The following is a 51,437-nucleotide window of genomic DNA, read 5'->3' as shown; positions in this document are numbered from 1 at the left end:
AAGTGATTGAGCCCGTTTGGTATATATGTTTAAAAACTGAAAATTGTTGTTTGAAAATATTTGTGAAAATACGTGTGGATAAAAATGTGTGTGGAAATACGTATAATGTTTAAAAACTGAAAATGATTGTTTGAAAACACAAACCAAACATCCCTTGATTATCATGAAAAAAACAAAATTAGAAGGTAATATTTACCATTTAATTAACAAATTCAATTGTATATAAAATCCAAAAGACAAACAATAAAGTTATTTACCATGAAAAGGAACAAAATATTATTCACATGAATCACCTATAACTTTGAGTAACCGTGAGGTGGCGTTTGGTACGGGGTAATGTTTTAGGATTCCCAGGAATGTTTAAAGATTCCCATGTTTGGTTGCAAATTACGCTAGGGAATCAGATGCCAGGGGAATCCTTAAACCCCTCTCAGTGGGAATGTGGATTCCCTTTAAAACAGGTGGGAATCCAGATTCCCAAACTTAAAAGAAATTGTATTTTTTATAAATTGACAATTTTAACCCTTTTTCCTTATCATTTAAGCAATTAAGATAAACTATAAAACAAATTATCAATATCTTCTCTCTTGTCTTTATCTTTTCCCGCCAAAACAACATAAACATGATAAATAACTCTGCTAATAGTTATTTATGTATTATTCTTGTCATTTTGAAACGTTAGATCACAGTTTTAATGAATGTGTTGCTAATTGATAGTTTATGTAATGTTTTTTATCTATCTATTTAGAGTAAGATATTTTTTTAAAGGACTAATTAATAGTTTATATATATTTTTTCATTATTTATTTAAAGGAAGATTTTTTTTTTTTAATGGGCTTGGTACTTCACATTCAAATCTAAGGACAAAATGGGAAAAACAAATAATTCATTTAAGATTCCTAGGAATACACCAAACATTATCATCTCACATTCCTGGGAATCTCCCAATAAAACCAAACATAGGAATAGTTACATTCCTAGGAATGTGATTCCTAGGAATCACATTCCTGGGAATCTAGATGCCAAGAGTAATGTGGATTCCCCGTACCAAACGCCACATGAAAGTAATGAATACATGGTGGAATCTAAAAAAATAAGGAAAGTGATTATTTGGCACTAAAGAAAAAAGAATCTTGATTCACATGAGCCGCCCGCAACTCTAACAAACAAAGAAAGTAACGTCCACATAGTGGAATCTAAAAAAGGAAGGTAATTATTTGACACTAATGAAAAAAAAAACTTGATTCACATGAACCACCTATAATCATAATAGGCAACAAAAGGGGTCTAATTATTCCGTTAACACCAATATAAGAATGAGAAGAAAGAACACGCCTATTAAAATTCGTTTAAACCTGCCTATTAAAATCAGCTTATATTGGGGGCTGTTATAAATTTAAACCCAGAATTTCAGAAATAACAAATTATAGTTTGAAATTTTGCAAAAAAATGTAACAAATTGAACCCTAAAGCCAAATGAGGTACAAGTGTTAAGTGGTATGGCATTGTTTTGAAGTTGAGTTTAAAAGAAAAATAAAATAAGAAGAAGAAAAAAAAAACTCAAGAGAATTATAAGATGTAAAGATTGAGAGAGAACTCATGCGGTGTTGGCATCACTACAAAGAAGAAGCTTGCACTAGGGGTGCCCATGAGTCGATCCAAGTCATATTTGTGCTCAAGTCACACCTCGACCCGATCTAGTCAAGTGGTGGGATATTCAAGCAAAATTGGTAATAGCAGAAATATGCGGAGTAATGGCTAAAATCCTCACCAGATCCGATTGAGATCTCATTAAATCTAGTGGATCTCCGCCAAATATAATTGGATTTGTAGATGAAATGGGTGGATCTCCATCGAATTTCATTGGAAACGCCATTAGGCTTGGCAGACCTTGCCGGATTTGAGGTTTTTCATGATTGGATTAGGTTGATTTTGATCTTGGAGGAGGAGACCCACCACTCGACCTATTCGTGTAGATTTTTTAAGGTGGAGATCTGTCATTAACCGCCAAAGATAACCCTAGCTTGCACCATTGGAGAGAAATGAACAAGAAGGATAAGACAAAGCCAAACTTGAAGGAACTCTATGCTGGAGAAGATGAAAAAGGGTTCTTTTAGTTTTAGGGTTTATTGTATTTGCCTATTTGGGGATCGGTTTTTTAATTTGTTGATTTAAGATTATAATTGGTCAGTTTTTTGTTTCTCAAATAAAATTGAAAGGAAAAAAGTTGTAATATATCACGTCAAATTATATGCAATCCACGCTTAACACCAACATAGGTGGCAAATATGACCAATGAAGGTAGTAGCTCATCAAGCACAACTATGTTTGATAACTCATATAGCAAAGCAGTTAGAGCACTAGGAAATTAAGCTATCATAGAAGGGACAAGTACGACACCAAGAGGAGACACACCAGGCAGTGCTCCAATGCAAATGTACGCATCACGTTAATTCTAATGCATTGGAGGTAACCCGAGTCCCTCTTTGTGGTGTAATTGTCTCCTTTATGATAACTTAATTGTTTGGTGCTCTAATCCATGCTATATGGGTAATGAGATAGAATTGTGATTTCTAAGTTATCTTTATTTATCATTCTTGCTACCTATGTTTGAATTTTTCAAAAGAAGATTACTATTTTCTTATCTTAATACATCATACATCCAACATTGATGAATCATTTGACTTTGAGTGATTTACACTGACGCTGTACTTTTTAAGGTGCAAGCATTCAAAAAGAAATTAAGATTTATGACATGTCAACGTGGAAGCTAATTATAAGATTAAATTAGATGTAAATAAATTGAACTATTTTATCTTTGTGCTTCATATAAATAATTTATCTAAAAGTAATGGTACTATCACTTATTCCGGGCAATAAAAGGGAATAAAGGGTAAGTTTGTAGAATGAAACCTATTGACAGCATGTATAATCAAGTTGAAAATAGTTCTGTTTTCCTTGTATAAGTTCGATTTTTAAACATTTCAAATAATGAATTTGATTTTTTCTCGGTTAATATCTGCTACAATTTATATATATATATATATATCAGTCGCTAACCCATGCAATGCACGGAAAATGTAATAAGTATTCCTATAATATATGATTTAATCTTGGTTTATTTATTAACAATTATATATTATAAAAGGGAAAAAAAAAGATTCTTGTACATGATTAAACATGAATGGAACGTATTGTTTGATAATAAATTTCTTATGGGAAAACCTTGAAAAAGCTTTTTTCAATCAAAGTAGTTTTGTTTTCCTAGAAAGGAATTTTTGGTTATGTGTGTTGGAGTTGGATTGGGTTTTGGAGTCTCACCGAGAATTAATATGTCTTTTGTTTTTGTTTCAGTGTGATCATGTTATGGACTGATGATAAATAATGTGTTGAGGAAAGACCACATTTGTTTAAAAAATTCATAATAATGAATTTGAGTTTAAGTTAGACTTATTAGAGAGATAGAGCTTCACTCCTTGTTAAGTTTGGACTAAACAAGAATAATTTTATTTAAATAAAATGATAATTTTATTTAAATATTGTGGTCCAAATATTATTTTCTAATATAATACGTGAAATTTTCTCCAAAAAAATATAATATGATACGTGAAAAAAAATACTCAAATAAAAAGAGTAGGGGTTTATATTTGTTGAAATTTTTGTTATAGAATTTTAGTTGAAGTAGAATTTTCAAGTTCTTGAAACATATATGTAATAAATTTTTATTTAAACTAAATTATTGTAACACTTAATAAGATTGTTACAGGTTGAAGAAAAATAATAAATATATAAGATATAAAAACTAAAATAAAAAGAATCTAAAAGAAAAAGAAAACAGTGATGACGTGGAAATTTGTGGAAGCTCCAAAGGCTTTGGTTATATATATATATGATGCCGAAAAATCACCAATAAGCTGCACGCACTCTCAAATCGAAACAACACGAACAAAACGAAAAGCGAAGACCTAACAGAGAGCACCGGTGTGGTGTCGGCCAAAAACCCTCCGAAGGTCAAGTTATAACTTTTCACAACCCTAAAATGTCAGAGTTGAGTCAATAATGCGTACCTTGATTTATGAGGGTTTTAAGGTATTTATAGTAGTATAGGGTTTTAACCTCCGTGCCTTGTTCATGAAGTCCTTTCCTTATAAAATTAGAACTCTTTCCTTTTACACACCTCCCAGAATTCTTTTCCTTGTAGGAGTCCCTTGATCAAGGCTTAAACATGTGATGCAAGGATTCTTCTTATGCATGTTTTCGTTGAGACTAAGCAAAGCCACACCAGACTTAACCGTAAAGTGAAAACCCTATTTTGGAATTAATGGAACCAATGACTACTGTGCTGTATCTATCCGTCCACTGTGGATCTGAGCTCCTTAGCTGTTGACCATCAATCCGTCATCCCCGTGTCGTCACATCCAGCCACGTGGACTCGTCGTGCTCATTTTTATTCCTCTTCAATATAAATATATATATATATATATATATATATATATAATTCTTTCTTCCTTTCTTTTTCTTTTTTTTTGTTGAGAAATTGATTAGTATATCTTAATACATCAATTTAATGACAATGATTTTGACATCCTTTTTTTATTTTATGATTTTATAGTTAGAGCCTAAGAGAAAGAATTAAAACCTTAAACATCACTATTGAAAATACTAGCAAAACATAATTAAATTACAAAATTCTTAGCAATTTAATATTCAAATTATTAGTTACTAGTGATGGATTACATTCTCCTCTTACATAAATAATGGATCCATACGTGGGACGGAAATATAATATTCATCTTTTTGTAAAATTATGGTGTACTTAGTACAACTGATACACTAAATAATTTTACGGATAATTCTAGAGTTAGTACTTAATAGTTTAGATGTGGGTTTTAATTAGCTCAACAAATAAAGTATCTTACCATTGTTTAACAAATTTGAAGTTTGAACTTTGCCTACACAAAAACTCAATCTCAGTGTCTGTTTGGGAACAACTTATTTAACTGAAACCAAATATTTTTTGTTGAAAGTATTATAAATAAAACTAAAAGGTAGCTGAAATAGTACAGTGAGACTTAGACATGGCAAAACAGACGGGTTGGGTCGGGTCGATCCAGTTGCAGGTTAAAAATAGGTTCAAATCAAATAGGATTGCGGGTCGGGTCGGGTTGACCCGTATTTTTCACATGAATTTTATATATATATAAAAAAAAACAACATATATTTGCCATTTGGAAAGTCATGCAACAAATTACTTGATGTAAAATTCATTACTTTGAATTCACCACTTATATGAAGCATGGACCCAGTTAAACTTATTAATACTTATTCAATAATTTTAAAATTATACAAATCCTAATATTGCTATCTAAAACTAAATAACACAAAGATAAATAAAACAAATACACAAGTTTTATTTCTACACAATATCAACATCCCAAAATATTTAAAAAAAAATTACAAATAAGTTATTGGATAACTCATTTGACAAAGAATAAAAACTTATAAAAAATTTACAATCTTGAAAATTAATTTTATAATCTATTATCAATTGTGGTTGACACTCTATTTCAATTTGAGATATACATTAAAATTTGATTGTTTACTTATTTATATAGGGTCTTTTTTATGAATATCATATCATTGTTAAGCAACACACACTCTAGGAAATATCATAATTTATTTTGAAAAGCTGTTTATTTTGGACATAAATTGTTAAAAAAATAAGTCTAGGCATTCATAATTTATGCTAATTTGACACTTTGACATCACTAGTTTCACACTTGTGAATGTTTCTCACACATGTCTACAATTTTAAATCTATATTTTTAACTCTACCTGATGAAGCAAAGGTTTGTCAGTTGTAGTGAGTTCGTCCAGATGGAGCCGGGTGTTTGCTTGCGTAGGTGGAAGTAGCAATTTCCTAAAACGGTCACCAGTGTGGTGCCTGCCACAATGCCTCCGATGCCAAAGTCAGTACAAGGGAGTTTATAACAACATATAAGAATACTTTACTATATCTTGTAATTGTATCCGTACCTTGTGTTGGCAATGTGTGGGCTTTATATAGGTTGGTCTAGATTCTAGCCGTTGTAGTTGATATTGTAGTGTTAATGCTCTTCCTGGTAACGCTTCCAGCGAGTAATGGGGCTTTAATATGCCCCCAGCGGTCTGTGCAACTGATTTTGTAACTACCCGGGAATTATTGGCGGCATTGATTGATCATTGAAATTCTCGTCGGTGATGTGGGCACTTGTTTTAGCTCGTCTGTCGTATTTAGCTCATTTGTCGTATTTAGCTCGTCTGTCGTTTATTTCGTCAGTCCCATTACTACTGTAATCAACTTATGTTGGCATGTACGTTGCTATTTGATATTTAAAAATCTTTACTCATTACAGAATGCTTAACTATTCATCTTTCAATTAATTTGCATGCAATGATGTAAATGTCTCAATTGTTTCTTTAAAACTCATAATAAACAATGAAACCAATATTGTCTTAATTTTATTACTATTTTTTACCCCAAAAAAAAAGTTTTAAAAATTTATTTGGGTTTGGGTCAAGTCGCAGGTTAGGGCAGGTTGACTGACAAAAAATATTAATCGGGTCACGGGTCAACTCGTTTTTGCTTTGGGTTAAAAAAAATTAGGTTTGAGTTGGATTAGAAAATTTTGACTCATATTACCATATTTAGTGAGACTTAAAAAGTATAATATAATTCTTAAATAGTAGTAAAAATATGATAAATAATAAATAAAAAAAATTGGCTTTTTAAACTAATTGATGAGAAAAAACAACTGTCCTATAGCGGACGAAAACATGAATATCCTAAATTGAAACTCTATCTTATCTATATAATAGATTAGTTAATTCTTTCTGGCTACAACTTGCCTCAAGAAGAAGTCATTTTTCTAGTTTTGCTGGCCTGGCGCTTTTTAGCCATCACCTTCATAATGTCGTCGTGGCAGACTCTTGTAAGCAGAAAGAGACTGGGAATAAAGAAAATCAGCATATATAGATAGCAAAGCCCTACAATTTAATTTTGTATTTTTGTCTCTTTCTATTTCCTACAATTTAATTTTTGTATTTTTGTCATCAGGCTTTGTATTTTTAACTTCAGTTTGATTATTACTCCCACTGCTGTGTGGACGAAGCTGATTTGTTTTTGTCGGTAGATTGATTGAGTGGACAGGCACGGTAAAAACGACATCAAATACGCACTACCATTACCATATCCATATGCCCAAGCTGCCTGTCACGTCGCTGTGATTATCTCTATCTATTCTGCCCATTCGAACAGCAGCTCTGTATGACCTCAAACCATGGATACTTCACGTCAAATCCTCACACCTACACGTAGTGCCTTCTTGGCCACTAGCCCCATCGTTGCCATCAAAAACCTTTTTTTTTTTTTTTTTTTTTTTACGCATTTTAATCTACTTATTTTGTTGTAAAATTTGGTCAAACTTAAAAATATTTTTAATTGACCGTAAAATTTGTTGTAAAATGTTTTAACTTAATAAATTTAATAAAATATTTTATAAAAACACACAATGACTCTTCAGTCTTTCCCCCTCATCTGATGGCTAATAGTTAGTCCCAACAATTCAATCGTTGGAGCAAACAATCTAGTCCCTAGACCTTAAGCACCGGTGGCTTAGCCACTAATTTTGGTGATTTATGCTTAAAAAATTTTACATTCACATCAAACATCTAAAAATATTTTACATGTAAGATTTTTTATATAAAATATTTTACAATGAAACAAAGGAGGCTTTAACTACAAATTCTTGAAATCTTGCTCATCGGTAATGTTAGATTGAATAATCTTGATATTTCAAAATAATTTTGATATTGTTTAACAATTTTAATTATATGTCAAAATTATATAAAATAAGTCTAAAATATAGTGTTTGTATTTAAAATTCACCCAAATTTTATTTGTCTTTCAATTTTTTTTTAAAGGATAAAGTTTAGTTACAAAATTAGTTGAAACTTAAAGTTACAACCTTACGCAATAAAATAAATTACTACATATTTGAAAATCTAACTATCGAATTACATATTCTTTATGCTCTTAATACACATGTCAAATTTTGTGTCAATCAGATATTATTTACTATATGATTTATAAACTTATATTTTATGCATAATTTTATAATACAAAAACTGCAATTTAAATTATTTATTGATGACATATCTCTTGATCTTTAATTTTTTAGAAATTTTACATGCATAGAAGATATAATAAGAAGATGTAATCTAATTATGAATTTGTTAAAATTTACCTCCAATAAAAATATATTGATTAAGGTTGTAGCCTAAAGCTACAAAAAATGTAGCTAAACTTTTTGGTTAAAAAAATTACAATCTTTTTTTAATTAAAAAACTAGGGTTTAAATTCTATTCTAATAATCAAATTATCAAATAAAATTATAAATCCCATAAACATAAATTAATTAATTAAATTAAAAGATGATGATGACATCGTTTTGTCTATCTTCTACTCAAAGTTCGTTTATGACAAATCAACCAAATGACAAAACAACCAAATGAAAAGAAAAAAAAAGAAAAAAAGAATGAGCTCCAAATTCAAAGAATGAAAATGGAATTTGAAGTTTTGAACCATTAAAATTAATGTGTCTATGAGTTCCTAAAAAGTGGTAAAGACTAAAAAGTATTTTGCTAGTTTAGCTTTCAAAATTGAGTCTACTAAAAAAGATAAAAGAGAAAGTTTGCTTTTGAAAGTGGAAACTTTGAAGTATACGCATTATATAGTTCATTATAACAATCCAACCACTATAGAAGTGGTAAATAGAATCAATATAAGCTTCAATCACGATCATTCGGCAAAAAAAAAAAAAAAATCAATGATGATCAAAATACACATGATATAACTTTTTATTAATATTATTAATATTACACAACACAACGATTTTTTTTTTTAGATTAACATTTTATAAAATCTAGCATGATTGTGTATAATACCAATGCCCAAAAAAACATAAATTTAAACTTTTTACATATATATATATATATATATTAATCTTAAGTTATCTTAAAATTTTTTGCAGACATAGAAAATATAACTCACAGGTGAATTTATCAAAATATCAAAATGCATCTCTAGTAAAAGAATCATTAAGTAGTTTTGTTAATAGTTACACTTCGTATAACTTGAGTCCAAATTGAAACAGTGAACAATATCATCTATATGAGACATTATTTCATCCCAAAGGTGTTAAGGCATTGAAGTATGAAGCAAAATTACTGGACATGAGAATGGGTATGGTTCTTAATAATTTCCTCTTGCACAAAAAAATATGCATCTGTTTCACAATTTTACAATAGAACACGCATAACATGACCTGCTTTACTAATCACATTTGCAGTGTTCTCCGTATGATTTGGGCTGAATTATTTTTTCAACAATTATCAGATGCTGGAATAAAGCCCTCAGTAAACCTCATGATCCTAATATGTTTGATTCCATAAAATCAGCAGAACCTCAGATCTTAGAGCGCTTTAAGTAGACCAAAACACCAACGCTTGTTAAAACGACTGCGCCTGCCAAAATTCCGAAGTGAAGTGTCATCCCACCATTTCTCGTCATGGTAGAACCAATGTTATTAATTCTGTTTTGGGACCTGTTTCCTTTTGTCCAGTGGAACGGAATATTTAGGTACCGACTTATTTTGGCGTACCGTTTCAAGATGTGTTGGATTCTTTAAAAATATATATAATATATATATTCTTACTATTATATAAAATAATGAATTTAATTTTTTTTAAATCTTAAATAAAGTGGGGTTAAAAAATATTTAAATATTTTTAATTTTCTACAAATAAAATTCATAATTGTAAAACAAGTTAATAAATGTACAATGTATACTCTTTCCCCTTAAAAGCAAATGAAGTAAAATTGATAAAAAATTTATGTGAATATTTTTAACTTTTTACTGGTGGCATTATTGTAAATAAATAAGAATCTAGGATTAGTTTTTGAGCTTTTAGTTTTTTTTCTTTAAACTTTGGACCTTTCTGTTTTTTTTTTTTTTCATAGCAGGCCAAATCCTGTACCAGCTGGAATTTGCATCTCGACTGGAATTGGCCAAAATTGTCTGGAATAACCGGAATGGCCTGAAATTGCCCGAAATTTGACCCGAGGTGGAACGTGGGGTATTTTGGTACCGGTTTGCATACCGAAACGGAAAATTCCGGCCGTTCCGACTGGAACGGAACGGAATCAATAACAATGGGTAGAACTACCTGACTTTGGTTTTGTCAACTCGCTTGAATCAGAAGAGTCCAGATGCAACCTTAAAACCTGAGAAAGAAAACTTGGTCAAAATCTAAAAGATACAACACTAATCAAGAACTACTTGCCAAAAAATTATGATTAAAAAAAATATATTGTTCTAAAAAAATATTGGACGGTCCAGCAGGTGTGGATCGGGTCTGGACACCCCTAATATTGATGTCTTAATAAAATCCTAGCCTCTTTACAAAGAAATCTTACTATAAAATATCAGTAACTCCAGCAACTAATGTTGTTAAACAAAGGTGGTCTCAACAAAAGAATTCTTATAATAAAGAGAGTACCTGCAAACACTGAAATGGCCAGTGGAAACTCAAGGATAAAAAATGAATCAAGCAAAAAAAAGAGGCATCGAGCATTGATACTTGATAGAAGTCAGTTCATTTTCCATAGAGAAGTCCACAAATTCAAAGGCAAAAGGATCAGTTCCAAAGAGCAAAGTCACCAAGAGCCTAATTAGTTCAATTGGCACTTCCTAGTGTTCCCATCAGAGCAGTCCACTATTCGAATCCCCTCTCTCCCATTGTAACTATCGAATTATCCAAAATAAAATAATATAAGAAAAATTTTAAAAATAAAATTAAAAAAACAGATCCAGACAGCAAAGTCAACACAAGCCAAAACCATCACCTTCTGTCCAACTGATCTAGCATGGCTGCTAGCAGCAACAAGATCACTATCGGTTGCAAGTAGAACTCTATCACCATCATCGTCTTCATACTAAGAAAAAAAAATACATAAATTAATGAATTCACAAATTAAAAATTCCTACAACATAAAGAAAAGCAAAGCAAAACAAAATAACTTTGGAAGCTCACCAAAAGCTGAGGATGATCTGTGTCAATACCAGCACCAGCCCTTTGCATTACAGCAGATACCAACTCATCCAAATTTTCAGCGGCTGAAGAAAAACCAGAAGCAAAACCAACATGTTATTTTTGGGTACAGTATCATAGCATTTCCAACATACTCCTGGTGTTCAAAAGACTAAAAGAGAAATCAAAATCTTAACAAAGCTTTTTGCTTATAGTGAAAAATGCAGCTTTTAAAAGTACAAGATTCATTTACTACCCAGCCCTCCCCCCCCTCCCTTTTGCACCACCAATATGCATTTTCCTAGCCCCAAATTCCAACATAACCACCAGAACTGTCACTATGCAAACTTTATATGGCATCAGATATATATATATATATATATATATATATATATATATATATATATATATATATATATAAAAACAACACAAGCATCTCTACAGATAATATCTCTGCCATCGCCAACTTCACCACCAAACCTATTGTGCGCATTCTCAACAACCAATTTCACACCTCTGTGTTGATTCCATCCTATTGCATTCCTCAACAATCAAATGTACCATTGTGTCAACTCCATTGGTCCAAAACACCCAACTACCACTACCATCAGTTCATGCTACCATGAACACCCTCATACAACCACACTCTCCCCATGAACATCCTCATCCTCTTGCTATATTTCCTCACCACCAACCCCTCCCCCACAAAGCAAAAATAAATAAATAAAAATCCCAACTACTTCATATTTCTACTATCCCAATAAAAGCGTCAATTTTGAAAACATGCAAAATTTAAGGAACAAAGGACTAAAATCATTCCATAATCCACGTACTTATCCGATATTTATATCCCAAAATTACAATTTTAAATTTTAAAATGGAACAAGATTAGTTCAAAGAAAAAGGATATCATCAAAAGTGAAACAAAAGGAATCTTTAGATTTTTGTTGATAGGCAAATATTTTGGGATATATAAAGGAAAAATGACCTATTATTATCAGATAAGGGGAACAAAACACGAGAGAGAGAGGTGAAAAGAACTTATCTTTTGGAATACATGCGCGCGCGCACACACACATGCAAGATTAGAAAACATATGTTTTCAAATTCATCAAAATCTTTTTCTCAATTCAACCCTAGCTAATAGTGGGACATCTTGCATTCTTACCTCTTCAAATACTTTTAGAAATCATTCTGTAAGATGCTTACACTTTTAGTATTAGAATATACTCTCTCCATCCCACATAACGTGTCTTCTTTGCCATTGTCTGTCCCATATAAAAGAAGTTTAAAATTCATACTTCCCATTTCTCCTTATGCTTTGGAATTTGTGCCCTTCTCATCAAACAACTAATAACATATATAATTTTGCAACATACAAATCCTTTGAATTGTCAAAGCACTAAGTGCTATCATTTACATGCGTTTTTTGTTTTTCAAAGAAGACAATTGTAATAGGATGAAAAAAGCATCAAAGTACAAAAGGGAATTCGGATCTCATGAAATTGCAAAGATCCTGTCCTTGACCACTTACCACAATTCACTCGATGTAAACGACCCTTTAGATCCTCAAATTTGAAGGCAAATGAATTTCCAAGACCAAGAGATGGATAGCTACCAAGCTTCCCTTGCTCTGTCCCATCAGAAGCCATAAATCCAGACACTTCACTGTAAACAACATCCAGCAGGATTAGTAACCAGCCAGATAACAGATAACCAAAATAACAGCATAGCCAAGGGAGCAAAAGGGATACCAATGAATATCATAATCATCAGGTGGCTCTAATGCAAGTGCTGAATCCCAGAACTTTTGCATCATGGTGCTTGCCACATCATTAACAGTTCCAGAGCTACCATCAACCTAATAAAGTCATAAAACAGATTAGTATTACAATTTTATCATACTTTAAATATAATTAAATGAATAGGATACAAAAACACAAATTAAGTTCCTAATGTCATGGCTTCCCGCACTTTTATGTTGATGGCTATTCTTTTCAGGCCTGAAGAACTTAGTGAGTTTGATTTGGGGCAATTACTCCCTTGCTGATGCTGGCATAACTTACCAATTCAATTGAAGGAATTCAATTTTGTAGGGGTAAAGCCTCATCAATATGTTCCTTCAATATTCACTAAGACACCAACCATTTGATAAAAACGACAAACTTACAAAGAAGTAAGATCCCAATATAGTTATATGGAGGAATAGATTGGGCTCAATCAGTAACTTAAAACCACAGTAGGCCATAGTATTTTATAAAAATATGGTCTACCAATTTATACAAATATACTAGAATATAATATTACACCAAGAACCAGTTTGTGTGAGTGTGTCAAAAATATGGTTGCACCTCGACGTGGTACTTCTTTACCACAAGATGTAAAATAATTACAAAACTTCGTCTTTTGTAAATTACACGCTCTTGGTTTCTTTCCTTTTCGCTTCATTTGATAAATTGCGGCGGAATCATTGTCAGTTCTAGTTCCAATCTTATTTTACTAAACCCTCAATGGCAAGGATGGATACAAATCCAATCTTCCTCCCCTTTTCACAACTCAGGCACCTTGTTGGCCCAACCATTCTTTTAGATTTCACCCGCTAACCAGTACCGGGTTGCCATGAGCAGCAAGCAACATGATGGAGTTGAACTCAGCCATCATTGTGGCTTCCAGATCTTCGTTTATCCGACCTTGAAACATTGTTTGAACAATTAATTATCACCTCTTATCTTGTATATCCATAATTTAATCCCCAAATTTAAGCTTTTCAGCTGGATAAATCCCGGTTGCTCTAACTCCCTTTCGTGATGAGGATTTCCCACCATTTGCTTTCCACATCTGACTAGATTTTATATTCGGTACCCCTCCTTTCTCTCTGCCATTTCTCCTGTCATACAAATCCAGGGAAGATAAAAAAGGAAGCCTTTGTAAGATATCTAAGTACTAAGAAATACAATTAATACAACCAATACTAAAAACATTCATTCAAACCTGAGGTGGAACACGAGAAACAGCAAGCCAAAAGCAGCAGTGCCGCTTACAACTGATTCAGCAGTAGTCTTTTATGGGGCTTGCTCTTTGGTGTTCCCTCACCAACATGCTTGGTTCTGTCTAAATCCTCGACTCCCAATGGAGCCGCTTTTCCATCTATTCTGTCATCCTAGGGAACAAGACAACATAAATTGACAAAAACTCACAAAATAACAATGAATGATAATACACAATCTTTCAAGAAGTGATGAAAAGAGACCAAAACATAACATTTAAAAGTAAGCTTACTTGGCTGCACACCTTGTCAATTTGTTCTGTACAATAAAAAGGATCCTTCAGGGATGTACACGCTTGATGTCCCTTTTCACCTACATTTTCTGAACTCTCAATTTTTAAGCAGAAATCTTCATCCAATGTTGGTTCACTGGGGTTGGCAAGAATGACAGAATTATGGTGGACAGCAGAGTTATCCACAGTTACCATATCTGACATGCAATTAACTCGGCCTCCTATATCTCCAATTATATCCTGGTTCTGTAAACAACTATCATATTCTATACTACTTAATTTAGAACACTTTTCACTCCCTTCATCAGCCACAGTATTGGGTGAAGCAGTTGAATCATCATATGTTCCGTCTAGGATATTATTGAGATAAACTCCCTGAGAGTATCCATCTCGCTGGTTCTTGGCATTAGGGTCCAAATTAACCACAATTGAACCAAACATCTTATCATTATGTCCTACAATGGATTTCAGATCCTCGATCCAGAATGCATCTTGTGAAGCTTTAGCTGGCATATGATGGAGAGTTTCCCCAAGTGAAACATCCTCTGAAACAGATACCAGAGAAACTCCATGACCAGTTTTCATTCAATACCATAGCAGTTGCACATTTGCCTTTAAGATCCCATTTATGAAATTCAAGTGGAAAATGAGGCTGACTTGGTAGCATGCAATCCACATTCTTCAAAGTATCTGAGTCTATTTGGGACAGTTTGTCTTCATCAGATACATCTGAATGCACACGAGACATACAGACACCATTGTCGTATAAAACAGCATGATCTGGATGACCAGTCCCATTTAATGGATCAGGGTACAGTGGCAAAAGCTTGGTAGAGGAGCCTTTACCCTCAAGTTCCATGCAAAAATGTGCCTTTTCAGAATCAGGTGTTAAACTGTCCACCTGGGTCTCAATGTCATGCGATCTGTATCCTTTAGCAGTTTTCTTGGTCAAGAAACCAGCCTTTTCATTCTGAAATTCAGGAAATTGGGCAATCTTGGAATCATCATCTGTATCAAATCGATCTTCTGAGTCCAAGTTTAGCACTGCAGCTGACACAGAGCTCATGCTGGCAACAGATAATACTTCCATGCCATCAAACATGTCTGCAAGTCTCCTCTTAGGTTCAATTTCAAAAATCCTTGGGGTTGAGTTTGAGCAATGAGAATCAACACTTGAGGATGCATTCAGTAATCTATCCTCACCATTATACAATACAGGGTCATTGCTGTCAGTTCCATCCAACTGATTAGCAAAATAATGCCATGCTGGTGTATAGTCATTTATAGACTCCTCCATAAGGAAAGTGCCATATCCCCGGCTGCAATTATAATAAAGAACATCCATTTCAGAAATTTCATTGCTATCTTTGACTTGACTTCTTATAGGAGAAACTCCATCACTTAAGTGGATCTGTGAATTGATGGATGACGGAGAAAATGAATTATTCAGCAGATGATCACATTCCCCACACTGTGTGCATAGAGATCCCACTGATTTGGTCGTACATGGTGATTCCAATTGACATTGTGAATAATCAATCTTTTCTTGGTTTTGAATATCTACCTGCAACAAACATTTGGCCAAAGTACCATCTTTAAGCATTGAAAATGCCCCCCCACAATTTTCTAAATCAAAACTCATCTGGAATGTCATATCATAAGAGTGCTTAGTAGATAAGCCATCAATGTGAATTACCATATGATTAATTTCAGTGCCATCAGCATCCTCTGAATGCATGTCATAATTTCTTCCGGAGTTGGCAATTGTATTTTTCTACAGCAGAGGCATGAAACAATAAAAATACAACAGGCAGCAAGAATTATGAATAAACAGAAGCTCGAAACACAATCTAGACTTCATGTTCTTTCTCCTCTAGCACATGCTATTTGGAAGATGAGAGCAACATTGACATACCTGTCTGAATTTCTCTCTGGAATCTTTATTATTGTTTTCACTAGCAGAATTCAAAACGCTGAACTTAGGTAGCTCCCAGCTTCTCCTAATGCATCCAACCATATCCGTGGGCATTGCCACCGTATATGTAACAACGTCAAAATCTGGAACCTATCAAGATATTTCTCCACAGTCACTCTCTTAGTACTATAAATTCACTGTGGAATAAGATGCAAAATGCATTATGGGATATATTTTTAACAATAAACTCCTTACACTTAAATGCTTAGACCTCGCTTTCCTAGAGAAGGAACGTATACACATACATACTTTTCGAGTGTCTCTTTTCTCAACAACGTCTGATGGAGAGGAGATCAATGCCAGTCAATCCCAAAATTTTGCAGATCTACAAAGTTTAGAAGCAAATCATTAACCAATGAAGTGGACTACTCTTAATTAACTGATACGTTTGGGTCATGAGACAACTACATGTATACTTGATCTGAATTAAAAATAATAATAAAGATTTTTTAATTTTTGTTTCTCATTCCTCACAATCTTGAGTAAATTGATAAATTAGTTCAGTTTCCAGAGAGGTTGGGTCACTTCAATAAAAATATAATTAATTGGCAGAGATTTTAAAAAATCATTTAACTTTAATTCATTTGTAGTAGCAAATCCAACCAAGAAAACCCTCAAAATATGTTCAAGAAAATTAAGTTCAATGTGCATGCTTGAAATAGATAGCGGAATTTTTTGTTTAGATAGGTGAGGAGATATGCCCTATAATGGATACCCTCACATATTAACATATAAAATAAAAGTAAAATATAATTGTATAAGAATCTAATAAAGAGGAAAGCCAGTGCAATTGTGGAAAATTTTGTGAGAAAGGATATTCCCACATCAACCTGAAGAGACATTCTCACTCTTCTCTTTGTCACAGGAACATTGGTCGTCCTTCTATACTCACCATCTCTTTAGTTGGGCCCATTTGTTGGGAAGCTGACTTGATTTCCTAATAGAAGTAATGAAGTTTGGAAAACGACCAACCAAAACCGAAGCTTTTATTACTTCAACTCAGTCTGGTATTGCCACTATGTGTTTTGGTTCTGGTCATCAAGAATATGTTAGTTCACCCCTAGGATTCACCAGAACTGGTTCAATCCTAATAGAGTTGCACCCCGATGGTTAAGGTGTCTTCTTCACATGTGTCTGACCAAGAAGTTAGCTTTATTTCCGAGTTCCTGATCTGTATAGTATCAAATCGCCATATGTCTAGATATATCAAAGTGCACTTGCATATGAGAAGGTCAATCTAGGTGCCAAATTTTGTTCAATTTCAAAATATTGACATGGATGGCACTATTATCGTTTTCTTTATCTTTTTGCATCTCCCTTAGAGTCAGATAATAATGCTAACATGCATCTGCCTCAGAGTTAACCCACTGATCTTGAGATAAGCATTAAACAGAGGCCTCTCTATCACATTCCATATTATATCTCAATGAACTCTTGACATGGATACCTCTTACATTTGAAATGTCCTAGTATTAGTAATATGGCTAAAAAAAACATCTAAAGCAAATATTCGTAGTTTTACTTATGACTCTCTCCATTCCAGTGTTAGTAACAGGGTGTAGCTGAGAGTCATCCAAAAAAAACTTACTATAGGCTTCCTCATGAATCAAAAATTAATCTGATGTGCAGTTAGGCTCTCTCCCAGGGAGTAAATGCTTAAGATTCAGGTTGTCCACCCCAAATTTGCAAATACAGAATTTCGAAATCAACTTTCTAGTTATGTAGGCTACACTGCCCAACCTATTGGAATATTACATTGTTCCCGCTATACATTGAGATTCATGGATTGTAAAATCATGAAGGAATGAAAAATTAGAGCAACTTATAGAGCTAAGAAGAATCTTTTCCCCCCCTCAACTTCCTTCTAGTTCTTAAGTCTTCATTTTTACTTCTTTCTTTATTTGAAGTTCTTATTTATTACTAGTTACAATTTGTACTATCATCTGCTATGCCTGCTTCATAAGGGCTGTATGAAAAGCACAATTAATAGTAGCAACGCACCAAAGGCGAGAAGGAGAGAGCAAGAGAGAGAGAGAGAGAGACCAAACTACGGTTAAATTGCCTCAATACTCAAAACACTACCATTTCATTTCATTAATCAATTTTCTGAACTTTCTAAAATCATACAACTATTGTTTCAATTTTCCTTCACATTCTTTATAAAATAAATTTTGAATGGACAAAATTGCAAAATAACAGCAAATTAATCTTCCATGACTGCATTAGAAGATAGCAATGCTTACCTTCAAAAATGAGTCGACATTGGAATAAGGCATATACCTCCCACTGCTCTTCCTAGAAGCAAATGGCTCATTTATATATGCTTTTACATGTCTTAGCTCCCTATGATTTGTCAACAACATCTTCCACGCTACTTTTGACACTTCAAACCTATAAAACCAAAAGGAAAAGAAAAAAAAAATGAAGTCTTTAAACAACATATAGATAGAATCTCAAGATAGGCAATAAAACAATTAAAAAGTTATCCATTCATCTATGAAGCACGGGTGCGGCGTTTGGGCCGCCGCACCCGCGTCGGACGCGGCCGGACGCGGCGACGCCGCTGCCTGCGCGTCCGTGCCGTGTCCGGCAATAAAAAATCATTTTTTTCGGCACGATTTGCGCCGATACGGCGCCGATTCGGGCCGACGCGCTCGAAATCGGGCCGATTCAGCCCGAATCGGTCCGTATCGGGTGAAATCGGTCCGGCCGAAATAGGCCGATACCGGCGAAATCGGCCGATACCGGCCGAAATTCAAAAAAAAAAAAAAAAACAACAACAACAACAGGTGCTTATGGCTGGGAAAAAAAAAAGAAAAAAAGAGGTGCAAACGCACCGTTTGGAAAAAAAACCAAGAACCAACCCTCTCCCTCTTCATTTTTCTTGAGCCTCTCTCCCACTCTCTACCTTCACTCTTCAGCTAGGCTCTCTCCTATTCTCTGTATTCTAGTTATTATTTACCATTGTTCTTAAATTTGGTATATATTTATATAATGTGAAAAAAGTATGTTTAGCAATATATTAAAAATATAAATAAAAATATTTTTAATAATTTTTTAATCGCCGCACCCCGCCGCACCCGCACCCTACTTTTTCAAAAATTGCCGAGTCCCGCACCCCCTCCCGCACCCGCACCCGAATCCCGAAACGCACCCGTGCTTCATAGCCATTCATCGGCTATCGGTTATACTTTCAAATCTATATTTACAATAGCTATATTATTTCAAAATTGTCAATCTTCACATCCTAGACAACATAATTTGACTGCTTCTGCAGCAATTTTTTTCCGAGTTTTCCCGTCTTCTTCGAATTTGGTCTTAATCATATTGTGTTTCACCACAAATTAAAGTTTACGCTTTTTAATGTCCACTTTCGAATTGATACATAAGATAGGTAAACAGGACATACAGCAATTCCCCATCAGCAAGTAAATCAGAAACAGCCATCTGTTCCTCCAATCTTATCTGCAAGACTTCCCCAAGCCATATTCTTGTTTGAGTCTGTATGAAACCACAAAAGTAAACTATCATAAAAAAGACAACTACAGTGTTAAGAAAAACCACAAGCTCTGCATTTTATTTTTTTTAAGTGTGTCATTAGCGATACTAAATTTAGATACAAGTTATTGGATATTGGTCTTTAATTAATGTAAACATTGTTGAATTTAGTTAAAAGGACATTCACATTTAAAAATGTATACCTAAAATTAATATTAGTTTAATTCGGTTTCTATTATGAGAAAGTTTATAGGTACAACAGATGCTTACAATAACCTTAGTTTGAGTTATAGAATTATAGTAGATAAACACTCAAAACCAATCAAAAATCAATAAAAATTGAAAACCGAGAGCAAAAACTATACGTATCAATTTTTAAAATCATCATGGTGATAATAGATGAAGCTTTTTAAGTATTAACTATATAACATTATAATATTCATTAAAAAACATTATATAAAGAAATTAATGAAAATTAAAATATTTGAAAATTATCTATAAAATTATGATAATAGTGTTTCTCAAAATTTAATGTACATGTCAGCAGTTCACATATGAAGTACTATTCAATTTCTTTGATATAAATTTGATAACTTTTTAAATTTTAAAATGATAAAATTACAAAAAAATTAAAATTTCATGCTTGAAATACGAATTACAAGTTGTCAAACACATGTGAATTTAATAATATTCTGTATTTTTGCGAATTTTACTGAGAGTGTTGTGTGGGGATTAGGGAGAATTTAAGACACACTGCAGCCTGCATGTGATGCCCTACTCTCTTTCAAAATTCAAAATTTAAGACACGCCGTCGCCAATACGTCATTACTTTCTCTAGTCTCTGCTCTTTTTTCTTCTTTTTTTCCTTATTGTTTGAAAAAAAAAGAAAAAGGTTTGCATGTGTTCATTGCCTCATGCCATTTAAATCATGGCAATTATGGCAAGAGATAATGCAATAAATTTTGTGGGGGGGGTAAAAATGTTTAAATAAACGTTTGGGCTCTAGACCTGGTTAGTTGGTACAAGTCTGTCCAATCAGGGTCTTTAGGTCCACAGATCAGTCCGCACTATAATGGTCTGAGGAGTTGTCTGAGGAGGAGTATCTCCTCGGACAGGCCCAGTAAAGGCCTTGGAACTTGCTAAACGGTTTAGAGATAGAATTCTGAAAGATCTGTTGGGTAAAGGTGTAATCCAAGTACCCATTAGAAGAAGGAACGAGTGAGAAATATCTGAGGAAAAAACTACTACCACCGTATTAAAGGCCCTACATCTACCTCCCTGGCCGCATTAATGGAGAAATGACCTCTAAACAGTAGCATTCAGCCTTCCAACTATTGTATGAAGACTTTAAGAAGGTGGTGGATGGGACAAGTATCTGGGAAAAAGATCTGTGTTACATGTGGACAAATCAGGGAAAAAGAAGAAGGATATAAGAAGACGAGAGAGGAGAGAAAAGGGGGGCTTTTTCTTCTTTTTGGAAGCTAAGAAATTGTAATCTTTTGCTTAGAAAAAGAAAGGCTATACAATTTGTCCTCGGCTTACGTCAGAGGAGGGTTTTTTGTTACATTCACCTATTACTTGCATAGACTGCAGCATTCTAGCCTGTTGGTCAACTTTCCAACATCCCAAACCTAGGTTCCAAACTCATACTCTACAAATTTCATTGTATAAAGCTCTTTGGGCCTGAGCCCATCACTTGTTTTTGGGTCCGGGTACAAATTGTGCACTTACAATTGGCACCGTCTGTGGAAAATCTAGGGTGAAAGGAATTGGAATATCATGACAGGTTTAGGTTCGCATCATGCAGAATCTCAAATGTCCCAGCGTGAAGATCTTTTTGAGTATCTTGAGCGTCGGAGGGATCGAGAAGGAAGCGTGCATACCGTATGCCTTGATGCAAGCCATTCGCGTGGTGGAAGTAGTGCCACCCATGAGGATGATGCCAAGGCCATGCAGAGGGAGATTGACCACCTCAAGAAAAAGCTACGCCGTGTCAAACGAAGGCAGGTTTCACCCCCCTCTAATCCTTCCTTAGGGGGGTCCCGGGGAAGCAATCACAGTTCGAGGTCCAAGACTCCCCCTAACGAAACCTTCTCTTACGAAAAGGATGACCTATCGAGTCGTAAGCATAGGAAGTTTCCTTCTAGGGGCTTGGGGACCAATGTTATGAGCCAAGCTGAGCGTTGCACCAACTCTCCAAGTCATCCTTTTCACGCAGAATCAAAAAGGGAAGGCTCCCTAGGCGGTTCACTCAGCCCACCTTCACCATCTATAATGGCAGGACAGACCCTGTCGAACATGTAAGCCATTTTAATCAGAAGATGGCAGTACATTCTCAGAACGAAGCCTTGATGTGCAAAGTCTTTCCTTCTAGCCTGGGACCTGTTGCTATGAGATGGTTCAACGGACTAAAGTCAGGGTCTGTCGATTCTTTCATGGAACTTACCAGGGCATTCACGTCTCGATTCATTACATGTAGCAGGGTCCTTCGACCTTTGGACTCATTATTATCTATGGCCATGAGGGAGGGCGAGACTCTGAAAGCATACTCTGACAGGTACTAGGAGATGTTTAACGAGATCGATGGAGATTTTGATGAAGTGGCGATTAACACTTTGAAAGTGGGCCTCCCAACTGATCATGATTTAAGGAAATCTCTGACCAAAAAGCCCGTACGGAGTGTACGTCGCCTCATGGATCGCATCGACGAGTACAAAAGGGTTGAGGAAGATCAACAATAAGGTTAGGGTAAGGCAAAGGTTATCCCACAGGAGAGAAGGGATTTCAAGTCGGATAGGTACCATAACAATAAGCCGAGGAGAGATTTCTCGGGGCAATCTGGTTCAGCCACTCCTCAAGTAGTTAATACTGTATTTCGAGAACCAGTGCACCAATTGCTGGAAAAAGTCCGTAAAGAGCCCTACTTCAAGTGGCCCAATAAGATGGCGAGGGACCCTATGAAACGGAATCAGAACCTTTTTTGCCAGTATCATCAGGATGTGGGCCATACCACCGAGAATTGTCAGACCCTTTGGAACCATTTAGAGCAACTTGTTAGCGAGGGAAAATTGAAGCAGCTCCTGTATCAACCCAACGGACAAGAAAATCACTAGGGTTCAAACAATCAGAAAAAAAAAACTCATCTCGGCCGCCCTTAGGAACGATTAATGTCATCTTTGCTGCACCTGGCAGGACCGGTTCCTGTCCTACAAGGGTGATGGCGGTGTCACATTCCCAAGCCGAGGAGTCCGGCTTGAAGCCGAAAAGGATCAAAGGGAGTGCGCTTATTTTAGGATTCTCTAATGAAGATAAGGTTAGGACTTTTCAACCCCATGACGACGCCTTGCTGGTCACATTGAGGATAGGGAATTATGACGTCAAGAGGGTGATGGTCGATCAAGGTAGTGGTGCGGATATTATGTACCCTGACTTACTCAAGGGGCTTAAGTTAGGGCTGGAGGATCTCACTCCCTATGACTCGCCGTTGATAAGTTTTGAAGGGAATGTTGTTATACCAAATGGACAGATCCGATTGCCCGTACAGTCCAGCTCGGAAACGGTTGATGTGGATTTCATTGTGGTTGACACATATTCTCCATACACGGCCATCCTCACCAAGCCTTGGCTGCATGCTTTGGCCGCTGTCTCCTCAACTTTGCATGTTAAAGTAAAATTTTCTTCGGGTGGATTCATTAAAGAAATTCTTGGTAGCCAATCAATAGCAAGGTAGTGCATATCGGCCGCAGTATTGCATCAAGCCAAGACAGAGTCCTCGGCCTAGGCTGTAGCAGACTTATAGCAATTAACAACTTTGGATGCGCCCGGTGCGGTGACAGCAAATGAGGCCATGTGTGAAGATTTTGAAAGATTTCTCATAACTGATGACCCCGAAAGATTCTTCCAAGTTGGGATACGGTTACCACATCAAAAGAAGATGGAATTGATGAAGTTTTTGAAAAACAATATCAATGTCTTTTCCTGGGATCCCTATGAGGCTCTGGGGGTTGACTCAAGCTTCATTTATCATCATTTGAATGTCAATCCTGTCGTTGTTCCTCGGAGGCAACCACCTTGGCAATTTTCGAAAGATCATTCCGAGGCCGTCAAGAAAGAGGTACACAAGCTCAAAAGGGCTGGGGCTATTAAAGAAGTTTTCTACCCAGAATGGTTGGCGCATACAGTCATAGTGAAAAAGAAGAGTGGAAAGTGGAAAGTATGTGTGGACTTTACAGACTTGAACAAAGCCTGCCCAAAAGACTCGTTCTCGATGCCTCGCATCGATCAACTGGTGGATGCTACGGTCGGGCATCCTCGGATGAATTTTTTAGATGCCTTCTAGGGTTATCACCAAATACCATTGGCGTTGGGTGATCAGGAGAAGACTGCCTTCATCACTCCTACGAGGAATTATCACTATAAAGTGATGTCATTCAATTTAAAAAATGCAGGGGCTACTTACCAAAGGATGATGACTAGGATGTTCGAATCGCAACTTGGAAAAACTATTGAGGTGTATGTGGATGATATGGTAGTGAAGAGTAAGGTAGTATCTATGCATGTGAAAGATTTGGACGACACCTTTCAAACACTTAGGAAGTACAAGCTGCGCCTTAATGCCTCAAAGTGTTCTTTTGGGGTAGGCTCTGGAAAATTCCTAGGCTACATAGTGACTCATAAAGGAATAAAGGTGAATCCAGCACAAGTTAGAGCCATTCCGGGCTTGCAACCACCCCGGAATCCAATGGAAGTTCAAAAATTGACCAGGATGACTGCTGCTCTCAGCAGATTTATCTCTCAGTCCACTGACAAGTGTAGACCTTTTTTTTTCCAAATGTTAAATAAATGGAAAGAATTCCAATGGTCCGAGGAGTGCGCTTTAGCTTTTCATCAACTTAAGGAATATCTTTCCCGGCCACCCATCATGTCTCGGCCGAAGGTCGATGAAATTCTATTTGCATACCTAGCATTAGCTATCCATGCAGTTAGCCTAGTTCTGATAAGGGACGACAGTGGGGTACAAAGACCGGTATATTATGTCAGTAAATCTTTGAATGAAGCTGAGGTGCGTTATTTGCCTTCGGAGAAGGCAATTCTGGCTGTAGTCCATGCCACACGAAAGCTTCCTCACTATTTCCAGTCCCATACCATCGTGGTTTTGACTCAACTGCCTCTCAAGTTAGTATTACGAAGTGCTGACTACTCAGGAAAGGTAGCCAAGTGGGGAACTATTCTGGGAGCTTTCGATATCAAGTATATGCCCCGCACCTTGGTGAAGGGCCAAGTTCTCGCTGATTTGGTGGTAGAATTCGCTGAACCATCGTTAGAAGAAAATGCAAAGGAATCGCACATGGATGAAAAATCAGTTAGCATGATCACGGGCAAAGGACCTCCGATTTGGAAAGTGTATGTTAATGGGGCAGCAAACCAGAGGGGGTCTGGCGTTGGACTTGTTTTGGTATCCCCTGAGGGAATTACCTTCAAGAAATCATTGAGATTAGCGTGCTCGGCCACAAATAACGAGGCCGAGTACAAAGCTGTCTTGGTCGATATGAATATGGTACGGAGAATGGGGGGAAAGACATTTCATATGTCCTCGGATTCTCAATTAGTTGTCGGCCAAGTGGCGGGGACCATGAAGGCTAGGGATCCAAGAATGCAAGAGTACCTGACCCAGGTCAAATGTTTACAATCCGAGTTTAATTCTTTCGTCTTTTCGCATGTTTCTAGAAGTGGAAACACGCATGTAGACTCGTTGGCCACTTTGGCGATGTCATCGGCTTAGTGTTTGCCTAGGATTATCCTCGTCGAAGACTTGTTGAAACCAACTTTAACCACCACAAGTGTCGTCCATATCCATCTGATAAGGCTCGGACCTAGTTGGATTAACCCCATGGTTTCTTTTCTAAAAAATGATGTTCTACCCGAGGAGAAGTTTAAAGCAGATAAAATTCGTCGGAATGAGCCTCGGTTCTGGTTGTCCGAGGATCAGAAGTTGTATAAACGCTCCTTTTCTGGACCATACCTATTGTGTGTACATTCGGAAGCGACGGAGACACTTTTAGAAGAATTGCACTTGGAAATTTGTGGGAGCCATAGTGGGGGGAGATCCTTAGCCCATAGGGCTCTAACTCAGGGATATTGGTGGCCCAATATGCAGAGAGAAGCTCAAGACTACGCAAGAAAGTGTGACCAATGCCAGAGGTTTGCTCCCAATATTCATCAGCTTGGGGGAATCCTTAATCCTTTGTCTAGTCCTTTGCCATTAGCTCAATGGGGACTGGATATAGTTGGGCCTTTTTCGAGGTCTATGGGAAACAAAAGGTGGTTGCTCGTGGGAACTGATTACTTCACCAAGTGGGTCGAAACTGAGCCTTTATCAAATATTAAGGATGTGGACTCCAAGAAATTTATCTGGAAGAATATTATCACTAGATTCAGGGTACCTCACTCACTTATCTTAGATAATGGCGTGCAATTTGATAGTAAAACTTTCAGGAAATATTGTAATGACTTAGGCATCACAAATAGATACTCCACCCCAGCTTATCCTCAGGGAAATGGGTAGGCCGAGGCCGTTAACAAAGTTATAGTCAGTGGACTTAAGAAGAGGCTGGATGATGCGAATGGTAGATAGGTAGAGGAGCTGCCACACGTTCTGTGGACATATCGGACTACGCCGCGAAGATCCATTGGAGAAACACCCTTCTCCATGACTTACGAGGCCGAGGTGGTGATACTTTTAGAATCTGGGTTTCCCGCATTAAGGACGAGTTTTTTTAGCCCGGGAAATAATGATGGCCTCCTAGGAAAAAGTCTGGATCTGGTTGAGAAACGGCGAGAGACCGCCATGGTCTAAATGGCTTGTTATCAGCAGAAGCTTAAACGAGGATATGATGCTTATGTGAAGTTGAGGCCACTAGCGCCTGGGGATTTTATGTTGAGGAAAGTCATGGGTACTGCCAAAAATTCAGCATGGGGAAAGCTAGCACCAAATTGGGAAGGACCATATCGGATCATCTCCGTAACGGGCATAAGGTCATATCGCTTAGCTGATCTAGATGAAAAAATTGTACGACGCCCATGGAATGTAAACAACCTACAAAGGTATTATTATTAATAAATAGTATTTTTGTCGTTCGTTGTTCAAATTATCATTATACAGTTTGTTTATTTATCGCTATTTATAAGTATCAAACAGAAACTTAGATATGCATAGTCCTCGGACCATATGCCTTGTGAAAATTGATATTCTATTGTTTGTTAAACAGAACCTTAGTTATGTCAGGTCCTCAGACCTTCTACTTTGAGGAAATTAACATTTCAATTTACTATTTTTAAGTATCAAACAAAAACTTAGACATGCATGGTCCTCGGACCACATGCCTTGTGGAAATTGATATTCTATTGTTTGTTAAACAGAACCTTAGTTATGTCGGGTCCTCAGACCTTCTACTTTGAGGAAATTAACATTTCAATTTACTATTTTTAAGTATCAAATAGAAACTTGGACATGCATGGTCCTCGGACCACATGCCTTGTGGAAATTGATATTCTATTATTTGTTAAATAGAACATTAATTATGTCGAGTCCTCAGACCTTCTACTTTGGGGAAATTAACATTTCAATTTACTATTTCTAAGTATCAAACAAAAACTTGAACATGCATGGTCCTCAGACCACATGCCTTGTGGAAATTAATATTATATTGTTTGTTAAACAGAACCTTAGTTATGTCGGGTCCTTAGACCTTCTACTTTGAGGAAATTAACATTTCAATTTACTATTTCTAAGTATCAAATAGAAACTTAGACATGCATGATCCTCGGACCACATGCCTTGTGGAAATTGATATTCTATTGTTTGTTAAATAGAACCTTAGTTATGTCGGGCCCTCAGACCTTCTACTTTGGGGAAATTAACATTTCAATTTACTATTTCTAAGTATCAAACAAAAACTTGAACATGCATGGTCCTCGGACCACATGCCTTGTGGAAATTGATATTATATTGTTTGTTAAACAGAACCTTAGTTATGTCGGGTCCTCAGACCTTCTACTTTGGGGAAATTAAAATTTCAATTTACTATTTCTAAGTATCAAACAGAAACTTGGACATGCATGGTCCTCGGACCACATGCCTTGTGGAAATTGATATTCTATTATTTGTTAAACAGAACCTTAATTATGTCGGGTCCTCAGACCTTCTACTTTGGGGAAATTAACATTTCAATTTACTACTTCTAATAATCAAATAGAAACTTGGATATGCATGGTCCTCGGATCACATGCCTTGTAGAAATTGATATTCTATTGTTTGTTAAACAGAACCTTAGTTATGTCGGGCCCTCGGACCTTCTACTTTGGGGAAATTAACATTTCAATTTACTATTTCTAAGTATCAAACAGAAACTTGGACATGCATGGTCCTCGGACTACATGCCTTGTGGAAATTGGCATCCTATTGTTTGTTAAAAAGAACCTTAGTTATGTCGGGTCCTCGGATCCTCTATTTTGGGAATATTAGTAGAAACCATACCACGTTAATGTTGATGTGTTGATGAGCCATAGTAAGTTTGATGGATTGCTTTATGCCCCAAACTGAATCCTAAGTTAAATTTTTGATTGTGTATTGCTGTGTTACATATATTATGCTCTTGAGGCATGATTTACAAGTATACGCTAAGTGTATGTACTTTTGTTTAAAGTTACGGCTAATTGAAATGTTGGAGGTGGAGTTAGTTGTTCCATTCATTCATTTTTGCGCTAAAAAGAGGCAAATGAGTATTTTTGTACTAAAGATTGGAAGTCAGATGAAGATCAAATCAGTCAAAGTTTCTCATTAGTTTCTTTTAAAATGTACATTCGAAGCAAAAGCCTTAATATAAAATTTGCTACATAAGAAAAGGGGGAGAAGTCCTAACTAGCCTAAGCCTTAAGCCTTAGAAGGGGGGTCCCGCTCGGAAGTGCTGGTAGCCTCTATTGGTTTACGGTCCGTCTCTGTTCGTTTCAGCTTTGCTTCGAATAAGGTCTGGACTTGTTTCCCTTTATCTCTTACCACCGGTGGAGGGACATTGGGCTCGGCATTTTGGCTCGTAAGCTTCTCGGCGCCATCGCTCTGTTCCTTCTCTTTGTCAGAACCCTCAGGTTCTTTAAGAGTTAAAATGGGCTCTAGAATCATGGATGGGAGCGTTGAAGACGCCGTCTTCGGGGCAGGTGTGACAAGAGGAAGTTTTTCGAGCACCTGGATGTCTTGGGGAAGCCAAATGTTTTTAGGCTTTCTCAACTTGGAGGTTGTGAGAATCCCTGCCACATTTAGGGCTTCCACCCACACTTGTTAATAGTACTCCCGGCACAGCTCGGCGAACTCCTCTGTCAGTTGATTTTCTGTCACTCCACCCCTTCCTTGTAAGTGGTCTTCTTCGCGGCCTCCATGGTGTCCTTGAAGGTACGAGCCTCTTCCCTCATCTTAGCAAGCTCCTTCTTCAGGTCGGAGTTTTCTTGCTAAGCTTTGGACAAGTCCTCGTCCTTCTGACGCAGAAGCTTGCGTTGCCCCTCCACCTGGGTCCTCATTATCTTCAGGCTGGCTTCGACACCGTCCCTCTCCCTCTTCTGCTCTGCCAGCTGCGTGGTTAGATTCTCGTTCTGTGCAAGAGCTTGGCCTAGAGACTTCTCAGTCTCCTGCCTAACCTCCAGTTCAGCTGCAGCTTTCTTCTGAGAGTCTTCCACCCACTTCTCGGCAGCGAAGACTTCCTGAATGGCCTGTGGTGAAATATTAAAATAGATGCATTATTAGTAAAGCAAATTTAAAGTACATAAGAATAGTTTTTTCGTTAAAGTGTAATGAAAGCAGTAAAGTGAGGGTAAGACCGAGACACTCACCAAAGCTAGGTCCCTTTTTAGCGAGAGAAATAGATGCGGTTGGTTCATCTTATCCAGGGTGTCCATGTCCTTGGGCAGAAGAAGAAGACATTCCAAAGCCTCGGCCAGGTGGTGAGCGTGACCTTGCTGGAACGCCCTAATGCTGGATTGGCAAGAGATTGGTGCCCCATCTAGTTTCAGCTCGGGAGACCAGTTGGCCAGTGTACGGCGGACCTCGGCCAGGTCCCGGTTCTCCCCACTTTCCACTGAAGAGGCATGTCCCTTGCCTTTGCCAATTTTCTGTTGTTGTTGTTGTTTTAACTTCTTCTGCCTCTCCGCATCTGCTTCCTTGGCCTCATTCTTCATTTTCTTCTTGGGCTCCAGAATGGGAAGTTTTGGATTGGAGGGAGGAGGGGGTGGTGGCAACGATGGAGGGACTTGGGACCCACCCGCTTCCTTATTAGAGGCTTTCGAGCCCCTCTCCGTCATCAGCTTTCGTGGAATGGACATGTCGTCTTCTTCGGAGCTAGAGTCAGGCTGTGCAATTATTAAACCTCGTATGCCCGAAGTTTCGGCGGGCACGTGCTCTTCGTCTGAGAGGATGACAAGTTGATCCTCTCGAGGTCTCTCAGCTTCCTCAAGTCGAAATCGGTCAATCTCCTCATCCAACGATTGATGCGAGGACACTGGCTCTTCTCAGACGGCGGTTGTTTGGGAATGTGCAGAAAGAGGAATCGCTGCAATAGGGTGAGTGTATAGTATGATGGAGGGGTCGTCTAGGAGTTCGTGGTCAAAAAGGAAGCCTCGTCGAGAAATGTCTATCCTTCTATGTCGTTTATCTCCCGCGATGATTGCGTTGTCAATCTCCTGGAAATCCTCTAATAAAGGATCGTATCCTAATATTAGGTGGGCTGCTCTCACTTGTAGGTCTTCACTGACAAAGACTTCGAAGCGACGGATGCGATTCAAGTCTGCGACGTTGCAAAGGCTTAGACGCTGACATACGTGTTGTTTATCTGTGAAAAGAAGCATCCGAGGAGACGAGCATGGTTAGATTAGCGATGAATATCAAGGGAAAAAGCAATAATGTGCAATGAAATTAAAAACGGTAAAAGTAACGGGATTGAGTCATGGGTTAGGGAATCTAACTCCTATGGAGTCACACCTGACTCTCCCCATTCGACTGGGCAGTGAGGATTGTCAAACTCGTTTCCCGAGGCGATGAGATAGTCGTCTTTCATGCCTTTGTTGGACTTGGGAAGACAGGATATTAGTCTAACGATGCTAGACCTGGATTTAAGGTAGTATCCTACACTTTTAAGTTTATAGCACTTGTACATATAGACAACGTTGTGCCATGTGAGGTTCAGACCCGTTTGCTCGTTTAAAGTATCGACACAACCTAAGACCCTAAATACGTTTGGTGTGCACTGATCTGGGCATAACCTATGGTTGCGTAGGTATTAACTAGTTACGTTTTTCATGGGAAGGGTCATCCCACCTTCTAGGAAGGCGATGATGGGAATGATAACTTCTCCCTCTTTCCTAGCGTCACCTATGGTTTCTACTGGGCAATATTTCAAGCCTATGTCGTGGGGAATCTGGTATTTGGCCCGAAAACCCTCCATACCGGCGTCGGTATCTACTAAACACTTAAATCTACCCATTTGGTGGGAATGAAAATGAAAGTATAAAGAAGGAAAGGGGTCTAGATGGTGGCCGAGGATGAAAGCCGAAAAGGAATGAGTAAAGAAAATTGAGAACTTACGAGAATTGAGTAGGCGATTCTTCACGAGCTTCTTGAGAGGAAAAATAATGATTAGCACTTAGATGTGATTGATTTCTAAAAGAATTGATGGAGATACGGATTCCCAGGCGTTTTGACGTGTGGGAGGCGGCCTCGAATCAAAATTATCCCACCCAAATTTTTAGAACAAACCTGGGCCGTTGGATGCATATCTCACCGTTGAACGTGGGGGACAAGATGTAACTTGCAGTCATAAATGCGAGCGTTCCGAGTTTCGAAGCGTCAGAGACGGTTTTAAAGGAACGAAAGGACCCCTACACGTGTGGCGGTTTACAAAGTGTGTGGAGGGAGTGCTATTTGGTTCAAAACTCCATTTCTCTCCTCGGATGGGAGGGAAAAATAAAGTTTTGAGGTGTTATTGTGGGATGTAAAAATGTTTAAATAAACGTTTGGGCTCTGGGCCTGGTTAGTTGGTACAAGTCTGTCCAATCAGGGTCTCTAGGCCCACAGGTCAGTCTGCACTATAATGGTCCGAGGAGTTGTCCGAGGAGTTGTATCTCCTCGGACAGGCCCAGTAAAGGCCTTGGGACTTGCTAAACGGTTTAGAAACAGAATTCTGAAAGATCTGTTGGGTAAAGGTGTGGTCCGGTTCATTGTCACTTGTGGTGCAGTACGGTTATTCCATTTTGAGGTGATTTTGGTCGTTTTGATTGTCGTCATGCGGTTTGAGTGGTTTGGTGAACACCTACCAAGTATTGATTGTATTTAATTTGACATGACATATTACAATTTTTCCTTTCAATTTTCCTAGTGAAATACGAAATTAACCAATTATAATCCTAAATTAACAAACCAAACAACAAATACCTCAAATACACAAACCCTAAAAACCAAAGAACTAACCTTTTTTGTCTTCTCAGTTCTGAATTCGTTTTCTCTTAGAGTTAGAGCTCCTTCAAGTTTGGCTTTGTCTTCTTCATGTGTGTTTCTCTCCAGAAGTGCAAGCTTCTCCTTCCTCTCAACATCAACGTATACAGGGAGAACTCTCTCCTTTTCTCCTTACGATGTCGTATGGGGAGAACTCTCCCAAGTTCCTTTTCAGTCTTTGCATCGCACAACTCTCTCAATTTATTTCATCTATTTTTTAGGAATAAAAAATAAAACAACGGTGTACCACTTAACCCTTAAGTTGATATCATGTATCTCATTTGGCTTCAAGGTTCAATTTATTAATTTTTTTGAAACTACATGGTTTTGTGTAATTTGTTACATCTAAACTCTTGAGTTTAATTTGCTACAACCCCAAACCATATTGTTTAAAATGTAATTTCCCCCAAGATTTTTTTTTTTATGCATGATACATTGTTTTACAAACATTTGTAATTTGAATGCTCCTTACCGAGTTATGTTTTGAGGAAAGGATCCTCTCCATTTTACTGGAAATTGAGAAAATTTATTTCAATATAAAGTGACAGTTGTACACATTTGGTCATTTAGAATTGTAAAATTTAAAATCTTGAGATTGTACAGTATATTATAACAACTGAAACTTGTCGATTTAATTTAACCACGGTGTATATAATTGTAATAATTATATAAATATATGTAATGCTTTGAGAATTACCTTCCGTTCACACACACTCATAGATAGAGAGAGATTAACAACCAGCTGAGTAAATTTCTCAGGTAATCCTCCGAGCTCAAACATATAAATATTGGCAGCTTTAATAAGGGTAATCTACAAGAAATAAAGCAAAATTTACACAAATTGAATAAAGAAATTTTATATACAACCAACCAGCTCATAAAATCTTCCAGCACAGCACAAACCTTACCCTGCATGAGAACCTAACCAATTACAGCCATTTCCTGTGTAAATGATAGGTATTTCTTGTTCCCTAATACTCCTTTATCCAAAAATAAATAAATAAAATTGAACCATACTTAGAATTCCCCTGGGACCTCTTCATCAGGTGAAATCACAGTCAAGAGAGAATACTTGACTCTTACAGAGATTTTACCCTTATCAACTGAAAGCTTTGCACCAGACACAACCCAGTACCCAGGTGAGTCCTGTGGTCCTCTTGTCATCTCTGTTGTGTCAACAAACCTTAGAAGCTTAGGTGTCTGGGTTGGCACTGGAGGGCCCCCCGGATAGACAGCAGAGTTTATGTTCACATCAGCAGGCCGAGGAGGCGGTTTTTGAGCATTTGAGAAACGAGTGCTGATCAGTGTTGAGATTATTCCAGATTTTTGTGCCAAGCCAGGGGAACCATCCCATTCAGGAGCTTTCACAGCAATGGCACCAATGACTTTAGAGAAATTAAGCCGTAAGAATAAAACTTTCTTCAATCCAGAGTCTCCTACTTCAAAGTATGCCCCAGTGACAACAGAGAGATCATCATCAGACTCAACAGGGGCTGTGCAGACATGAGAAAAGCTCTTCCACTGAACCTTCTCATAGTACCTGCGATCAGATGAGAGATAAGAGACCTTGCCATTAGGTTCATCCAGGAGTTGAAAGGTTTTTGGCTGTGAGGAAAGGTGCTGCAAGTGGATCCCTAGGCAGTTGCTTCGTTTCCCTTCCAAATAGAGTCGAAGTCCAGTCACTGGCTTCTTACCCACATCAACCTATAAAATAATTCATCAATAAGAGTAAAAGATAATCAATACAATATACAATTATTCCACACCAATAGAGTAAAAGAAAATCAAGAATAGTACAGCCAAAAGACAAAAAAATCAGAAGGCTCCACATGAAGTGATGATTTATCTTCTTTTCATCCTTCTATCGTTCAATATAGATGTCAAAGGGCATTGAGAGGGAACTTAAAGAGTCAAGGCTGCAAGACTTCTTCCAGTTTGTTAAGACTACTGCAGATGGAAACAATAGGAGGTAAACTGATATGATACTACTACCACCCAACCTATTCAAAAGCAAAGGCATCCTATATGAGAAAAAAGTTGTTTGAGAACAGAAATTCCAATTTCTGATGGTTGACATTCACTAAGCATGCATTTCTCTGTGGCCGCAGCATAAAATGGCAATCAGGAGTTTATGAACATGAGAAAAGCTGCATGAGGATATAATAACCTTGTGAGAAAGAAAAATGACTGTCATCAAACAGGCTACATTTCAGAACCTAATAAGAAACTTAAGTTTATTGAAACAGAATGCAGTATCATTGTTCTTCAGTTCAACAGAATTCATTGCTTGACCTGTCCAGAACAGCCTTTTACTATATATATAAAAAATAAAAAATTCCCTACAAAAACAATATAGGAGAGATTTTTTGAACTTTAATATATGTCAATACCAAAGGTTTAAGCGGCAAGAACAAAGGAGTGAGAATAAGAAGGCAAGGGAGAGGCTTTCCTGATATTACAAGTAACTGATACACTTACAGGATTACTAGATATATGGGCCTTCTTTTGAACGCTCTAATAGCATATCATAATAAAGTGCCACACTGGCCAAATTTTATCCAGGAGAAAACTGTCAGGAAGTGGACCAATAATGTCTATGGAGCTCAAACTAGTATAGTGAAAAAAGGGAAAAAAAGACACTCAATCCCTCAATGCTCGTCTTCAAAACCACATTCTCTGTGAAATTCAGCCCCTTTTATAAATCCCACCTCATCATAACCAATCACCACCACCCAAAACATAGGCACCAAACACTCCTTGAACACCATGGACAGTTTTTATAACTTCACCTGGTCCAAGTCCCATGAGTCCATCATCATTGCTGCAAGAACCACTCCCTAGATTCCCCAAAAGGTCCCCAAATCAGTGAAACCAATGACCAAGATGTGGTTAATGTGGTGTTTTAGGGTTTTCGCTCAGGCTGCAAGTGACTTCTACATTCATGTTTTAATGGTTGAAATTCCAAGTCTTAATGGATTTAACCACAAATTGGTGGATCAAATTCAGCCTAAACCACAGGAAAATAAAATGTATTTTTTCCAATAATATATATATTCATTCATAAAAAAAATTAAAAAAAAAAGACTAGAGCATTACTGGAGTTGTGTTAACATAGAGCTTAGGTCCCATAAAGCTGAACTGTAATGATGCAGAACTCTGCTTCCTATCTGGACCAAGGGGAATGTCACCAAGTACTGGTGCCCATTGCCTTGGAAGTTGAAACTCCAAAAACTGATGAAGTTCCTGAATTGGTGGTTTATCTGCATTCATGAAACATGTCAAAAAGAGCAATGGTTTACATTTTCCTACATAACACAATTTTGGGCTAAAAAATATAAGCCACATTAATTTTAGAGTAGCATAGCCATTCAAAATAAGTGCATATCTGATATCTGTACTCTTAGGAACATGGGCTAACACCCAACAGTCAAATAAGAGGCATCACCCAGAAGCCAATGGACCATGAAAATTACCTTAAAGGTCTTCAAAAATTGGGTGTTTATTCATTAGTAATGTGAACAAAAAACTCTACATGACTATATATATATATATAACGGGGTATTGTCCTTGCAGCAAAGAATTTCTCAACATATCCACTGAGTTGAATACAGATGAAACTGTAAAGAATATTTATAAGATGGGCTGATGTAAAGTGAGTTATATTTAACAACTAAGCAAAACTTGTGAACAAACATGATAAAAATAAAAAGTCAGGGGATGTCACTTGAAAAATAAAGGGTAAATTACACTAACCTCCCTTAAGGTTTGGGAAAATGTCCAAACCCCCTCCTATTTCTAAAACTGACACTTATCTCATGGTTATTATTTTTATTTTACTATATATATATATATATATATATATATATATATATATTCTTATCATGTAAACAATATGGTTAGTAAGCATTATTTTGAGATTATTCAAGATAAGAAATTAATTTGAAAAATATGTATTTTGACTTAAATTGTAATGGACACAAGTAGTTGTAAGAGGTTTATTTTTTTATATAAATCATGATACAAATAAAAACTCAGAGGATGTCACTTGAAAAATAAAGGGTGAATTACACTTACCTCCCTTAAGGTTTGGGAAAATGTCCAAACCCCCTCCTATTTCTAAACCTGACACTTATCTTGTGGTCATTATTTTTATTTTACTTTATATATATATATATATATATATATATATATATATATATATATTCTTATCATGTAAACAATATGGTTAGTAAGCATTATTTTGAGATTATTCAAGATAAGAACTTAATTTGAAAAATATGTATTTTGACTTAAATTGTAATGGACATAAGTGGTTGTAAGAGGTTTTTTTTTTTATATAAATCATGATACAAATAAAAACTCAGACGATGTCACTTGAAAAATAAAGGGTAAATTACACTAACCTCCCTTAAGGTTTGAAAAAATGTCCAATCCCCCTCCTATTTCTAAAACTGACACTTATCTCATGGTTATTATTTTTATTTTACTTTATATATAAATATATATATATATATATATATATATATATTCTTATCATATAAACAATATGTTCAATAAGCATTATTCAAGATGAGAACTTAATTTGAAAATTATGTATTTTGACTTAAATTGTAATGGACATAAGTGGTTGTAAGAGGTTATTTTTTTATATAAATCAAAACCTCAGGGAGTAGAGTGTCATTTAGTAAAAAAATAGGAAGATCTTGACAATTCCCCAAACCTTGAGGCAAGTTATTGTAATTTACCCAAAAATAAAACAAGGAAAAAGAGACCAAGGCAAAGGATCAAAGACATGAAAAATCTATGAATTCACTCTTAAGAACATAACCATTTTCATGGAAATAACTGCAATATATAATGAAATACACACACATAGAATACTGCAGTTATTATTTACTCACCATAAAATTACCATTCTTATAGCAACAAGCCAACAAAACAGAAAAGTTTTAGAACTTATACAAATTCCTTATTTGACCCCCCAGACCCCAAATAAAAAGAAAAAAGAAAAGAAGTGGCAGCACAATTTCTCCAGAACCAATTCCTAGAGATCCTGACCATCAGGCTTACTCTCCAAGGAACTAACAAGATATATAAGAGACTGCTAGTGAAATTATACCTCACTGAGAAAGGATTGGCTCTTATCTTCTCTAAGTTGATCTTAAAGGCCAAGGCAAATTTAAATATGTATTTAGAAAAAATTAATCTGAGACGAGGAGTTCCATTGATGGCAAGGGCTGTCTCATAGACCAACTAAAAGCTAACAAACCCCTCATTAAAAGATTACATGAAATACATGTCATCAATCTAAATGTCGTTATGCTTTTCTTTTGGTTGCAGCAATCTCTGAGAGGTCCAGGTTTTCAATAAAATGAAATAAATGCAAAAGGAGACTATGCTTAATACTTACAACGGAGGTAAAGATTAATGGCATGGCTCAAAAAGCCACTACCATTTATTCCACTCAACAATGATGTGATTGGGACAAATGACATTGAGATCACATCAGGTTCAAACTGAACTGTCTGACACCAGTCATTGTGGGATAGAGTTTTATTCAAGCTTCCCCCTTTCCTCTTGCAAGCGAATTTAATATCCTGCATCTGAAATATTTAAGCTGTAAGCTATTGAATGCTGTGATGATATTTAGAAGTCAAAAACTTGAGAGAGGACAGCAAAGTGCTACAACGAACATTCACCATATAAATCACTGGTTTCAGTAAATATTCAAAATGTGCCCTAAGTGTCATGTGTAGATCTTTGCAGGTACAGTATAATATATTATCCAAGCCTTAGAATCAAAGACCATAGCAAGTTCACTTATAAACTGTTGTGAGAGCAAGTACCATGTACTGTAGAGAAGTACTTTTATTATTTGGTTTCGTATAAACCATATAGTAAACTGGGCTGAAACCAGTTTTCTGAAAACTGGACTAGACCAGATGGTTGAACCAGATTAACCCTGTGTGGAGATTGGTTCAGGCTGCCCTTGAAGCCAGCAATCCAGTAAGACTAGCCAGAACCAGTCAAGTAGACATTTCAACCACATATTGCTTGTCACAATTAAGGTTCTAAAAAACTGGTAATTTTTTCAAAAAATATTGATTACTTTTAAATAAATAAATAATTCTGTAATAAGTTTTGTTGATGAGATGTCTTTGGACCCAAGTCTATTTGAAAATAATTTAATTTAATTTCTCATATAATTTTATTTTAAATTAAACAAATAGGTCTCTCTAATATTTATTATGTTGTCTTGGCAACATGATTTGACTCCCGTTCAACCACAATATGAAATCTTAAGGTAAATATGATTATCTAAATAAATGCATTTAATATTATTTCAAAAAATTTATTTCAAAGACTGTTGGATATCAGAACATTGGCTGAAACCAAAGCACCTCTTTCCAATGTCTCATCTCTCCATTTTCTCTCCCTTCTCTTCTGTTACTCTTTCTTACAAACCCAAAATCACAACAAGGAATTACACAAACAAATTAATGTCCCATGTGTTAGCCAAAGATTCTTAATGAAAGAAGAAGAAAGAAAAAGTAAAAAGAAAAATGCAGATGGTTCACAGTATTGAAGTAACTATTGCAAGGAAACAACAACAACAACAACAGCAACAAAAAACTATTACAAGGAGCCAGAAGAGGTCAATTACAATCGATCGTTAGTGCTATAGCCTTCAATGTCCGATTTAGGACAATTTTAACCACTACAAACTTAACCGTTAGTTAAGATTTTATTTGCTGAAAGTGTACCTCAGAATAGTAGTAAGAACCAGATTGAATTGTGTCCATGAAGGGAAGACCCTGCGTAAACTGAAACAAAAAGTATAACACAAATTAAGATAGCTGGATAGTTGCCTAAACTTGCATTTCATCTCATATAGTTAACAAAATATTGGTAAGGAAATCAATCCTCACTCATGCTGCTACATTATAACCATAAGATAATATGACCAGCTGAAAATGAAGCTTAACAAGTGGCAACTCTTTTTATCAGAAAGTACAAAGGGTTCACACCTCTAAGCAATACTATGAAGTTACAGGAATTATTAAGGTATGGTTGATTTATATAAGAAATTCCAAAATTGATTTTTCATGAAAGAGAGATTCTTTAAGAGAGCAACATTTGTGACCTTTTACCGAGGCACCTAAGATCCCTTGAAATTTGGAATACCAGGACAGCATGCAGCAGAACACTTCAACATGGAATCAGATTAAAATTTATGATGCAAAATGCAGCAGCCCACAATTGATATCAACTAGATGTGGCAAAAATATATCAGCCAGCGGGAAAATTATTATAATTGACTGATCAGGAGTGCGTTGGTTTGTGGTATTCTATTTCTTGATATAAACTGTTTGGTTCATTCCAAATAGCTAAAGCTTTTGAGACAATTGGCTCTTCAACACAGCTTAAATACATTCAAAAGGACAAGAATGACCTTTCTTTCAAGCACTGGCTCAAATCAAATAATAACTAAATAAATATTAAATCCACTAGCATATATATATAAAAATTAGTTTTATTCAAAAGAGGAAATAGATCAAGTAAATCCAATATCCTATATTTAAACTTTAAATAGCACTCAATTATATTATAGCTATAGACTTCATTGCAGGGGCAAAAAATGTGCTCAAACTAGTGGTTGGTTTCAAGAATATAATAAAAAATTTAAACTAATACTATAAATTCATCACTTGAAGATGTGAATGTTCTAATTATTATTTTCTAATAACGACATGAATATAATAAAAATTTAAAACTAACAGTACAAATTGAGCACTTGAAGATATGCATGTTCTAATTATTACTTTCGCCTCTGCTAAAATACCTTCTTTTTATTATTTCAAATCAGGTGGGGAAAGTGCCGCATGCCTCATCATCTTATTAGATGAGGAAAACAAAAACAGCAGACAGAGGGATAGATACTATCTTAAGAGGCATCTTCCCACACACACAAAAAGATTTTTGAATTGTTAAAACTATAACTCAGAATATAAAACTCACTTTATAACAATAGAACTGAAACTAAGGTAGTAATCAGAATTGGATGCCAGTGAATACACAGGAGACCACCTTCATTCTGCTAGATGATAAGGACTAAAAGGGATACTACTGGCAGAGTCAGGTCTAAACAGATTCAACAGGGAAATTCTGAAATTGAAGAGTCTTGCTTCATTCAAGCAGCTGAGTGTTGGAAGCAAGCTATACTCTTACTTGCTCAATCTGTTCAATTGCAACCTTACAATGCAATCACATTCTCTGTTCCAAGTGCTGTTTTTGTATTCTGTATTTCTGATTCACTAGGGGATGGACCATAAAAGGCACCATCAGACTAGTGGAAGGACAGAAAGAACACCAGTTCTGGCTCTACAAGAACACATGTTGGCCTATTGCTACGAAGAATATGTAGGCTTTAAAAAAAGGGTATAAAAAAGAATACAAGTGACCACCCTAGACTACATCCATCCAAACATAAATATTGCTCTGCAATAAATGTTAAAACTCCTACAGTTAATTTAGTTGAAGTAATTGATTCATGGGGAAAAGCATAGACAGAATTCCTTCAAACCTTCGGCCTCTCATTTGAATACACGTTGTACTGTCCAGTCCCTTCTACAAACATTTTGTCTGCCATATCTTTTAACTTTTTCTGTACATCGGCAGGTTGGAGACTTGATGAATGCTGTTGCTTTGCATATATTAAATCCTTTCCCCCAATCTTCACACCAACTATGACATGTGTACCATACTTCTCAACAAACCTAAAATTATAAGAACACAACATTATTTTATTACATTTTCTAAACTTAGTACAATTTGATTAATAACATACAAACAATGAACATAACTTGATTAATAGGAACCGTGAAGAAACATTAATTAAAACAAATTTTACATAGAAAAAGAAGACAGATCTCCTCACTCTTAATGACATCTATGAGTACTACCTTTCTATGAAAAAAAAGACACCTATGAAGCAACAATATATGTAAAGATTGAGTTGAAAAGTTATATTCTACCAATAAAGCAAATCCAGCAACAAGGAAAAGGAAGAAGCTTAATTAAAGCTTATCTGAAATTTATAATAATTTTACTTTTTAGTCAATCATGGTATTTTAGGAATTTAGTAAATATCTGGAATGGGCTCACTTATGGACTTTCTTTATTATGGATTTTACGTTTCTTAATAAGGCCAGGGTTCCTTTTTCTCTTTTGGATAAGTATGTTTGGGGAGGGGGAGAAGAAGGGTTTTTTTTTTTATGGGTTTGATTAGATCCAAGATAACTTGGGGATTATAAGTAGGCGGATAGTTATAAGTAGCATGTAATAAGCAGTAAGGCTTTCAACCATGAAATTATGAGTTTACTTGAAGTTCAGTACTCTTTATTGCCAATATGCTTCTCAGGAAAACCCTTTTTGATTAGGGTCGTTTCTCTTCTCTTTTGGGCGTTGTCTATAATACTCTGTTCTCTATTGCAGCAACTTACTCTTTGTGATCAAAATTTCCTTTTTGCAAGTTTTCAGTTCAGTTCAGTTTTGTAGAGTAGAAAAGCTATCATTTGCGGTTCACCTTTGATTTAAGGCACTAAAGACTTAAACCATACAAAACCGAATTAAGTCTTCCAACGTGTGGCTTACCAAAATGTTACCACAGCCCTCAAACACTTAGAACTTTTCCCAGCAACATATAACAAGTGCTGCACTTATTTTCATTCTTTGCACCACACAGCCACCTCTATTAATCTGTCACACCCTCTTCTTCCTTTATTTATCTCCAGTCAGCCCCTCCGATAAGTTGAGACTTACCCCTCTCTTTCTCTCCAGCTACCCCCCCCCCCCCCCCCGAAAGCCCCCCCAAAAAGAAAATGAAACCTTTCAATCTGAGTGATGAAGCAAATCAACTTCATTGATCATTTCCACATCTTTTGATACAATTCAAGGACAGGATGCTTCTAGAAGAGAATGTGATCACTGTGAATCTCCCTAGATCATTGATATTTCCTCTCCCCTTCACCTGCGCCTTAGCCTTTGTGGAAAATCTCTTTTCTTTGTGGATTGGTTATGGAGCCTTTAAATAGGATGAAAGCAAGAGCAGTGTCAGGTGAATATTTGAATTACTTCACTATTAAAATTGTGTGGGGTGAAACTATAGTGATCTTTGATCTCCTTTTTGCCAATGATACACTCATTTTCTGTGATGCAATGCAAACCCTACTCAACTTTGCCATTTAAGATGTATCCTCATTAGTTAGGCAATGTCAGGCTTGAGAACTAATTTGAGCAAAGCCGAAATTGTTCCAGTTGGAAAGGTGTGGAATCTTGATAAATTGGCAAGTAATCTTGGATGTCATATTGCAGCCTTCCAACGAAATATTTGGTAACCTTTGGGAGCTTGCTTCAAGCTAAGGCACATACACTATCATTGAGACAATGCATAAGAGATTGGTTGGTTGGAAGAAATTGTACATATCAAAAGGAGGGAGACTTTGTCTAATCAAAAGTATGTTATCTAACCTCTCAACTTATGTCTAATCTTTAATCCCATAGCTTGTACAGTGTGGCATAAGGCTTGGGGAAAAAAAGAAACGGAATTTTCTCTAAAGTAGTTTGGGTGAGGAGTTTAAATTTCATTAAGACAGGAATGTTTGTTGCACCCCAATTTCTAATGGAGGTTTGGGGACTAAGAACCTAATGCTTTTTAATCAACCTCCTCAGGTAAAATAATTGCAGCATTATGGGAAGGAAGAAAATGCGTTATGAAGGAAGTTGGTGGATATAAAGTAAGGCACTACTTGGGGGAGTTGGTGCTTTGATGAGATTAGGAGACCTTATGATGTGGGCTTGTAGAAAAATAATAGAAGATGGGACAGCTTCTCACTCTTTATCATATATATTGTAGGTAATGTATATGGAATACAGTTTTGGAATTATTTGTCGAATGACCAGACCACTCTTTAGGAGGGAGATCCTAGCCTCTTCCTCATTGCAAGGTACAAAGACGATAAGGTGGTGGATTACTGAGAGAACAGGAATGGGTGCTTTTGTGGGAATTTGTTATTCATTAGAGAGATGCAAAACTGGGAATTAGAATACATGGTTCAATTACTGGATAATGTATACACTACAAAGTTACATCACAGGGAGGAAGATAAATTGGAATGGATGCCTTCAAAGACTCAATGCTTCCAAGTGAAGAGCTATTATAAGGAATTGAGAGGAGGTAGGATTCTTTTTCCTTGACAAATTATATGGAAAGCTTGTGTACCACCAAGGGTGGCTTTTTTCACATGGTGTGATTGTTAGGTAAAATCTTGACTACAGATAACCTTAGAAAACGAGGGTTAATCATCATGGATCAGTGCTTTATGTGCAAAGTAAGTGGCTTGTGAATTGTGGTCTCTTACTTTCTGTTTATTTGGTGTGTCCTGGGTAACGCCTTCTTCTGTATTGGAATTATTATCCTATTGGGAGGGACATGTTGATGAGAGAAGCAATGGGGAGAGATGGAATGTTGTTGATCTATGTTCAATGTGGTGCCTTGGAGAGAGAAATGCTCATTGCTTTGAGGGGAAAGACATGCACATGACAAAGTTGAAGCTTTTATTCTTGAGATTTTGTATGACTGGACTTTGAATTCTCATGCTATTTCCACTAAGGATTTTCTAGAGTTATTTAATTTCAATTTTATTGTTGCTTTTATTTTCATTTGGACTTTTCCTTTGTATACTTCCCATGTACTACACCCCATCATCTTTTTCTATTAATTAATGGACTTTAGTTACTTATTATAAAAAAAATTGTTGGTATTGATACTCCCTTAAAAGGGAGGACACAACACATGCGTCTACAGCCTGCTTAGATATGACTTTCTCATCAATTTTCTTCCATATGGGAGAAATGAGGCATCAAATAATGCTGACAGATCAATAAGAAGGTTAATGAGTTGAATTAATCCGAAACATTAAGTAAACCCACTTGCAACAACTTTATCATACAAGTTTTTGTTTAATTATTTCTATGGTTTTAATGGAAATATGTCAGAGGATGAAAGTAAGTAAAAAGTGAGTCATGGAGGCCATGAAATTAAAACAATATAGGTGGGGGTGAAAAGAAAATAGAGAGAATTCAATATATAGCTGAAAGCCATAGAACTTACCTTGCCAATGCAGCAGGATCCCATGATGATGGGACAGCTTGTTTAACATGATCATGCAATACCACCTGTGATTTTTCTAGTGCAATGTTGTAGAGTGTGACGGATACACCATCAAATGCAAGGGTTTTAGTGTTGGCAGCATCTTTCTGCCAACCTCCAGTGAATTCAAATGCAGCATTGAAGTGACCCGACGGAATTTTACCAGAAAGAGATAGTTCCTGGTTAAACTGCTCAGACATCTAGAAGCATAAAACATACGACGATAAATATTATGTAGGTTTATATACAAACGTTGATACTGAGAAACAAAGTATGTTTGCAGGAATTACTTCAATGAGATTTTATCACAGAATTGACAATACTTTTTTTTTTTTGGAATTCAGTTAAAAGAAATAATATGTCAGCATGGTTAAAAAATGAAAAAGAAAATTAATCAATATCATTCTAATCTTATCAAATGGTTATATTTGTTTTAAGTTTTTGTCTAGGCACTCCTCATGCTGTTCAGTTGCAGCCAAGTCAATTTCAAGGCTGGCATGGACCTTCAGCCCCATAACAAAAAGCTTCTCAAAACACACTATTACTTTTTCCACAGCATTTTTAATTCCAAAGTCCAAACCCATCAAATTGCTCAAAACTCCAAAAGCCATCACTAAACTTCCTCTTCCTAGAAATGCCATAACTCCAAATATACTTACCAAGAAAAGCCACCCCTCCAAATGTTCACCTTTATTTGGTATACAAAATCAACTTAAAAATTATATATAGAATTTCCAACTAACTTTCACTAAAAAGAAAATCAACAAGGTAATCCCATTAATAGATCCCACAAAATGAACCAAAATTGATACAAAAGTAGAACCTCCCATGACCAAAAATAAAAAATAAAAAAATTGCATAAAACCAACCCCACTTTAATTATTGCATTTCATGAGAATTGAGATGTTCACAGAATTGGTAATTCTCAAGAATTTTATCAAACGACTAACTAAATTACCCGAATTACCGAAAACACTGATTTTTAGGAAAGAAAAAAACAAAAACAAAAAAACTCATAGACAGAGAGACAGACAGAAGTTGTGTAGTAAAGAGTAGGAGGAAGAGGTTACCTGTTGAAAAGAGAGAACATCAGAAGCAAACCTAAGACGCTCGCCTTTATCACACTTGATAGACTTAGGAACATTTCGGATTGCAATTCCAGCCGGGACCACCAAGTCACGAACCTGATCATCGTCGATCACGATCAACCTCGAGCTCCTCTTACAGTACTTGAGTTTCAAATCCTCCGCCAAATCGTAGCCCAACCCAACCGACTCAATCGCCGCCTTCACCGCCGCCTTCTGCGCTTCCATCTTCTTAGTCTTGCTACTGCTCATTCTTCTTCTTCTTCTTCTTCTTTGATCATTCAAATCAAAAACCGCTCCTCAAAATCACGGACTTGTAGTGTTTTTATTTTTATATAGGTAACGCAGGTAGACCAAGAGAATTTGAATAAGTCTTTGCTGTTGAGTTGTAGTTGTTTGGTTTATAAATTGAATGAATAAAGAATTGGAGTTGGAGTTGGAGTTGGAGTTGGAGGATGACTAGTCAATACTCAAAACAGTGATGTCTTCAACGGGTGTTAATCAAATGGTGGATTTTCCGTATGAACTGAAATCGTGAGTTGAAGTCACGGTTAACACGGCTCTTTTTTACTACATTGTAAGAGTCTTTTTCTTCTTTTTTAATGATTTTTGTGGGGTGGTAGGTGAAGGATAGTGTGAAACTGGGTTTGGGAGGCAAAAGTCAAAGGTGGAGTGCTGGCTGCGAGTTTCGTTCTCAGAATCTCATGCATTTCGCAAACTCTGGGCTTTTTTTTCTTTTTTTCATTCAAGTTTAAACTTCTAGTGCTTCGCATTTACCGGAGACAAAGTCAATCACGGTTGAATCTTAGTTCAACCATGCCTGGGATTGGTTGATTGGTTCATTGTATTTATACACTCGACTTCTAATCTTTTGGTAATGATTTTTTTTATTCAATAATTATATTAAGAGAGAAGATTTGAACTTTGAATATTTTACCCTAACAAGTATGTTTTGAAATAAAATATTTTTTGGAAAATATTTTTTGATTTTCAGGTATTTATTTACATGTAAGGTGATCAAACTTTTTTTTATTTTTTTATTTTATTTGAGAAACACACACACACACATATATATATATATATATATAAGGAAATGAGATGAGATAAGGGAATACATTCATACGTCAATACTAAAACTGCATGCTATAAGGTGATCAAACTTAAAAAATAAGTTTTGATAAAATATTGTACAAAAATACATAGTAGCTTTTCCTCACCTCATTTGGTGGCTAAGTCACTGGTCTAGTGAGTGGGCAGTTAATGGCCAAAGCCTCCATTTTGAGTGTCGATGATGCAATATTGGCCAAAGTTGTCACTCTAATGATCAATGCCAATAGTCCAATAGCCAGGAGTTGCCCTTTAACAATCAGTGCAAGGGGTCTAGTGGCCAGAATTGTCGCTTTGACGATCGATGTCGAAGCTGCTGTTTTAATAACTTGTGCCAAGGGTCCGATGTAGGAGCTACTGTTCAAATGAGCCATGTCAGTGGTTTGGTCACCGAAGACACTATTTCAGCGACCAATGCTGAAGGTATAATAACTGAAGCTGTCATTCCAGCCCCTAATGCTAGTTGTCCAATCATTAGAGACACCACTATGGTGCGTAGTCACTAGAACCACCATTTTAGCGAATAGTTCTGATGGTCCGGTCACCAAACCTTTTGCACCAATGGGCCTGGTGTCTATGCCACTAGTTTTAGTGGTTTGTTTGGAAAAATATTACTTGTCTTACGAAATACTTGAAAATGTTTTGCATGTAAAATATTTTACATTTAAGGCTACGTTTGGTTCAATGTAAAATGTTTTCTGAATGTAAAATATTTTCAGGTGAAAATAATTTTCAAAAATGAAAACATTTTCAGGTGTTTGGTTGCATTCCAATAAATGTTTTGGAAAATATTTTCTAATGTTTGGTTGTGTTCCTAAAAATGCTCTAGAAAACCCATTTTTATCATGTTTCTCACATTTTCTTAGGATCCAAACAAATATTATTACAGAGAATCAAAATATATAAAAACAATCAAAGAAACAAAAACCAAAACAAAAAAATCAAAATCACAAGACCAATCGTGAGAGAGGTACAGAGAGAGAGAGAGAGAGAGAGAGAGAGAGATCGGTTCGTGGGTGGGTTGCTCATGGCGGTTCAATTAAGTGACAGAGAGAGATCGGTTTGTGGCTGACTTGGTGGTGGCAACGGTAGTGGCAACATGGACACGGTGGGTCGATCTAAAGGTGGCGGCTCGATCTAGGAATGGGTCACTCACTGGGTGGTTCGATCTAGGAGTGGGTTGCTCACACAGTGGACAAATTGGCTCAGGGGTGGGTTGTTCATGGCTGTCTGATTGGCTCAGGGGTGAGTCTTTCATTGGGTCATGGACTCACGGTGGTCCGATCTATTTTCTGGTGGCTCCTGCTCTCTCCGTGCTCCATTGTAAGTGTTCTCCTCTCTTCTCACCAACACAGAGGGGAACACGGTGGCGCTGCTTGTCGGAGTGTGGGGTGGACCTCGGACTGGCATCGGAATGTGGGGTGGAGCTCTATCTCTCTCTCATTGGTGTGTGGGGTGGAGCTGAGGTGAGCTTGGAGATGAATTTCAGACCGTGTGAGGAGTGTAGGAGAGGAGTGTGTAAGGAGTGAAAAATTACGAAAATGGTTTGAAGGTAAAATGAGTCCTAAAATGAATTTCTAGGTCTGGGGGCCAAATTGTACAGTCAATGCAATGGTTTTTCGTTTGACCAAATTTTACATGCACAACCAAACACATGGCAAGGTGTAAAATATTTTCAGAAATCCATTTTCAGCCAAAACAAGCGCAGCCTAAGACTTCAAAATAAACGAAAAAGTAGAAAGTCCTCGAAGTACCATCCAATTGAGGTACAAGAGTCTTTACTATTCCTTAATTCTTGAGTACTAAGCAAAAGTCTTGTAATAATTCTTAAGCTCAGGCAAGAGTTTTTGTGAGTCAGTGAGTGAGATTATTGGATTTCCTTTATAAGGAAAACAAGTGTTATAATTTAATAAATAAGATTAAAATTGAATTATAAAATTAATTTCAGTCTTCGTCCTAATTTATAGGATAATTTAGGATGTCAAAGCGTACATAAAAAATTTAGTCAACACTTTCATTTGATATGAATTTACAATGTACACGACACCAAAGTCATTACCTTCCTACAAACTAAGAAGTGACATGACACATACCTTTAAGATTTAAAATAAAATAAATAAAAAATTCATCATCCCAAAGATCAACCGTATGTGTGTGTTGTCCCCCCCCCCCCCCCCCAATACTCATAGGATTATAAGATGTGTCTACTTGACATAAACATGCTTGCGTGCACATCCTTGTCACCATATGTTCATTGGCCTGAGTACTTCTTTGACCCATTACTACACCATTTTGAGTTTTAAAACTACGTACGAGACTCACACAATAGACAAAAGAGGCTAACTCCTTACATTATCTTACAGTATCCTACTTTATAAATGATCTTACCAACTCACTATCAGTTACATTTTTGCAGTGTTGGGTGTTCACAGGGTAAGACATTTAGGTATTTCCTCTCCCCATTCCATAAGAATTACATATTTTAGAGACGGTCAAGTATTTCTTATCTCCTAACTGAAGGTATTACTCACATTTCTTACACTAGTGATTACTCCTAGCTTGACAGATATAAATATCGTTTGAAAATATTGATGAATTTTGAACTTAAATCCCTAACATTGTTTTGATGTTTTTGAATTGAATGCTTATTTAATTGCAACTCCTATATTTCTATTGTGGTTTTTCACATGTTTTTACATTTATTGTGTGAACTGCATGCGCTTCAACCATTGAAACTTGTACAATTTGATTTATGTAAATGGTTCCTGAAGTTTAGTAGAAGCAACATCAAGGTTGGTGTGGTCCAGCAATGTTTGTTCGTACAACAACTTCAGTGTCAATCATAAACCAACTACGAAATGGTATGTCTATATAAAGAAAATTTTGTTTTATTATGTACTCGATCTGCCCCGTTTATGTGCTTTTAACTTAGTATGACATTTTTCTATTCAATTTAGGGCAAATACTATGTTGTTTTCATTGGACGTGTTCCTGGCGTGTACAACAGTTGGCTAGAAGCGAGTAGACAAGTTCATAAATTTCTAAACGCCAAACACTAACCATATAAAGATAGAAGGGATGCAGAATCCATATATATGAAGTTTTTGCATCCCAATGGCAGGAACGTGAAAAATGGTGCTTCCCCATTATGGACATTTCCTAACACGTCCACATTAGGTCCATCAGAGATGTTTTTAAGCGAAAAGACCAGCTGTTGCAATAAAAATGTCAGGAATTATTTTTTGAAATATCAGTTAGAGGTTGCCATTGAGTAGCGTGACCATGCCACGAGGATTGCAAACTTGAGTGCTAACATGCTCAATGAAGTGGTAGGTCATGTTATAGGGAATGATGAAGTTGATGAACTGACACGACTCAATAGAGGAAAATGATTGCAAAGATATGACTTGTGGTAGTAGCTTTTACTAAACTATTTTATTATGATTTCACCAGTTGTTGTATGATAAAGACTAATGTGTTGTAATTCAAATGTGAGATGTATCTTGATTTCTTGTAATTAAAGTCTCATATTGTCCGTCATAACTCGATAGAAAAACCTTAAAGAGTAGGGAATACTCTAAGAACAAAGAATATAAAACAAGCATATAGAGTAGATTACAAACATAGAATTCGCATTTACCACAATCTAGCTACTAAAGATTAAACTTTGCATATTAATGAAAAAAATGTATATCACCTCCATATGCTCCACCCTGACAGCATGAACACCCTCTCCATCATCAAAACCTCAACAATCTTTTCACATGCTCATAGGAGCTTTGACCGGTCTCGTCTTACTTGAAATTATTTATATACCACATTAAATTAATGCACATGTTCACTCAAAACCAGAAAATAATTTAAGTGGAAAGCACATGAAATACCATCTCTAGTCCCGCAATTAGGAGGGTGTGCATGAGTACGTAGCGATCGTCGCAAACCCTCTACTAGCTCAATAATTTCACTCCATATTTGCTCAATTTGTATAGCCTCTTCATGGGGGTTAGGGAGTGACTATAGCTAGGTGTGAGTACAAATATACATTGCTCGCTACCAAACCCACTCCCGTGGCCAAATTTGATGAACAGTGGGGGAGACATATGGGTGGTGGGTAGTAGGGATCGAGGGCTGACATGAGTATGGGATGTGTGTCCCTCACTATCATCACGAGACGTACATTGGGATGGCAATGTGTCCGTATGGCCAATGGGGTGGGATGGCCAGTATTAGCGTTAGGCATGCATCGCGGTGTCCCGGTGTCATCAATGAACATGTCCCAACTAGCCTTGCAGTCTGATTCCTCTGTAGCCGGTTGGTCCTCATCCTCATACGTGTGTTCTAGTTTAGGCATACGGCCACGACTAGATTGATGACCTCCACGATGTCCACCCTTTCAATGCCCACCATATCGCTTGCCATGGCCTGTGGCCCATGTACTCATGTCACATGCCGCATGTGTGTTCTCCATAGTCACCTGATTCAGCTCTTCCACAATCTCTAGTGTATGCTTAAGGTGATTGTACATTTGGAACCTGAAATAAAGGAATAGCATCAATAGCATGGGAAAGCATGCAACAACACACATATATCATCAATCCATACTAGAACCATTGAATTGTT

At 36.5% G+C, this 51,437-nt stretch overlaps 5 protein-coding genes across 6 annotated transcripts; all 5 read right to left on the bottom strand.

The window, feature by feature from the left end:
• Nucleotides 1–10,125: 10,125 nt before the first annotated feature.
• Nucleotides 10,126–12,805, bottom strand: LOC142630452 (CBS domain-containing protein CBSCBSPB3-like). The gene is made up of 4 exons (XM_075804449.1): nucleotides 12,665–12,805; nucleotides 11,134–11,216; nucleotides 10,946–11,035; nucleotides 10,126–10,324 (listed from the first exon to the last, which is right to left on the bottom strand). Exons 1-4 carry the CDS (start codon nucleotides 12,780–12,782, stop codon nucleotides 10,244–10,246), a joined length of 372 nt encoding a protein of 123 aa, XP_075660564.1. The 5' UTR covers nucleotides 12,783–12,805; the 3' UTR covers nucleotides 10,126–10,243.
• A 577-nt stretch (nucleotides 12,806–13,382) lies between these two features.
• LOC142630450 (uncharacterized) lies at nucleotides 13,383–15,418 on the bottom strand. Of its 2 annotated transcripts, none has more exons than XM_075804445.1 (3): nucleotides 14,410–15,418; nucleotides 14,122–14,290; nucleotides 13,383–14,017 (listed from the first exon to the last, which is right to left on the bottom strand). In XM_075804445.1, exons 1-2 carry the CDS (start codon nucleotides 14,992–14,994, stop codon nucleotides 14,168–14,170), a joined length of 708 nt encoding a protein of 235 aa, XP_075660560.1. In that variant the 5' UTR covers nucleotides 14,995–15,418; the 3' UTR covers nucleotides 13,383–14,017; nucleotides 14,122–14,167. The 2 variants fall into 2 exon arrangements, with proteins under 2 accessions (XP_075660560.1, XP_075660561.1); XM_075804446.1 differs by having other exon boundaries at nucleotides 14,422–15,418.
• A 906-nt stretch (nucleotides 15,419–16,324) lies between these two features.
• On the bottom strand, nucleotides 16,325–20,957 carry LOC142630451 (protein OPAQUE10-like). Its single transcript, XM_075804447.1, has 5 exons — nucleotides 20,891–20,957; nucleotides 19,794–19,885; nucleotides 18,628–18,775; nucleotides 16,580–16,709; nucleotides 16,325–16,474 (listed from the first exon to the last, which is right to left on the bottom strand). Exons 2-4 carry the CDS (start codon nucleotides 19,829–19,831, stop codon nucleotides 16,653–16,655), a joined length of 243 nt encoding a protein of 80 aa, XP_075660562.1. The 5' UTR covers nucleotides 19,832–19,885; nucleotides 20,891–20,957; the 3' UTR covers nucleotides 16,325–16,474; nucleotides 16,580–16,652.
• Nucleotides 20,958–28,732: 7,775 nt separating this feature from the next.
• Nucleotides 28,733–32,510, bottom strand: LOC142630449 (uncharacterized). The gene is made up of 3 exons (XM_075804444.1): nucleotides 32,391–32,510; nucleotides 29,762–30,756; nucleotides 28,733–29,641 (listed from the first exon to the last, which is right to left on the bottom strand). The coding sequence occupies exons 2-3, from the start codon at nucleotides 30,248–30,250 to the stop codon at nucleotides 29,384–29,386; spliced, it is 747 nt and encodes a 248-aa protein (XP_075660559.1). The 5' UTR covers nucleotides 30,251–30,756; nucleotides 32,391–32,510; the 3' UTR covers nucleotides 28,733–29,383.
• Nucleotides 32,511–33,145: 635 nt separating this feature from the next.
• Nucleotides 33,146–46,445, bottom strand: LOC142630447 (MACPF domain-containing protein At4g24290-like). The gene is made up of 7 exons (XM_075804443.1): nucleotides 45,696–46,445; nucleotides 44,587–44,825; nucleotides 40,999–41,191; nucleotides 39,179–39,238; nucleotides 37,825–38,017; nucleotides 35,511–35,674; nucleotides 33,146–34,118 (listed from the first exon to the last, which is right to left on the bottom strand). Exons 1-7 carry the CDS (start codon nucleotides 45,960–45,962, stop codon nucleotides 33,432–33,434), a joined length of 1,803 nt encoding a protein of 600 aa, XP_075660558.1. The 5' UTR covers nucleotides 45,963–46,445; the 3' UTR covers nucleotides 33,146–33,431.
• Nucleotides 46,446–51,437: the final 4,992 nt, after the last annotated feature.

The sequence above is a fragment of the Castanea sativa genome, chromosome 4 (assembly GCF_040712315.1).
Source record: "Castanea sativa cultivar Marrone di Chiusa Pesio chromosome 4, ASM4071231v1".
NCBI lineage: Eukaryota > Viridiplantae > Streptophyta > Magnoliopsida > Fagales > Fagaceae > Castanea > Castanea sativa.
This window is presented reverse-complemented; position numbering and strand designations above follow the sequence as displayed.

What these genes read in the sequence shown, in the direction of transcription:
- LOC142630449 (XM_075804444.1), bottom strand. Translation starts at nt 30,250, where the DNA reads ATGTCCATTCCACGAAAGCTGATGACGGAGAGGGGCTCGAAAGCCTCT. An exon ending in TAAAAAGGGACCTAGCTTTG is followed by an intron (nt 29,642 to 29,761) that starts GTGAGTGTCTCG and finishes ATTTCACCACAG; the next exon opens with GCCATTCAGGAAGTCTTCGC.
- LOC142630451 (XM_075804447.1), bottom strand. Translation starts at nt 19,831, where the DNA reads ATGGCTGTTTCTGATTTACTTGCTGATGGGGAATTGCT. An exon ending in CTTGCTGATGGGGAATTGCT is followed by an intron (nt 18,776 to 19,793) that starts GTATGTCCTGTT and finishes TTGGTTTTATAG; the next exon opens with GTTTGAAGTGTCAAAAGTAG. An exon ending in ATGTCGACTCATTTTTGAAG is followed by an intron (nt 16,710 to 18,627) that starts GTAAGCATTGCT and finishes TAAACTTTGTAG; the next exon opens with ATCTGCAAAATTTTGGGATT.
- LOC142630447 (XM_075804443.1), bottom strand. Translation starts at nt 45,962, where the DNA reads ATGAGCAGTAGCAAGACTAAGAAGATGGAAGCGCAGAAGGCGGCGGTG. An exon ending in ATTCAAATGAGAGGCCGAAG is followed by an intron (nt 39,239 to 40,998) that starts GTTTGAAGGAAT and finishes TTTTTGTTTCAG; the next exon opens with TTTACGCAGGGTCTTCCCTT. An exon ending in TCTATGTTAACACAACTCCA is followed by an intron (nt 34,119 to 35,510) that starts GTAATGCTCTAG and finishes ATTATTTTATAG; the next exon opens with GTTGATGTGGGTAAGAAGCC.
- LOC142630450 (XM_075804445.1), bottom strand. Translation starts at nt 14,994, where the DNA reads ATGAAAACTGGTCATGGAGTTTCTCTGGTATCTGTTTCAGAGGATGTT. An exon ending in TTGACAAGGTGTGCAGCCAA is followed by an intron (nt 14,291 to 14,409) that starts GTAAGCTTACTT and finishes CTTGTTCCCTAG; the next exon opens with GATGACAGAATAGATGGAAA.
- LOC142630452 (XM_075804449.1), bottom strand. Translation starts at nt 12,782, where the DNA reads ATGGCTTCTGATGGGACAGAGCAAGGGAAGCTTGGTAGCTATCCATCT. An exon ending in TTTACATCGAGTGAATTGTG is followed by an intron (nt 11,217 to 12,664) that starts GTAAGTGGTCAA and finishes GTTTTTCTTCAG; the next exon opens with CCGCTGAAAATTTGGATGAG. An exon ending in CTAGATCAGTTGGACAGAAG is followed by an intron (nt 10,325 to 10,945) that starts GTGATGGTTTTG and finishes TTTCTTTCTCAG; the next exon opens with GTTTTAAGGTTGCATCTGGA.